The sequence below is a fragment of the Sinocyclocheilus grahami genome, unplaced genomic scaffold (genome assembly GCF_001515645.1).
Source record: "Sinocyclocheilus grahami isolate Dianchi unplaced genomic scaffold, SAMN03320097.WGS_v1.1 scaffold1299.1, whole genome shotgun sequence".
Lineage (NCBI taxonomy): Eukaryota > Metazoa > Chordata > Actinopteri > Cypriniformes > Cyprinidae > Sinocyclocheilus > Sinocyclocheilus grahami.
Genome location: NW_015506478.1, coordinates 279805 through 346083, shown reverse-complemented (window position 1 = coordinate 346083; position 66279 = coordinate 279805). Strand labels below are relative to the sequence as shown.

The 66279-nt window shown below is 36.1% G+C and overlaps 1 protein-coding gene across 2 annotated transcripts; it reads right to left on the bottom strand.

The window, feature by feature from the left end:
* Positions 1 to 6074: 6074 nt before the first annotated feature.
* LOC107568984 (tenascin R (restrictin, janusin)) lies at positions 6075 to 56265 on the bottom strand. 2 transcript variants are annotated; one of them, XM_016254983.1, is made up of 21 exons: positions 55726 to 56265; positions 51677 to 52150; positions 47491 to 47754; positions 45654 to 45769; positions 43957 to 44107; positions 38735 to 39004; positions 38302 to 38487; positions 36979 to 37068; positions 36500 to 36763; positions 34682 to 34948; positions 31520 to 31639; positions 31293 to 31436; positions 28625 to 28744; positions 26843 to 26986; positions 19822 to 19952; positions 17649 to 17781; positions 17170 to 17321; positions 15053 to 15149; positions 10588 to 10749; positions 10262 to 10425; positions 6075 to 7237 (listed from the first exon to the last, which is right to left on the bottom strand). In XM_016254983.1, exons 1-21 carry the CDS (start codon positions 56210 to 56212, stop codon positions 7121 to 7123), a joined length of 4053 nt encoding a protein of 1350 aa, XP_016110469.1. In that variant the 5' UTR covers positions 56213 to 56265; the 3' UTR covers positions 6075 to 7120. The 2 variants fall into 2 exon arrangements, with proteins under 2 accessions (XP_016110469.1, XP_016110470.1); XM_016254984.1 differs by lacking the exon at positions 34682 to 34948.
* Between the last annotated feature and the right edge of the window lie 10014 nt (positions 56266 to 66279).

The following is a 66279-nucleotide window of genomic DNA, read 5'->3' as shown; positions in this document are numbered from 1 at the left end:
CATTGTTTATTACGAATATATATATAAACACACACACACACACACTGTATATACACGAAGTGAAGCAACACAAAGACTGTGTACTGTAATCTATCAAGCATGGAAAAACTGAAAAATGCAGAACTGAGCATTTATTTTGGGCACGTTCAATACATGAACTTCAGTCAACCAAGCGAAACAGGAAGGTTTCCAACCCTGCTGATGCTCGCTTCAAACACTGCTTTCACAATTTTGACAGTCCTGGCTGCTTTGTTAAACTTAAACAGAAGCAAGAGAAGCATTGTCTGGATTTTACATATGTGAATGTAAAATCTGTGAAACCTTCTACCAGACTTGGGTTGTTGTGTCCTTGATGATGTAAACCTTTTGATGTCTCACAGGCTTGAAGTTAGTGTGGTTATTCACACCCAACTGTATAGATCTATGCTGAGGCAAGACTGCTAAACCTCCAAGGAAGGCAGAACTCAAAAATGATCTCTCTCTACCAGCCTCTTCCATCATCTTTCTGTCTGACGTTCTGTCCTCTGATTGGATCCTTCAGAAGCAGCAAACGGCACATCCCAAAGGCACAGAGTGTGCTTTGGAAACATTAGGGTGTTGGGTTTATGTGTAGTCCCCCTACTGAAAAATAAAGCAGGCTGCCTCTGAATCCAAATATAGCCCAGGCCGTTCCTAACCAGTCACAACTGTAGCTCATGAGTCATTCTAAAGAAATGTATCAGAACAACGCTATGAAAACAAGAAGAGGGACCAGTGAATGCTCTGTGCTCTGCCATAAATGGACCTGCTCCCTCCTAACTCGCAATACTGCTGAAGAATAGGGTAATTCACAGAGTAATTTCAACTTTTTCCATTTCTTTTTTGTATACTGTTTCATTTCAAACCAACAATGAGGTACAGTTTGTGTGTAAAATTTGTACATTTCATTACTAGACTTCTGGAGGGACACATTTCTTAAAACAGGGAACTACCCAATTTAGAAAAGACGCAAGGTTACACAAATTTGTGTTGAACCTTGAAATTGAGCTTCCTGTTTTCACACTCAACCCATCCCTCCCACTGTCACACTTAGATAAAGATCAGTATGCTGTGAGAGGTGGACAGTATTGTGAGAATATGTGGTTTTATTAATTGAATTCTAAAACAGATTTAAAAATGTAATTGAATAAGCCATGTTTAAAATTAGAATATAGTCAAAATACAGACTGTACCTCCCCATAATTTCATACGAACAGCCTATCTAGTTAGGCTAATAAACTACACTACTTCATGGACAAATTGTTCTCATAATTTTCTTAAAAAGATTAACTAAATATTTATGTCAGTCACTGGTGTTTTTGCGTCATTTCCTGTTGAACTGATTACCAATTAACTTACAGTAAGTGTGCTTTTTGCTTTCTATACTTTCATTTAACAGAATTTGTGCTTAAAAAGACACATGGAAGAAAACTGAACAACAACATCATAAAATAAACAAACAAACATAAATTAAGCATATCATTTCTTAAACAACCACTTAATTCTGACTAATATTTCAATAGTTTTAATAACAGTAATCTCCTTTTTTGAGACATTGGAAGTGAGCACTACAATTTGCGCAGGTCATATTATTTTGATTTTATGCAATATTAAGATAATGCTTAAGGAATAGTCATCTTCTGTGGAACATAAAAGAAAATATTTTGAAGGAAGTTGGCTAACTAAAGAGTTTTGGTTTCCCCATATAGACCAAAAATACAACAGAAGTTCACACTTTTTTATCAGCATTCTTCAAGATATCTTTTTTGTTGTTGTTGTTCAGCAAGTTTTGCTATGACTTGAGAATAAGTAAATGATGACATAATTTTCATTTTTGAGTGAACTATCCCTCTAACATTATCTAATGCATCTCAGATTTTTATTTAGATTATGACAGCAGTCTTGTTAACACAAGTATATCATGTTGTTAGGTAGTCTAAACACATGACCGTATGTTAGTATTGTTGACATTGTTCAGAATATCAACATAAATTACTCAAAATACATAAGCAAGCAAGTAGCTTGAGAAAGAAAGAGATGATTACAGAGAGATCATGGCTGAATGTGTGAATGTTTACTTCTGCTGCATTTTTCTTTAAAGGAAGAAACATTTGAAGGGTTTTTAATATGGTCATATGAAGGTCAGTCTAATTTTTAAAGTTCTGTTAAAAGTTACAATTCTTTTAAAGTACTGAATCTTTTTCAGCTGACAACATAAAGCTTGAAATAGAATGAATCATTTGAAGTAATACAAGGATTGGGTTCAGCCTGGACCATATTGAGGCAAAAAGACAAAACAGTTGTAAAATAATTCCTCCCATAAAAGGCCTCAGGCCTGTACTTATTATTGGGTTTCCTGCCCTAAAGGGCACTTCTGTGTTTTTTGCACTGTATGTTGAGACATCTTGATAAAGGGACAAAAGCTTGGGCATGCTCACTACAAGAAGGTTGATGTTGCTTGAGAGCATAAATTCCAACATGGCTGAGGAACTCAGAAAAGCCTGATTTTGTACTAAAAGCTTCTTTTATGCAAAGCTATATTTCAAACATCAAGCTGAAGTGTGCCCTAGAAATCCAAGCAATATCTTTTCAACAATTGTCACGCATGTCACAAAATGAGGTGCAATATAAACTTATTGTCTTTCTGTTTGAATGACAACATGCGTCTCCGGTATGACACTTTTCAGTTCTACAAGCAAACAATCAAAACAATGACTAATTCATCACACACAGATGAAGAACGCTCATATTTTTCAGTTAGTTTACCATGCATATTGAGCCGCCGTATGAGCCGTATGAGCCTAAATGAGCCGTGAAGTCAGGATGGATGAAAATTATCTTATTCTGAAATAAATCTTTAAAGACAGGTAGTATTATAATACTAAAAAAACAAACTTCAATGCTTTGCCTGATTGATTAACCAACATAAAAACATTTTATACTTTATCGGCTAATTAAAAAAGTGTACTGTAAATGATGCATGCTTAAAAAGCATCTAATCTCATTTGTTTCATTTCTCAGTTCCACAGACCTGTCAAGATCAGGAAAAGAAACTACAAATAAAGACACATCACTTCTTTTTAGCAAACTATTTATTCTTCTGTATAGAAATCACATGCAGTTGCATGCATTTTGCTTACCTTCAGATGTACATCGATTCTGGCGTTCCTCCACAAGATGTGCATGTGGCACCGAACGTACCTCCACTGGTTCTGTTGAAGCTGTTCCAGAGATTTGAACTTGATTTCTGATTTAACCCCCGTGTGCGTGTTGCAATTAGTAAGTCCTCATACAGGCAGCCGCCCAGCCTCTTATATTCTAGTGTCAGAAGTGATTAGTTCACAGCGTTCAGTGACTTGTGAAGATTTGGGGGGTGGTGTATCTGCCTACTTACATCAGATTCACCCTGGGCACGGTGCATGCAGGGACCAACAGCTCTGATAATAGAGCAAAGAGGTTCTGAGGCCAGGGGGTTCAACCATTTCAAGAGCCCTTTTGGTTGGTCATCAGGCCATAGAGTGCATTATCAGGCTAAGTGTGCTCTGTAAATACCTGCGGCATGGCTCTCATCTCTACCTCATACCACCTAGAAAGCATTGAAAAGGCAAGCATTAATGTTACTTTAATACAAGCCCTAGCAAGTCAGTTCAAGACTGCTGTCCACCCGCCTCAAGTAGATAAAAGGGGTTATTACAGCTGTAATGGTGAATAGAATCACCTACAAAGAGGATTTCCTATGTATTTTTAGATTATAAATGAACACCTAGCAAGAGTGCGTCTATGGTTGTGAAATGTATGACGCACAAACGGGAGAGTAGCACAAATAAACGGCATATAAAATGTTGTCACCAAGCAACCACCACTGACTCCATTTCCTTTTTGTACTCCTACGAACATTTCCTACAGAAGCGCATGCATCCCTTAACATTTTTTATTCAGTGGTCTTGCATATTTAGACCAACAGCTCAATTGTGTGTTATTTGCATAAAACAGTTCAATAGTGATGTTACATTTTTATTTTCTCCAAAAAATAAAATAAATAAATAAATAAAACAACTGGTTCAAAAGAATTGAAGCTACTTTTTTTTTTTTTTACAAAAAATTTCCAAATAAAGGCAAATGTTTACCGCTACAACGTAGACCATGTTGATGAACTTCAGGTAATGAATCTAGGATAGCCTACATTTGGGAGGTAAGCCTCTGGGCTCCTTTGCAAAGCTTTGTTTATTTATTTTTATTTATTTAGTCATTTAGCAGACGCTTTTATCCAAAGCGACTATTTGTTTAATATTTATTATTATACTATTTGCGAATATTTGTTTAATATTCACTACAATTCAATCAACAAGAAGTTAATATTGAGTAACTTACATTTTAAACGTAATATTGTCAGTTACTTTGTGTATTTTTGCTCCGCCAACAAAAAACAATTCCAAACGAAGACAAAGCAGAAACGGTTCCGGGTCTGGGAGCGGCACACTTGTTCATGACCAGTGTTGCCAACTCAGCAATTTTGTTGCTAAATTTAGCAACTTTTCAGACTACCCTAGCAACTTTTTCTTCCAAAAGCACCTAGCAACAAATTTAGTTATTTTAAAATTTTATTTGGCTACTTTTAGCAACTTTTTATAAGTGACTCAAACAATAAAAAGGCACACGTTTTCCATCTAAATTACACAAAAAGAGGAAACCAAAGATGCCTAGCAGTACATACATCACATGAATTAAGTTATTGCTGTTTGCAGTTGTTCAATTTGATAATAACAATAATAATTTAATAATTGTTCACTTATGATACACCTTGTTAGCAGTTTGTACATGTGATTGTTGATCAGTTAGTACACTGTAAGAAAAATGGCAAAGGTACTAGTAATTTTCCAGGACATTATCCGTTATCCATTATCAATTATCCGTTGTAACCCTGTAACCCGAAAACACAAAATACAATGAGTAATTTAAAATGCAGGAAAAAACCTGAGAGAGTAGCATACTGACTAATACACGGCTTAAAACTATAATTGTTCAGAATGTGTAGTTTTACTAGTTTACTAGCTAATAAAAAAACTTGTAATCGTTCAAAAGTGTTCAATTTTGTATATAAAAATTTTTTTATTTATATTTTAACATGATATTATGCATTTATAGTATTTTACGTACAAATTTAAATTAACATAAAAAATATATATTTTTGCTGAGATTTGATGTAGTGACACAATTTTGCGTCGTGGTTATGTAATGACGTCTTCGCGCAATGACATCACAACATCATTTAGCAACTTTTAGCAACAAATCGACCTTCCTTTAGCAACTTCCCCTGAAAATTAGTTGGCAACACTGTTCATGATGAATCAGTGTTTTGAACGAATTGTTTGAGCGAAGTCTTTGACTCACTCATGAACTTACCAACCGGTATATCGATGTGACTTGCAAAAAGAAAAAATTCTGAAATATCCACACCAGAAATGCAGACTAAAACGGTTTGACGCACAAAACACAGGCAATCAGCACAACAGTTAAACGTCCAAGTGCGGATGAAACACCATTCTGTCAATAAAATTTGAAAGTGCGCAGAACTGTGCTATAAATCCCTGTTAATATTTTATCTGTTTGTCAGTATATTCAAGGGTTGAGTATGTTAACAAAACTGTTCATCATTTAGGCTTGTATTTAGGATTTAGGTACACAGCCTGCAATGGTGAAATAAGTAAATAAATAAATTCACAGTCAAACTCAGATTTGTTTATTTTGAATATTTTATTAATGTGTAGAAAATGTATTAAAAAAGGAACTATACAGCACATTTTAAGTTAAACTAGAGCTAATTTGATCAGTTACAATAATATCCAAGGTTATCTGACAATGTGGTTAGCGAGTTAGGGACAAATGTCTCAAAGACCGTTCTTTTGCACACATTACCTGCTTCATTAGTGTTCATGCTAAACACATTTTTCCAAGAGCCATAGAGGTAAAGGACAAGCAGTCAAACATTTTTACTGCTCTACAACATCCTCTTAGGTACAAAATGTAGGGGATTTTTACAATATCCGAACCCTTCAGATGGTCTTCGCTGTGCATGTACTACTGCAGTGCAAAACACATACTGCAATTCTCCTGCACTCATCTATGAATTGCCATTAATCTAGAGGATTTACCAAGACACAGATGGACACCATTATTCTTTCAAGTCTACAGGAACAACACACTCAAAGCATGGAATGTGAAACATAACTATGTAAAAATTTTCCATATGAGTTTTTCATATGTACATATCAGTGCTCTAAGGACAGTTTATATCTTAAAAAACAAACAAACAAAAAAACTATGATGTAAAAGTATTACTTATCAGCCTTGCACAAAATTTTAAAATTTAAAATAAAAATCAAATCAAATATGGGGCAAATTATATGAGTGATAAGCATGTGATCATTCTTTTTTCAATCGGTTTTGACCTCAGATACTGAATAATTCTTTGGTTTCTGAGGTTTCAATAATAATAATAACATTTTGTGTTTTGTATCATCTTTTCCAGAAAACCCAACATTTGCAACTTCAACCTCGACTGCAACGCTTTAACAGTACAATGGCCAACTGTTAATGTTTAAGTTTAAATATGAAATTAAAAATGCAGTTACAATAAAGCAAATAGTGTTTGCTTCAGGGTGCAGTAAATGCAAAATACAACACTGTAATGGGTCACATGAACATAAATCAAAACTGACCAAAAATCATTCAGTTACTTTTTTAAAGGTATTTCTCATCATTTATAAAAATAGAAGCATCTCATTTTAACGGGCATTCATTTTCTTCTAAAATCTTTTATCTCAAAGGGAGAAATGATCTTTTCTTCACTTAATAATGAGGTTCTCTCCACAGGCCTCATACTGTAAACGTGCTAAAAATACCAAACCCTACCTAGTCTTCAATCTCCCGGAGCTGAACAAATAGCATTACACATATAGAAAGTCACCGAACCTCAAGGTTTACAATTTACATCAGACATTCGTCAAAGGGATTTTGTCATTCGAAGATTTAAATAAGTTACATCGCTCCTTCTGTCCTCCTCGCCCTATTTAAAAATAGAAACAGCTAGTAGGACGGTAGATTAATGGGTGGACCTCCTCCGCTTGCCACTGATGCTGCGATAGTTGAAAGGTCTCATCTTCATCTCCACAAAAGGGATGGAAAACTCATGGCCTTTCCAGTGATACCAGTTTATACCCTGCCGAAGTCAAACACATAATGTCAATACGCAAACAGTTATTTATCTATGATCGCATTAGCATTCACACAGTAGGTATTCATACATCTAGCACAGATACATTGCCATATGTGACCCTGGACCACAAAACCAGTCAGTCATAAGGGTCCATTTTTTGAAATTGAGATTTATACATAATCTGAAAGCTGATAAATAAGCTTTCCATTGATGTATGGTTTGTTAGGATAGGACAATATTTGGCCCGAGATACAACTATTTGAAGATCTGAAATCTGAGGGTGCAAAAAAAATATATATATTGAGAAAATCGCCTCTAAAGTTGTCCAAATTAAGACCTTAGCAACGCATATTACTAATCAAAATTTACGTTTTGATATATAGGGAACTTACAAAATATCTTCATGGAACTTAATATCCTAATGATTTTTGGCATAAAAGAAAAATCGATCATTTTGACCCATACAATATTGTTGGCTATTTCTACAAATATACCCGTGCTACTTATGACTGGTTTTGTGCTCCAGGGTCACATATGTATAGAAAGACACAGATACATACAATATCAACATATGAAGTTGTTTTAGCATCTTAAATGTAAACCCTTTTATGTTCATAGAAACTTAAGAAGAAATGTTTACGAATTCTATGTGGTTCAAAGAACACTGAATTTGAGGGATAGACAGATATTAAAATCCTAGCCAATTCTGATAAGCCAATAATTATTTGCGTTTTATATATATTTGCGATAACTCATAAAAATTCAACACTACAAAAATAAATACAAATAAAAACTTGTTTTAAACAGTTTATTAATAATTTTGAGATTTAACAATGTTATTAAATTATTAAAGATTAACTTTAAGTGACGGTTAGATGAAAGCAAATGTAATCTAAATGTAAAAATATTGAAAACGAGCATGAACATTTAAAATATTGACCAGTGCTTGTAAAACATTAAAAAATATCTAAAATCCAGCAACTGATATACAGGATTGTGCAACCTCACTGAATCCATAGGTTAATTTTATGGAATTTTTCAATAAATTTAATTAAGTCATGGTAGGCTACAACGAAACCATTTTGTTAATTTCAGTTTTGCCAGAAAAGTTTTAAAGGGGTCAAGACATGCATTTGCCTTGATTTTTTGGCATATAAGAGGTCTTTGTACCATTAAAACTTTCTGCATGTTTCATAGTTTAAACATCCTCCTGATTATAAACAAAGCATTTATTTAATCAAGCTCCAAAAACGACTCGTTTGAATCTTGAGGTGCAAGATATAGTTACCTGGGCACAGTCGTTTGCATAAACACTGCCTCCAGAGCAAGACATAGACAAATAGTCATCTTCTTACCATAGGCCCTGCCCACTGGCGTTCAGTCACTTAAAGGCGTGACACTTGATTACGCTGAATGAGAGTGTTGTCACATTTGTCTTGTCTACAGTGGATACAGTATACAGATGCTCGTTCACTTTCTGACACAGTCCACACACTTGAGTCAGTCAATAGGACAAATGGAGTGAAAGAACAAGTGGGATAGGGGTAAGGAACAAGTGGATAGTTTATTTTTAATGGCATCCTGGATCATGTCACAGGATTGATCAAAGCATTTTGTTTTGTAATTGAGGCACAGTGTCATGGAGAGTTCACAAAGAAACATTTTTTGAAAGATGAAATGGTACTAGATCTGACTGCAGCTACATCACAAACCGTAGGTAAATTATATCATAATGCTTTATCTGGAAATTACGGTTTTATTTTGATCATGTTGTCAAAACACTGATACTGGGCATTGATACTGTTTCCAATGCAATGACGTTAGCCAATCATAACAGTGGCCGATTACTGGCAAGCCATAAATGACATGCCCTTTAAAAACAAGTCATTTTAGACAGAGGGTAAGAATGAGGGTTTTAAATAATCATTTTCCCTCATATTTTTTTTTTTTTTTTGTGTGTGTGCAAACTTTATTAACATTATAAGTAAACCTCAAGGAACACATTAAAATAATAAAACAATCCATGTCATGACCTCTTTAAAGACCTGTACAATTTGTAGATAAGCTATACATAAGTAAAATATTTTTAGATGCTGTCAGTATGTTGATAATGTACATTTCAGTATCTATCAAAATGCATAAAATCATGTGTGTAATATTTATGTACAAAATTGCTCAGCAATTCAGTGTTATTGCCACTGAAATACTTCACAAAGAACACCTCTCAAAATAATATTTTTCTTGTAAAAACCTTTTAGTTTTCAGAGTGTTAACCTCTGCTTCTATGAAAAAATACCACTGACACCAATGGGAAATATGACCTTATCGGTTATAATAAGCTACACCAACCCCCTAAAGCTTGTGAGAAAGCTGAAATGAAAGCAGACAGTGAGACAACAGGACATGACACAATGCAATTGAGCAAGGACGGATCTAGAATATTTTTACCATTGGCCTGTGACTCTCACATATTGAGCTTTACTTGCTTTCAGTTAACTTCAAAATGCTTCTGCATGTTTCCTGTCTTTTTAACGCCTGCCCTTGCAAACAAAACCACAAACAATGAGTCACAAAGCACAAAGGCCCTGTAGGTGTAAGACCAATTCGCTGAATTAAGATCGTAATAAGTTCCTATGAGATTTTTAATGTGTAGGCAGGTTTTGCCTTCTTGTAATTCCATATACTGTATAGGCGGTGGAAACGACCCTTGTATTAAGTTGTTAAGGCCACATTAGCAAATTTTCAGGGGCAAAAAAAGGTCAACTGTCATCAAGAGTCTAGTGATCTTTGAACCACCGCTCAAACAGAAGCCACTTTCAAACCAAGCAGCTTTGTGCTGGTCAAACGATGGCAAATCTTGAACTTGTTAGTTAAATCTGCAAGGGAAACTTTTGCCCTCACTTGATATTCCCAATCTCTAAGATTCCTATTGAAACAACTGGATTTCGCTCGCCACGATTTGCAGAACATCAATAAGTGTGACTGAACCAGACATTTCAGTCCAGTGTTTAAGACTAACTGGCTTACCTGACTATGTCTGGACTCTCCGTATTTGCCGTTAAGGTTGGCCCGATGACAGTTTTTGTACCACCAGGCTCCTTTGTAGGACAGTGCACAGTTAGTGACAGCGATATCATTGTCCTTGTCCTTGGTAGAGAAAGGTCTGCTCTGGTGGTAGCTTAGAGAGTCACCTGAAGTAAAAAGAGAACATAATTACAACTAATAGGCTTAAATATCCAAAACCACTCTGAAGAGATCATCTCTGGGGTGTTTTAAATGATTGAATGAATCAAAAACAAGATATTTCCTTTCTGTCTATGTAAAATGAATGCCCAAATGTCCTCCAGCCGCACCTGCGGTGCCATTATACTCTCCTATCCGCAGTTTGTAGAGGCTCTTGGAATCTCCAATGGAAAACCTGTCATAGTTGGCATATACAGACTCCTGGCTGTCTTTCATGTCAATGCGGAGCTCATAACGACCTTGAGCTGCAATCTTCTGAATGTTGTCCAAGCCTGCATGGAAAAATGAAAAAAAAAAACACGTTCTACCATCCATACCATCTCATCCCTGTGTTCCAGCCCCTTAACATGCGAAAATGTTGCCTTCAAATACTGTATGGTTCTCACTGATAAGAGCCTATAATTTAATATAAAAGCAGTGCTCCTGTTTGGTGGTCCATCTCACTTTCTCCGACTCTTATATGTTGTGAAGATAAGGAGCAAAAGACTGCAGATAAACAGTCTGTTTATTGAAGATAATCAAATTTTCTGACTGTGCAGTGGAGAAACATACTGTCTGGCTAAAGACACAATCACTTTTTGATAGCGTAGATGTCTCCTGATAATAGAACTCCATCTATTTCGTGAGTATCTACAAGGATGTGCCGTAACTCTGAACTGTAACTAAGCCCTGAATCTCACCTCAGGATTTAATGCCACAGAATGAACCTAGGAAGCAGAAAGGTGATGAACTGTAACAGTGAGGGGAAGAGATCTGAATTACCAGATGTGGCCAAAGAGCATCTTTAAAGCGGCCATTGTTGTAATGAGATTAGTAAAAAAAAAAACGAATTAAATAGCAGCATGCACACCATTTTTTTTACTGACCCAATCAGTACAATCTCAGCAAGAGACTGTGTTTTTACTTGATTAAAATCAGCCAGGCATCACACTGCATGATATCTAAAATATTACAGAATCGTATCACTTTTATCACCATTTTGGGCTAAGTACTGCACTTTAACAGCACACTGCACATTTTATTATCCCACTAGCATTGTTTTAAGCATTAACCTAACAACATTTCGTTAGATTTACGCTTAAAACAGGAATAAACTATTTTCCAAAGGAGTAATAAAAAAATAATAATAATAAAATAAAAAAAAATAATAAAAATAAAAAGTCATGGTATATGATATATAATACAAAACCAAGAAAAATAATGAGCAAAAAATAAAATAAAATAAATAAATAAATTAAATAATTAATTAAAAATTAAACCAACCAAACAAACATATTTGTTCAAGATATTCTCTGAAAATTATTTTCCTTTTCTTACACAATTTTGCTTCTTAGGATCATGTACTGCATCAATGCTTAGATATTTTTTACTGTAAAACAAGATAAAAGTAATGAGTAAGATTATTTTTTTTCCGGTACAATGGGGAATACAATTAACCATTTTAAACCATTCATCACACTGGTTAATAAAGAACAGGCTATATGCTTCTTATTATAGCATAATTTCCAAGCAGAAACTGAAAATATACATACAATTAGGTCTGTGTCCTCTGAGGAAAAACACTATAATTTTCAAATGCGTTGCAAAGGAAATACTATATTTTTTATCAGTCCAGGAAGGCTGCACTGAAATCTCCAGGAACCGACTAGTGGAGTCCATTACTTTTCAGAATGACTTTGCTCCTTCTTCAATAACACTATATCTCTATAGTACTGTCCTATCTGCATGGTTGATCTTCAGCCCCATTACCAAAATATACCATTCAGGAGTAACCGAGTGTCATGACCAGGTGAGGAATTATAAGGAAACCCAGGGACCATGCAGAAGTGAGAAGCACCATGGGAAAGCAGACGTGCTCTCTACTTTGAATGCTTGAATGGAAAAGTTCATGTCTGCCAGGTTGTGGGGTTGATGAACAGACAGTGTTTGTGGGGGATGTAGGTCAGTAAAAGTTTTGCAGATGAATAAGAAATGTATGTAGTAAATGATACTATGCAACAAAAAAAAATTATTCTTAATAATTCAATATACCAGGGACGACTTACTTTTGAAAGTTCAGGGGCCACAATGATTGATTTCTTTAGGGTTGTGAATAACTTTTCTTTTTGTAATTCATGTATAATAACAATTTATGTAGACTATGTGTGATATGTGGTATTTTTATTTAAATCTGGTATTAGTATACACTACCATTCAAATGTTTGGGGTCAAAAAGGTTTTTTAATGTTTTTGAAAGAAGTATCTTATACTCACCAAGGTTGAATTTGATCAGCCTTTAGTATCTTACATGATCCTTCAGAAATCATTCTAAAATGCTGATTTGGTGCTCAAGAAACATTTCTTATCATTGTCAACGTTGAAAATGGTTGTGTTGCTTAATTTTTTAAGTATAAATCTTTTTTAACATTATAAATGGCTTCACTGTCACTTTTGATCAATTAAATTCATCCCTGCTGAATATACAAGTATGAATTTCTTCTAAATAAGTAAAAAAAAAAAAATATATATAATAACCCCAAATTTTAAATAGTAGTGTATATCAAAATATAGGTATATTTTTTCAGGAAATTCAACCCACAAATAGCAGAAAGGTTTTTTTTCGATAAGATTGGCGCTATTACAAAACAGCAATGTATGTAGTAAATGATACTATGCAACAAAAAAAAATTATTCTTAATAATTCAATATACCAGGGACGACTTACTTTTGAAAGTTCAGGGGCCACAATGATTGATTTCTTTAGGGTTGTGAATAACTTTTCTTTTTGTAATTCATGTATAATAACAATTTATGTAGACTATGTGTGATATGTGGTATTTTTATTTAAATCTGGTATTAGTATACACTACCATTCAAATGTTTGGGGTCAAAAAGGTTTTTTAATGTTTTTGAAAGAAGTATCTTATACTCACCAAGGTTGAATTTGATCAGCCTTTAGTATCTTACATGATCCTTCAGAAATCATTCTAAAATGCTGATTTGGTGCTCAAGAAACATTTCTTATCATTGTCAACGTTGAAAATGGTTGTGTTGCTTAATTTTTTAAGTATAAATATTTTTTAACATTATAAATGGCTTCACTGTCACTTTTGATCAATTAAATTCATCCCTGCTGAATATACAAGTATGAATTTCTTCTAAATAAGTAAAAAAAAAAAAAATAAATATAATAACCCCAAATTTTAAATAGTAGTGTATATCAAAATATAGGTATATTTTTTCAGGAAATTCAACCCACAAATAGCAGAAAGGTTTTTTTTCGATAAGATTGGTGCTATTACAAAACAGCTTCACATTACATAACAGATTGAAAAAAGCCAAAGACACAACAACAAGTTGTGATACCATAAAGGTCATAAACAACCTACAGTTAGACCATGTTTCCACCAAACACAAGCGGAGCATCACACTGTGGTAAAACTAAAAATATAACAAGCTCTCATCTGTGACAGTTTATGCAGAATAGATTATTTCCAGCTCTGGTTTTTTGAAATCACACTGTGGTATTACAGAGAATTTCTACTGGCCACACAGCCCTTCTAATTATTACTAGGGTAAGAAGGCATACTAGTGATTTTTGTAGGTGCATTTACCACAACTTCTACTCTAACATAACAACCATTAAGTGATTTCTTTATTGTAGTTATGAATGAGTATATAGTATGTGAAGAAGACGCTCTTCAATGCAGAACTGCCACAGAGATTATTTGCTTTCTGCTCATGAGCTGAAATTTTTCAAATGAGCTCCTTCCACACTAAATATAGTTATACTTATTATCCAGGCATAAATGTCTGCAGAGGCATCATTTGTAGTGTTTACTTTTTATCTGTAATTGAGACAATGCTTTGAAATCCATGGCGAGCACAAATGCTATTTTTTCCCTGATTTTTAATTAATATAATTATAGCTTTCTAATAAGATTTATGCATCAGGGATAAAAAGGAAAAGGGGATCTATTGTTTTCTATCAAATTGGATTTTGATGAAAATAATTACCGGATCATTTAAATAGAATCTGAAAGCTCAGAGTCACCGTGACAGACTGAGGGGTCCCGGGAAGCACAGAGCACATACAAACACAAGATACCGTATGCGGGAGGGCACACAGAGAATTTCAAAGGATGGTAATTTGATGCAGCCTCTCACAGCGCTAGAAGACTTTGTGTTATTTTCATCTTTATTCAGAGCAGCACCACGCTGTCTCTCATTTGAAAGTGTGATCCGTATAATGCAAGTAAATAGGCGAGTTATACAGTGTCCCTGAAGCAAGTTAGGGTTAAGTACTTGGCTAAAGCTAGGTGGCTTCCCAAAATGCCTATGTAATATTTACTGTAAATGAAATAACCGTCTCATTGCTAGTCAAGAGCACTCATCACTGAGTAACATTTCCAGGACTGAAGCTTAAATATAACTCAGACATTTGCGAGAAAGTGCTGACCAAATTTAGATCAGCCTGAAGAGATTAATGGGGCCTTAAATGACTATATTTTTAATGGGTCATCACGTAGCAGCTTTTTTCCCCAGACAGCTCTAACTGCTCTGTCTATAATTCAAGCGTATTTCACGTCTTCTCACCGAGCCAGAATTCATCCTCCAGGTTGCCAAAGCCGATCTTGTAGTCACTCCACTTCCTGGAGAAATCAGTCAAACCGTTCTGACGTCGCTGGAACACCTGAAACACAATCAGCAGAGGTACAGCTGCAGCACAACACGCTACGCCAATTAAATATAATGCATTTAGGGCAATATGGAGCACATGAATGGCAATTGATCCCAACAGTGTCATTTTACTTTGGGATGATGACATCTGCAATATAGAGGCTGCTGTGTCGATTGTCATGACCAGTAAAAAGCCTGTTGAAAAGACCAGAATGCACAATCGCCAGAATACGGTGTTCTTCAAATACTGGTCTCTGGTGTGAGATGCAGGCAGGGTCCAAAACTTACACTTGTTATGTGCCAAAGGCGATTATAGCTTTTTGCCAGTTGGTTGCTAACTTTATTAGGAAAAGCAACATTATATGGTTTAAGTCGAGTAGTAAAATCGATAGTCTGATTTTGCTGATGCAAGTAGCGTATGTCTACTGAAGAAACTTGAAACCTCAGTGGAAACATTTATCATGAGAAAGTTTTTTTTTTTCAGACCTCCATGTGGTTTCAAAGAGTGGCAGAGATTGGCTCATCATCTTATTTGTAATAATAAAATGTCTAAATAAAATAAATAAATAAATGCGTAAATAAATAATTAAAAATGTTTTATTACATAATGATAATAAAAATAATTATTATTTATAAAAATGGCTAAATAATCATTGTCATAGCTAAAATCATATAATGTTTTAATATAATTAATAACTAATTTCAGTTTTTATATTTTACATAGCTTTTTTGGCCAGTAAGATATTTTTATGGCTGGTAAATGTTTTCAGTTCACCACCTGCCAGACAGATCTAGCAAAAAGTTCATTTTGGACAGATGTAGATTCCCTGGTGTTGACACCAATTCCTCAACTAGCTTAACCATTAAAGGGATAGTTTACCCAAAAATGAAAACTACCCCATGATTAACTCACCCTCAAGCCATCCTAGGTGTATATGACTTTCTTCTTTCAAACAAATACAATCAGAGTTATATTAATAAATGTCTTGCCTCTTACAAGCAGTGTTGCCAGTGTCTGTGGTTTTCCCGCGGAATTGGGCTACTTTAACACTGTTGCCGCGGATTGTTTTTCATGTTTGCAGGTTTAAGCGACCCCAATAATGTGATATTTAGCCCCTAAATGTGAATTTTACCAGGAGAACCCTGCCAAAAAAATGTGTATTTTACCAGGGGAGCTCCCTCGAAACACAATTGGGCTAGTTTTGAGTAGCAATTGGGCAGGTTTTGTTGTGAAAACCTGGCAACCCTACTTCCAAAGTTTATAATGGCAGGGAATGGGGTTTAAGATTTGGAAGCCTAAAAAACTGCGTCCATCCATCATAAAAATATCCAACCCCATAATATAGCCCCACACGGCTCTGGGGGTTAATAAAGACCTTCTAAAGTGAATCGATGCATTTGTGTAGGAAAAATATCCATATTTAAAGCTTCATAGCTAACGCTAACTCTTGTACACGAGTTCACAAGAGAGTGGCATTCCAGCGGATCCCATTACAGTTGATAAAGTTTTAAATATGGATATTTTTCTTACACAAACACATCAATTCACGTCAGAATACTTTTATTAATCCCTGGAGCCATGTGGAGCACTTTTTATGATGTATGGACAAATTTTTCTGGGCTTCAAAGTTTTAAACCCCATTCACTGACATAATATAGCTGTGAAGAGCCAGGAATTATTTTTAATACAACCCCGATTGTATTTGTCTGAAAGAAGAAAGTTATATACACCTATGATGGCTTGAGGATGAGTAAATCATGAGGTAATTTTCATTTTTGGGTGAACTATCCCTTTAAGCTATGGTTGGTTGGTGATTTAACCTGAATCACCAAAAAGAGCATGCTGATCATCTAGCTAGGTTTGCTTGTGAACAGCATTGGTTATGCCAGCAATGAAAATGAGCAGCTTGTCTTTTCAACAGTAGCCAGTCCTATAATGTGGCATTGTGGGATTTTGTGCAAATCATACATTGTGCCATACATTCAGTACAATACAGACAGACTCCGATGTGATAGTCAGATCTCTCACTCACTATCCAGCCGCCTCCGTCGGTGGTCATGTCGCAGTAAACCTGCACACCTTGGCTGAGGTCTCTGTTGATGTAGATGGTGTAGATTCCACTCAGCGTCTCTCCGTTCAGGAGGTGTTGCGCACAGTTCTGTGGCGTGGGAAACAATCGGTTTCCTGAGGAGAAAAAGGGTTGAGAAACATCCAAAACAACAGAGCAAAAGAAAGCAAGGGGCCACTGGGAGGTTAATGAGCTGTGATTTGCATCGCTGCCATGACAATGGAGTGCAAATTTGTTGATGATATGAAACACTATCTTTGGAAGTAGGGTCCTTGAAAAGTCACAGAAACACAAGGCAATAAATGAGGGATGCACACAGATGCCTTGAAGGTGTCGCTACTGATTTGTACTTGATGATGTTGATGGGCTGATAGTGTGAATTTGCACCTAATGAGGTGAGTGAACCCGATCTGAAGTCTGCAGGAGATGTGGAAGATTTGCACCTGTTGTGAAAGATGTAGAAACAATGGCGCTGGTCTCTAATCCTCTGGCGGCTTGCAGTCTCACAGTGTATTCGGTGGTCTCCGCCAGCCCCTCGAGACGGATCCATGTGTCTTCGGCATCTAAGATCAGCTCCTAAAACACAATCAAACACAGTCTACTGATCCGCAGGCACGCAGAGGCATTAGTACATTACCTCTGTTCAAACACTGTCGACCAAAACTAAACAAAGAACCGCTCAGCGGCAGAGCGGGTTTGTGGAAAACATACCAAGAGATAGTACAAAGAACAGCAGCTCTATGCATTGTGGGTAGGAAAGATATTCCTCAAAAACAAACAGAAAACAGATCACAATCACTTTAGGAACTGTCTGACAAATTGTTGTGATCCCTGGCTGCTTACTGTTGGGTGCTTTTCATACAATACTGCCTTTCCTCCCTGTGTTTTTCTACAATATGATTAGCAGCTCTAAAGCCCAGGATGGGGGAGGAAGAGTCTTATCAGGTCCCGGTGCTGCTGCGGAGAGATGGCGTTTCTATTTTGGTCTTCGGCTCATGACAGTTCACTTCCCCTCTTTTGTTTTAAAAAAAAAAATCACTTTTATCGAACTAATCTGCCATGTGCCTTTTCAGACTTTGGACTCCGTGGATTCACCAGGGACCTCAATGGATGTTGGCACATGTGACCCAGCCTTGAGGTGTATGAAATATGAAACATTTGATTCAATATTTATTCTTGTTATATTTATTTGTGACCCTGGAGCACAAAACCAGTCTTAAGTCGCTGGGGTATATTTGTAGCAATAGCCAAAAATACATTGTATGGGCCAAAATTATAGATTTTTCTTTTATGCCAAAAATCATTAGGATATTAAGTAAAGATCATGTTCCATGAAGATATCTTGTAAATTTCCTACTGTAAATATATTAAAACTTAATTTTTGATTAGTAATATGCATTGCTAAGAACTTCATTTGGACAATTTTAAAGGCGATTTTCTCAATATTTAGATTTTTTTGCACCTTCAGATTCCAGATTTTCAAATAGTTGCATCTCTGCCAAATATTGTCCTATCCTAACAAACCATACATCAACGGAAAACTTATTTATTCAGCTTTCAGATGGTGTATAAATCTAAATTTTGAAAAATTGACCCTTATGACTGGTTTTGTGGTCCAGGGTCACATTTTCAGTAATGTGTATGTGAATTATGCAGCACAGCAGTGTTTTTAATGAAGTCGCAACAAGGTTGCTCAGTATGCAGAGGACATTGAGCAGGTAATTGTTATAGGGAAGCTGCTGTCTGTAGCAGAGTGGGACTAATTTTTATGTTCTCCTCTTGATTCTTTCACAATCCTGAGTCTGAAATATGGGTTGAGGCAACACATAGTGGATGCAGACACTGTATTATTATTTTCAGCATTCTAAGTCTTCGAAAAAAATCCCAAATTGTCTGGTATTATCAAAACTGTCAACATTAGATGCCAAGCTGGCTCTAATGGAAAGAGAATGCTTTTATGTCTAAGACGCACCAGCAGGGTTTATATAATCTGTGCACCACTGACACCCACTGGACGGATACAAACACTAACAGTGGGCTACTAGGTCAAAGCATTCTGTGTTGCATTGATTGTGTGTGTCTGTTTATAACAACATAAATCTAAAGAATACAATCCATAACCTTTTGTATTTCCAATTGCGTTTTCCCATCAGGCTAGTTAAATAAAGATGTCCAAAACAGATTATAGGACAGTGATCATGCATTACAAGTAATGCAATTATTTGAAACGGATACTGTATCTACTGTATCATTTCAGAGAAATTATTTCAGGGAAGTCTTTAATAGGCATATTGTATCTGGAATGACTTTGTTAAATGATTTCATTAATATTAATGAGCAACATCAAAGCATTTAATTAAATTGAGCTATTCCGATAGGAAGATCTAACAGCTTCCTTAGATGGTTGATCTCTGTGAGATGTAGAGATGGTAAAGTTATTATAAGATCAGGCTGTACATCAAGTACAGTTTAATTCTGAATTGCAATGAGCATACAAATGTGAACAATTGTTACGTTTAAACCACCAATAAAATGTTTACACAACAGGCATGTATTTTTAGTTATAAAACTTCCAGCTGTATTCATTGCTCAAGGTAAAATCTATATTATGCTTGCCTTTCGACTGCCGTCTGCTGCTTTGTAGGTCAGCATGTAGTTATCGATGTCTGCGATGGGCGGCTGCCAGGATATGAGGGCGCTTCGATGGTTAATCTCACTAGCTGTCAGGTTCTGGGGCGCATCCATGGCTGTTTAAACAAAGATCAAAGACACTAAAGTCCCATTACCAGGTTTTCAAGCAACATTACACTACATAGACTTAACTTTCAAATGACTGTAAACACATAGATTCAAAAACCCTATAAACGTATGGTTTACGCTAAATGTTAAAATTACTTTTTTGGTCAGATAATAATATTTACTTGTTTGCATTTGTTTATTAAGTGTATATTTTGTTTATTGTTTTTTTTTTGGTGGCTGACAATGCATGTAATAAAAAGACACGTCAGTTTAAAACATGAATTTTCTATGTTGAAATTATGTGCAATGTTTAAGCTTACTTGCGAATGTTTCTGCCACATGTGTATACATTATGCTCACCAATAATGCATTTATTTGATCAAATCAGTAAAAAGAGTAATACTGTAAATGTACAATTTAAAATAACTTTTCTGTTTTATTATTTTAAAATGTAATTCCTTTGAAGTTGCATTTTCAGCAGTTATTAGTCCAGTCCTCAGTGTCACATGATCTTTCAGAAATCATTCTAATATCCTGTTTTTGTGCTCAAACATTTCTTATAATTATCAATGTTGAAGACAGTTGTGCTGTTTAATTTCGAGGAAACTATGACGTGCTTTTTCAGGAACTTTTGGTGAATAGGAGTTCAGAAGAACAGCATTTATTTGAAATAGATATCCTTTGTAACAATATAAATGTTTTTATTGTCACTTTTGATCAATTTAATGTGTTTTTATTGTCACTTTTGATAAATTTAATGTGTCCTTGCTGAATAAAAGCATTAATTTCTTTAAAATAAATAAAAACAACAACAACAATAATAATACTTTGGAAGCGCTCAAATTCTGTTATGCTTTATTTGTTGATTTGTTTTGTTTTAGTATTTTGTCACATGGAATTTATGGCTGAGGTTCAAAACAATCTTGCTTCAGCAATCATGAGCAAAGACGGCAGGTTTCACAGGGGTCTTATTCCTAACAAATGCTACTAAAATGAATGGGAATGCTAACAGATTATAGCTATTTATAATCTACAAGTATTTTAGACCTGCTTGGTTTAAACTGACAAACTACACTAATAGAGCATGTTTAAACTGACCATCCCCCACCTGACATTCAGCTGTTTTTTTCTTTATCAGATGCTATTGTCTGTGTATGGTGTGCATGTTTGGAGCTGTGTCAGCACACCCGCTGGAGGCATGTTAACTGGTCGCTAGCCTGAGGACAAAATAAATCGCATGGTTGTGTGTAGTGTATGTTTCAGGCACAGTGACAGATCCACTTCAGAGGGAAGACAATTAGTGTGTGTTCACCGGCGTCTTGTCTCCCAACGTGATCTCTTATCAGTCAACATGCCACTCTCCCTCCAGCAGAGTGTCAGCACACAACCTCAACACACACACACACACACATACACACACCAAATGCTGATGCTTCTTTTCCATGTCTTCAAAAGCCATCATCCGCTGTCTATGTGCAGAAAACAAGATGTATTATTATTTTTTTTTTTTCCTTCGGTGGGTTAAAAAAATGCAGCTCTCCTTCTCAGATCCTACCTCTCATTCTCTGGAACTGAAAGTATGAAATGTCTTAGATATGAAATGTTTTGTTGCACAGGCAGGCGAGACAACATTTTAATAAGAAACATGCTAAACTCTCACAGTGTTATGGAGGTGTAGAATGTCATATCAGAACATTATTTATGCATATGAAAAGTCATGCTGGTTTGACACAGAAACATACATATGCAGTCAGACCCAGTATTATATATTGTCTATATTTTATATTATTGACTAATTTTTTTTTTTTGTGTGCAGTTTTCTTAGTGGCAATGTATATAATAAAATATGTCAAACATCAGTTTTACATGTTGTTGAATTTGAATTGTATAGTAAAGACATTTATAATGTTACAAAAGATTTCTATTTCAAATAAATTCTTTCTATAATTGTATAATCACCAAAATTCTGAGAAAAATGTATTAAGCAGCACAACTGTTTTCAACACTGTTGATAAGAAATGTTTCTTGAACATTAAATCAGCATATAAGATTGATATTAAAATAACTTTTTTTGCATTCTAAGAATATTTCACAATATTACCCTTTTACTGTATTTTTTTAACCAAATAAATGCAGCATTGGCAAGCATAAGAGACTTATAAAAAAAAAACCATAAAAAATATCTTACAAACCCAAACTTTTATATATAAAACGCCTTATATATTCTTATATAAACTGTTATATACATTCAAAAAGTTTTAACAGACTAGGCTAAACATTCTGCCTTTGATTTCTCATACTTTAAACTGACTGAGCAGGCAAACTAACAAAGTGCACCTATCGAGAATGAAATCCAACCGAGGAGAAAAGGAGAGAGATTCTCCTGTGCATATCTGAGGAACACATTCATAATCCTGTCCTCACCTTAATCTCTTTAACGATGAAGTTAGAACTGTAATCTAAATCAAAATGACAGACAGCACTAATCCTGAAATAGGCATGAAATTTGTCAGTTGTTGTCATCTTAATGATCTCCTTAAGCTTCCATAAGCCTCCTCATAAATGCCAAAATGATGCATCTATGACACTTCACCTCCCTCAGGGTGGGAGCTGCAGATTCCTAAACACCACAGGATGGTAATTTCAGGGAAGTTTTTTTCAGGCATTGCAGGCAATGAAACATTTTTATCAGAGCATGGCAGGATCTAAATCCACTGTTATCAGAGCAGAACTGTTTCTGAATTAAATTGTCATTAAGCAGCCCAAAAAAAAGTTTGAAGGCAAATGAACACAACAAACCTCATCAAGCGATTATGTGTCAAGATTCTGCACGTCACTGAGCTGGCACTGAGGTTGCAAAGCCAATGGCCTGTGACACTTTTATGTGCAAATTAATTTCCTCTAAACAATCCAAACTAATGAAGTATTCTGGGAGGGCCGTTTGATTAAAGTCGAGGTCTAATGCATCTGAAAGCGGTCCGCAGCTCCACCTCCCCTTTTAGAGATGAGCTGAAAGTTTCAATGCAGAATAAAGCAGCTTGAAATGAAACCGCTGCTTGTTCTAGTTCAGTCTTCTGTGTGGGAAAGACAGTTCGCCTCTCTCTTGCGGAGAGCCTCTCTGTGAGGAAAGATGGGTAGTGATGCTGATTTCCTTTCTGTTCTCACATGGGAATCGGAGCTTTGCTGACTTCAGGATTTTGTTACACAAACTACAAAAATAAAGTCACGGCCTTGTTCTTGCTTCGCATGAATCTCATCTCTGCTAAAGTAGAAGTATAATTACAGAAGTGTTTAATCTTGCAGCTGTCTATTGGATATATAAGCTTGGATGCTGTTTAACCGAATATCTTCACAGCTGCAGGTAATGCGTAACTATGTAGGTTAAATATCAGCACTCTTGGGAAGCTGGTTGTCCAATTAAATTTAAATACTGGAACAGTGTATAACCAGTTGTAGATAATGAAATCGGCAACTTTAACTTCTGCTAAACCAGTGTTTCACAATCCTGCTCATCTCAGCACATTTTGGATGTCTGATTCAACTTATCGTCTTATTAGTACAGAGCTCCATGACCTGGAGACATTGTGAGGGTGCATCAGGTTAGTGAAACACCCTAAATGTAGGCCATCAGCAGCAGCATTGAGAAACACAGCACAAGGTGGAAAATACTATGATTTGATAGTTATAAAAACTTGTCACTCCTTCCCAGTATTCAAAATATATCTAAGCTTCTGGGTTCATTGACTGATGTGCAGTAAATAAATATCCCACTATATTAGTGCTACAGTTGATATGTTCATTGAACGATTTTGGCTTCTAAACTACTAAACCTCTCCCAGTCTGTGCATAGCTCTTTCATCTTACCTTAAGATATTTTAAAATGTTATGTTATGTTCTATTATGCTCACCATAGCTGCATTTTTTTTATTCAAAAAATATTTTCTTTTCTATTTTAATATACACTAGTTAACATTTTTGATACAAAAATGATTGTAATGAAACTGGTCTCAATATATTCTTTGGGTCATGCCGAAAACCTCCATACCAGTTATGCAAAAATTGGCAGAACTTCCTGTCCTCAATTTTGATTCAGGTTGAAAACCTACTTTTTCTAACTCCTCCTAGACCGTTGGTCTGATTTTCAACAAATTTGACTCAGATCATCTTCAGACCATGCTGGATTTTGTGTCGATATATGAAACAGTTTTCGTTTAATGCATCAGCGAAATTGCTGGAAAGATGCCAAACTGCATCTGAGGCTGTATCTCTGCTAAGCTTTGACATATTTACACCAAACTTTGTATGTGCTATTGTCACCTCACACTGACCACACCACATCAATTTGGTAACTGCACCACCTATTGGTCAAGAGTAATAAACCATTCATTAACCATTAACCCATTTAATCCCACCGGTCACAATTGTGACTACAATTTTTGCTCTCATATTTTTCTGTAGTATTAAAAAGCAACTCTTATTAGGAAGCACATGTTCATATATAATGAAAATTTAAGGTGTCTACATGAGTTTAGGGCAGGTCTAACATGATTGGGTAGTTTGGCCATGTGACCATACACATTCATTTTCTGGTACTGCCATCTTAATGGAAGGATAGTGTCAAAGCTCAGAAATGACAGGTAAGTTTTCCAAGTTAATGTTTGAATAGCTTATACATTTTTTGCATACATCATCATGAAAGGGTTATCTATACATACATATTGAAATTATATTAATACATGGTTTATTCTGTTGTCAAACTGCTGATAATTGAAGACGGTCACAATTGTGACCAGTGGTATAACACAGGGAGTCTATGTTCCCCATATGTCATTCTGTGTTATTCTGATGAACTCTCTTTCAGACTGACCTCAAGTCAAGTTTTGGATTTACTTGATGCTGATGATCCAGGGCCTGCAATTTGCAATATAGCAGTGGTTCCAAAGATAGAGAAGGATGCAATAGAAAGCGACTGTGATAGCGATGCATCTGACATGGATTTTGCTGGTGACTCCGCTCACCTACCATCAAGAATCTTGAATTCTACTGGAGTGCATACCCTTCTTCCAAAGACCGGGCTAGGTCAAGGGCCCAGCGTAGTGCTGGGTTTGGCTGAAAAAGCTGGTGTTCCAGGAGGATGCAACTTCATGCATGACAACCTCTTCACCACATTATCCCTGACTGATGAGATGACAAAGCGAGGATATGGGTGAACTGGGACCCTGCGGCAAAACCAGTTGTTTGATGTGCCATTCAAACCAATTAATGGATTCCAGAAGTTACCGAGGGGCTCCACTGAATTTCTGTCTGAAGGAGAAAAGCTACTGGTGAGGTGGAGAGACAACAGTGTGATCACTGTTGCAAGCAATGTGGAAAATGTCTACTCTGAGGTACCAGTTAAGAGATGGAACAAGGAAAGAAAGACATATGACTACCTCCAGCAACCTCAAATAATCCGCTCCTACAACCAGCAAATGGGAGGAGTAGATCTAGATGATCTTCAGGTGTCCCGTTACCACAGCACAATAAGATAAAAAAGTGGTGGTGGCCAATTTACGTAGAATTTACAATTCTAATCCATGAGTTCCACACCAGCACACATTTGTGATAGTTTTTTAATAATTCCACTGTTATGTCTGAGGGAGGGTTCATCTAATCCATGAGTTCCACACCAGCACACAGTTGTGACTGTTGATTAATAATTGTTGTGACGATTGATATTAATGTATTGTTACATGCTTCTTGACATTGTTACATGTTTCCTACCATAGGCTTATATTTCATCATATGTTTATTTATTCATTCCTTAATTTTTAAAAACCTTAAGGTTTTTTTTTTCATTTTGTAATTTTACTTATTTATTATGTTATTTATTTCGGTTTATAATGAAGTTTATAATAATTACCTTCTAAGTTCCTATAATTTGTCATTTTGTCATCATTTTATATATTTATTTGTGCCAACTTGCTGCATAAGATTGATGTTTTGTCCTTTTTGAAACTGAGTCAGACAATGTTTACTACTTTGTTAATGGAATAAAATACTTGTTTCAACAATTTAAACCAGTCTTTAAACTAATTTCTGGAGATTTGTCATTTTGAAAATGCATTTACGCTATAGAACTAGACTCCCTGTGTTCTACTACCGGTCACAATTTTGACCAGACATAAAACCCATTTTTACATGGACTTTTCAATCATTTTTTTATATAATTGACATTGATTGTTTAATATCCTTACAAATATCACACAAATTCATAAATGCCATATCTGGGAAAAATTTGGGATTAAATGGGTTAATCATGAAATTTCCAAAAAATGCTAATAACTTTTGATTGCATTAGCCTATATTGTAATGAAATTGTAATGAAACACACATACCAATTATGCCATAGTCAGCTGAACTTCCTGTCCGCCATTTTGATTTATGTAAAAAAACAACTTTTTCGAACTCCTCCACAACAGTCACCAAAATCGATTCAGAGCATCTTCAGACTATGCTGACAAAAACTTTCACCAAAGTTGTCCTAAAACCTAAAACCAAAAAGCGTTCTTGTCTTAGGATAACTTTGATTAACTTTTTTGATCCACTTCAAATGTTGACTACTGTATTTTAAAGTGTAATTTATTGATGGCAAACTTGCATTTTCAGCAGCCATTACTAAAGGCCATTAGGCCTGTTTTGAGATAACGAGGGAAGTATAACTGGAACTAGGGGGTCTTGACCTCCTCAAGCGTGTGAATTAGGGTTGGGCCTATAGACGATGCCATCGTCCATCGCCGATAGCTGACAGACATCACGATGTTAAGCTGACATCGTGATCCCCCCCCCCCCCCCCCCCTGCCCCCCCCCAACCCCCCCCCCCCCCGTAATTAGAACACAGGGAACAGCAAACACTTACGTGTGACAAAGTTGGCAATGACTGTGCCACTGGTGAGAGGACCTTTAGAGGCATAAAGAGCCACTGAGTAGGTGGTGCTGGGGATGAGCTGACTCAGCTGGTGCTCCTGCTTGTTACCCTCCACTAAGAAGGTGTCTGCCGTAACTAGAAAAGATACCTTCCATTAGTGCAGAAGCAAGTGAAGAACTGCCAGAGTTTGTTTGCAAATGTTTTTGGAGACCTATTTAATTTAAATGAGCATTTCAATAATTAGGGAAAAAAGCATGATAATTGAATATAAATTTAAATAGTAAAAATATGTAAATATCCCTATTACTGTGAACTGCATTGGACCACCAAGTACCATTAATGACAATTTTGGTTTCTAAAGGCCTGTTCACACCAAAGATGATAACTGTAATTATAACTGTAACTATAAAGTTTTAATAATCATTCTAATTATGTGAGATTGTCTATTTGTGGGGACGCTGATAGTTATGGTTATATAGTCATATTTATAGTTATCGTTCTTTGTGTGAACTCCCCTTAAATGTGCTTTTTGGAGGGATGTAACGATGCACTCTGAGCTGGTTGAAAATCGATAGAAATACGTGACGATTCAAGTCAGTTGAGATGTTATATGGATATATCTTTGAGGGGTACTGCATATATTGAATATTAAAATAGTATTTATAAGCACAGCATTGCTTTGTTTACGGGGGTAACAAAGGAAACGCTGTATCGCTGCAGTTTCAAAAGCGCCACCTACTGTCAGAGAGTGAATTTGCATTCTCATTGCAGCCCGTCTGTTGTTTTTGTTTCGTTTAGATATTTTTATTGTAGTACAGTTTTATAAAGTTAAAGTCAGACTGTTCTGTTTTGGCTTCAACAAAAACAAAAACTGTTAATGCTGCACGTATGCAGCATCTTTGTTTGGATTGTGATTAAAATGCAGTGGCTGTCTCTAATTTTAAATGGAAAGAGCACAGGCAAAGGCTTAGTTTGTTTATATGAAGTGTTTTCTTTTATTTGTACCATTTATTATAAATAATTTGATTTGGGATTTGTTTTAAAATTTCAGTGTACTTTTTTATTTGACATTTTAATTTCACAAAGAAATTTGCAGCATAATAATAAATAATAGAAATAATAGTATTTAATATAATAATTTATTTAAAAAAGTGAGAAAAACATAAAGTGAAATCAGTATTGTGAATTGTATTGCATCGTGAGTTGAGTGAATCGTTACATCTTTAATGTTCTCAGAAAAATGCACAAATGCATGTTAATCCTAACTGTAGGTGAGACCATATTTAACTAGTCTGGGTTGTATTTTTATTTGGTTATTTATTTTTCCCTTGCACAGATTTGCTAATGATATGTGAGGATGCCAAGAAACCGGTCCATGTTGGCATCTGCCTAATTTGGCTAGCATCTGCCAAGTTACAGATGCATTAACTGCAAAAGTTTGACTGGATGTGCATCTTTTTAAACAAATTACACGAGAAGCATTCTCTTCACCCTTTTTAAAAGTTGATAAGCCAATTCATTTTGCTATCCCAACTATGCATGATAATATGGTTAATTGCATTTTATTATGGCCATTTAGCAAGACCCATTTGCATATCTGCATTGCTTTTTCCCTGCCGCACACAGACCTGAAATAGCAAAGCAGCATATATCTTTGTCCAGTGAGAAAATAAGTTACATTTCATTTTGTATTTATGGCTGTGGCTTTTGGGATGTGATTTAAAGAGCAAATGATGCTGATAAATGATGGACAGAGAGGTTGTTTCCACATACCTTGGTTCTGGGTGAGGGTGAGCACGTAGTTATCAACACTGGAAACAGGGGGGTTCCAACGCAGCAGAGCCCCCTGAGGTGTAACATTCAATGCAGTGAGCTCCATAGGCATGTCCATAGCTGTGTGGAACAGAGAATTTGTGCAGGTTACAGACAGACAGTTGGAGATAAGCTCAGCCAAGGTAATTGGCAGCGGTCTCATCTTCACCTTTTTTTTCTTCCTGTGCAAACGATATTCACCGGCAATTTAAAAATAGAGCACCTCAGCAGCTTGGAACTAATTTGTTGTGATTATCTGGCTGGAGAAGATCACAATTTCCTTAATTAGTCGACATCGAGGGGGAAATTAGACAGTCAAATGTGTGCAGAGTACATTCTCAACAGCATTTCTATGCAAGTGAGTAATGAGGAATGTTGTTCTCCGTAATCCTCTATCCATGCTGTGACTTTCACAGATGGCTTTTCTTTTTCACACAGGAAAAATCTCACTCTCCTCTTTGCACTATGGCGTATGTCCTCTTGGAGGAGGTCAGTAGACTGTAATCGTACATTACCATCTTCCCATCCTGTCCCACGCGCATTTTTGTTCTGCCAGCCTCTCTGGCAATAGCCATATCTCTTCTACAGCTGTAGAGAGCTGGCCCTCCCATTAGGCATCATTGACTTTGTTCCAAGAAATTCTAGGCCTCTCACAACCTTCCAGAGAAGCTGATCTCCACTGCCTGACAGCAGTTCAGAGGCAAAATCCCCCAATTCCCCATCGCGCATTCCTCTCTCTCTGCTTTACCAAGTCTTGACATGCCCTACGCTGACAGACTAGGAGGAGAATATCAGTTTTCGCTTATGCAGTGAACGTGAACTTGATGATCCTCAGCAGGTCATTAGGCAGAGCTGTGAACCAGAACATAACTCTGAACCAGATCCATCATGTCTCATCAACTCCTCTTGTCACCCTTTACATAACAGCTGAAATAAGCCACAATGTTTTCTATATCCTATTAATAATAAGCTGTTTCCAAAAGATGCATTTTTAAAGGAGCCGCTTGTCACTTTGCATTGTTACAGCATTGGCAAGATTGCTCTCAACACGGGCAGCTTGAGATTGTTTGCCTGTCATATTTTTATTAGCTTTGAACAAAACTGTCAGGCTTTAAGCTGCGATGGGGAGTGTAGCTGTGTTTTGATGTATAGGCAAACACTTCCTACCTAGTTATTAAGCAAGTCAGCAGTGTTTAAGCAAAGGCCAGCATCTGTTTGTTCTATTGTACTGCATCAAATTATATGACTAATTAGTTAACTTCCTAGGCTCGAGACATAGACTAATTAATTCATTTCAGTGATATAATGCACAGCTGGAACAAAGACTGCTAATGAATAAATAAGCTTTCCATTGATGTATGGTTTGTTAGGATAGGACAATATTTGGCTGAGCTACAACTATCTGAAAATCTGGAATCTGAGGGTACAAAAAAATCTAAATACTGTGAAAATCGCCTTTAAAGTTGTCCAAATGAAGTTCTTAGCAATGCATATAATTAATCAAAAATTAAGTTTTGATATATTTACAGTAGGCAATTTACAAAATATCTTAATGGAACATGATCTTTACTTAATATCCTAATGATTTTTGGCATAAGCGAAAAATAATTTTGACCCATACAATGTATTTTTGGCTATTGCTAAAAATATACCCCAGTGACTTAAGACTGCTTTTGTGGTCCAGGGTCACATATATTACTGTATGTACACAAAAATGTTTATTTTTGATGCAATTAATCGCGATTAATTGTTGCCCAGCACTAAATTTTATTAAACTAATTATATGTAGACAATATAACATTATATGTTATATGCCACAGCCATATCACCCTGCAGCCCAAGACTGGTTGCCCACTGAAGCTAAGCAGGGTTGAGCCTGGTCAATACCTGGATGGGAGACCTCCTGGGAAAACTAGGTTGCTGTTGGAAGAGGTGTTAGTGAGGCCAGCAGGGGGTGCTCACCCTGTGGTCTGTGTGGGTCCTAATTCATTCATTCATTATATAGACAATTATATATACTAAAATAGATTTTATAGATAGACAAATGTATTTTAATAACAATAAAAAAACATACATATTATTCACAAAACAATACACTACAATTGATTAAAAACTACTTAAAATAACCCTCATTTGAATAATAAACAGCAGGGTAGAGACTTTATGCACAATATTTTGTGCATCTGATGGAAATTTTCTGTCAGTACCTTGTCTGTGCATTTAAGCACGAACACTTGTCCACCATTAGTGAATGAGACACATCCCATAGTACTAGCTGCCTGTCACCGCTGTGCGGTGCTGTTCAAGTAAGATGGCAGGTGAGCATCTCTTCTGATCACTGATTCCATTAGTAAAATTTCATTTCACTTCTGAGAGATGGCTGGCAGCCTCCCAGAGGACGGGCAGAACGCACAGGGTGAGAGATGGTACTCATCACATGGTAAATGATGTGCATCATTCCTCAGACTGTCATCCATATTTCTATCAAATCAAAGTTCTGTGACGAACGAGGCTATATGAGAGCACATCCTTCACAAAATACCAAAAGACATTTCCTAGGGTAAATTAGAATACCAGTCTGCAGGATGTGCAGTAGTATATGATTAGTAACAGAAGAGAACAGAAATACCTGTAAAGACAGTAGTGGTGATGACCTTGCTCTCTTGGCTTCCTCTCACTGCGTTCAGCTTGATCTCGTACTCCGTTGCTGGATGGAGGCTGGTTAGGGTGTAGTTGGTGATGTCATTGTCAGTCACCACATTGTCCATCCTACCTGTGATGACAAATAGTAATGCTGACTTATTTGTCTAATTTGTTCAAATTAGACATGCTTTAAATATAAGGCAGAGAATGTACCTTTTGGTGACTGGTAAGACATTTTATAGTAATCAAAGGGTGCGAGTGGTTGAATCCATGATATGGTTACAGATTCCTCTGTGACGTACATCACACTCATATCTCTGGGAGGGTCCAATCCTGCATTATGAAAAAAAAGTATCTCAAGTTTCCACCAAATATTAAGCAACACAATTGGTTTCTTGAACACCAAATCAGCATATTACAATGATTTCTGAAGGCTCACGTGACAGTGAAGATTGGAGTAATGGCTGCTGAAAATTCAGCTTTTCCATCACAGGAATACATTTCATTTTATAATACATAAAATAGAAAACTGTCATTTCTAATTGTAATAATAATTCACAATATTCCTGTATTCTTGATCAAGCAAATGCAGCCTTGATAAGCCACAGAGACTACTGTAATAACACGAATAATCTTACCAACCTTTGAACAGTAGTGTAATATCAATAATGTTGCATTGACTGTAGAAATGCATTATTCACAGTTAGACATGATTAACTTATTCCTGAAGTAAAATGTCCAATAACAGGGGGCTATTGAGATCAAAATGAGTAGTATTCAGCTGGTCATGAGATCACAATATGTCTTCCCCAATAAGGTCACCCAAATATATTGTATTATTGATTAAACTTTTTGGTAACACTTTAGTATAGGGACCAATTCTCGCTATTAACTAGTTGCTTATTAGCATGCATATTACTAGCATATTGGTTGTTTATTACTACTTATAAAGCACGTATTCTATTTTATATTCTTAACCCTACCCAATACCTAAACTTAACAACTACCTGACTAACTATTAATACGCAGTAATTAGGAGTTTATTGAGGCAAAAGTAATTGTTAATAGTGAGAACTGGACTGTATTAATATATTACACTATACAATTGATCAATGTATTATTATTATTATATTATAGATTCCCCATTGCAATGTTATTCATTTCAGTGGAACAGTCATTGTCATTCTTTTCTATTCTCATGTAATTTATTTCCTATTTCTGTTTGTCAAAAGCCCCAGAGAGGAGTATAAGTATGCTGGACACATGACACTCTTCACAAGGACATTTGCATTGTTATTGTCCGCTGCTGTCCAGCAGGGACTCTTTCATGATTTGTTTATCTGTCCCAATAGCACTTAGCATTGCTAAAGTAAAGGTTACACTGCCTCTGAAAACAGTTTAACAGACTAACAGTGGTTCTGGAGCATTCTGACAATTGAGAGGGAAATAATCTGATTTACTCTTATACCATTATTGACGTGGCCAGTCATTAAAGCGAGTGAAAAGCCATCCACACCTCCCATATTCATTAGACTAATGCATTCAATTCATAAACTATGGGTGGCAATTCATAAACAGGTTGTCAACCTCATTTAAATGCTTTCAGGGTAAAATATTCCTCAGTAAATGAGTTGTGATTATTCCTGTATGCATATCTTAATTTATTTTCTACTCCGCAGAGCAGTCAATAAATATATAACCAGACTTTGTATAAAGGGCACCAAGAACAACTTTTTTCAACCCGTTCCATCTGCATTTATTCCGTTTCTTATTGTTGAGCATATGGTGACCTTTTTTCACTTATGTTAATGTAAAGGAGCGTTAATGTGTGAAAATATGGTTTCTAACTAAAGCAAGAACATGCTGAAAATGTACTAAACACATTTCTAAGCTAACAGGCTTTATAAAACACTAGACGACAACAGGTGCGAGTGCTTAAATTGCTCATGTACAAATCGCGTCATTACAATAATAATAATAATATGAAGCAAAGTAAAATTTGAAACTTTTTTTATTTAACTAATCAAGCTGCTGTGCAGGTGGCCTGCTGCAGAGTTAATTTCTATGTTTAGAAATAGCTCCGAGACAATATCTCCTTTGGCAACTGCAAATATCAGTTCACTGACAGAACAGCTGAATAATTCTTGACACCTCCACATTGAGAGAGAGGTAATTAGGGGAGGATTACACACTGTTGAATTAATTAAGACACAAAAGGGTGAAAAATCTGCTGTGCAGCTGTGTGCAGGAATCATAATGAGAAAATCCAGCAGGTATAGACGAGATCTTGTTCTGCGCACGCTCACAAATAACTGTTAAATGACTAACACAAATGTGAAAACCTTTAAGGGACAGTTTACCCAAAAATGAAAATTCTGTCATCATTTACTCACCCTCCACTTCTGTAATTGGTAGTCATAATGTTTGGTTACCAACATTCTTCAAAATATGTTCTTTAGTGCTCAACAGAAGAAAAAAAAATTCATACAGGTTTGTAACAACTTGAGGGTGAGTAAATGGTTTTCGGGGTCAACTATTCCTTAAAAGAGCACCCTAGGAAAAATGCATGTTTACTTGTTTTATGATTTCTCAACATAATCAACACAACCACTCAAACAGACTATTAATTTAGTAAAATTGTTCCTTTTCACTAATATATGCACTATTTTCAATACAGCACGAGTGTGAAGTATAATTTTTATTCTTCCTATTGAAATTTGCATATTCATTAAGCCTCTCATTTCTGTTAAGCCAGAGAATTTCATTCACATCAAATAATATGTTTTCTCAAGTGGTGGACTTAAGGAAAGAACAGCATGAATGCTGAATCCATGAATGGCACAAATGTAGTTCAATATCTCTGCAGGTCTCTTTTATTGCTTGGAGAAAAGTTACTTCGTCTCAAGGCTGCGGTTGAACACTTTTCCAACTGGATTCATAAATGCGAATGGAGAATAGATATAGATAGGCCACCATCACAAAATAGGTTTTCACAGATGACTCTATATATAAATAGCAAAGTCATGATAGTTGAGTGAACAATTTCATAAATTGCACTTCCTGTGCTGTGTGCATTACAAACCCAGCAGGTATCAATTTGATGCTATTTGACAGCATGCCATGAATATAGCATTACTTCAGTTTCTCCATTTTCACTGTTTTTGAAATCAAACTGAAATGATTCATGAAAATTATACATGCATTTTGCATGAGGTCCAGAAAAATATACAGTCTGTTTAGAAAAGTGTTAATTGTTTTGAGTGCACTGGTGTAAAATCAACTGAGAAAACCCTGTTTTTAAACATTAAATAAGCACATTTAACAGCCTCAGACATAATATCCTTGAACATCATGAACATTCATTAGCATTATTACCTGTTGCGACTGAGCCTATAACTGGCTTTGAGGTCACATTGCCATGCATGGTAACCAGGGTAACAGTGTACCGCCTGGAGGGCAGGAGACCAGTGAGTGTGATTCTGGTTTTGGACCCATCTAGAGCAATCTCAGAATCATCACTGGAGTCCTGAGCATTGTAGTTCAAGATGAATGCGTCAGCAGGCGGTGCCGGTGCACTCCATGCCACAGTCAATGAATCAGAAGTGACATCGGAGAAGAAGAGCTGTGTGATAGGGCGGAACCCTGAAATTGAATGACAACAACTAGATTACGAAATGCTGGCTCCTGTGATTAAAGATCTCTTAGTTGATTGGCACATCCTCACAGGAAGGAGGAAAGAGGAGTACAAGAATGAAGAACAATGAGGTGATCGGATGAAGTTTGCAGAAGAGATGCAGCCAGTTTGTAGATAAAGCGAATGATGGAAACTGGATGAAGAAAAGTGGAAAATGGTGATGGAATATGATAAAATCTTGATAGTGTAGATATAAATGTGTTGATGTGGCATGCTAAAGCAAGTGAGTGATAACAACAAAGACGAAATTCATAAGGAAGATAAAGTCTGAAGAGTTATTACATTGATAGAGTTAAAAAAACACATGAAGTGAAGCAGAGTTTGAGGCACTCTCAAACCCCCAGGGGCTCATAGCTGCAGGGGATTCTAGAAAGTTTGTGAAAGAAATGTTAAATTTAATTCAATAAAATTAGTGCCGTTAATTTAATGTGTTAATTTAGTGCATTAATTAAAAATAATGGAATTTAAAAAACAGAATTAAATCACACCCTGACCATTATGTAAATCCCATAAAAAGGGATTTTTTTTTTTTACTACTGGAGCAATTCAAGTATAGAAATACCGTTTTCATACCGCCACTAGCACCAACACACCTCGCCATACCACACTATTGAGAGCAGACTGAGCTATTCTCACAGGATGTGCACTTGGATTCAAAAACAGCTGGACAGAGTGCAGAATGAAACCAGAAATAGAATGAGACAGAAAACAGAGGTCACACAACAAATTTTTCAAAGTTGCACTTGACATGCCGTCATAAAAATCCATTTCAAACTGAAACTTATGTTCAGTGATATGAAAATAAAAATGTATGTTTTGGATATCCATCAGTTTTCTCTGCCACAATAATGTTGTTTGAACCATCTTTATTTTCTCAGGAAATATTGTTTCATTACATGCAATTTATTGTGTTCATTTAAAAAAAGAATAACCGATTGACAGTTATAAAGATGTTCCATTTGATAATTTTAATTTCATACGTCTTTAGGTCTACGAATCAATTACATGATCTTACCACTAGTTATCAAACAAATGATGGAAATTGAATGAAGTGGATAATGGTGATAAAATATGATTAAATCTTGATGCTGTAGATATAAATGTGTTGATGCGCCATGCAAAAGCAACTGAGCGATAAAGACAAACTGTTGTAGAAATGCATAAGGAAGAAGAGCAAAATGATTAAATACATCTATTTTGCTGATAAAAAAGGTCGGGAACCCCTGGAGTAAAGGGCAGAATTTGAATGAAAGATGATTAGAAGCAACTACAAATTAACCTGTTTGAAAAAGCTATAGAAGCCATTGCATCTTCTTTGCACATGGTTAACAATGAATTAAAGGTTTTACATCCACACCTTCCTGAATCTTCATGCAATTATCCAAGAGATTAGCGATATTTCTGGCCAAAACTGACATGACATGTCACGAGGCGGAGATGAGGCAATGCTTTGGCTACTCAGTGATTCCTGTACTCCATTTCCCAAAAGATCAAATTACCTGTGAAGGCATCAATAGTAGCGGCAGTGCTCTGCTGCCTGCCTCTCTGTGCTGTAACTGTAATGGTGTACTCGGTGCCCGGCTCTAGACCTGTCAGTGTGGTGGTGTTGACATCCTTGGGCACCATCAGCTCAGTTGTGACTCCAGTGGAGGAGGTGTAGGTCACCTTATAGTGATCAATAGGCCCCTGCACTGTGCCCCACAACAGGGTGATGGTGTTGTCTGTGGAGGCTGTGACAGTCAAATCCAAGGGGACATCCAGACCTAACAATCAGAGTACACTGTGGCTGTTTCAAGGTTTGCAATGGGAATATTAAGCTGTGAGGTTCAGTAAACCTTATCACAAACATTATTTATCAGTCTACTGGCAAAAACTGGTTTGCACAGAGTCGGCAGCAGGAATACAAACACCATGCAATTGAAAATAAATGTATTTCACTGTGATCTGGCAACGGAAGGCCTATAATATTATCCCTTACCTGTTCTAGCATTCATCGTTGCTGGGGTGCTTTGGTTGGCACCTAGAACGGCTGAAATTCCTATGCCATACTCTGTGCCAGGCAGTAAATCTAAAGAGGAGAGAAAGTAAAATAGCAAAAGATAGAGAGTGATTTAAAAAAATGAGCAATACATTATGCACATAAGCAATATATTTTGCTGTCACTAAAGAAGTATAAGTTTAGCTAAATATAGAATTATATCTATAGATATAAATATAAATATAGATTTGTTGGCGCTCACAATTAGTTCATAATGAGAGACAATGAGAGTCAAACATCTTGAAGTGACTTGCACGTAGAGGTGAGAAACGAATACTTTATTTTCAATACTTATTACCAGAAATGTTCCTTACTTGCAAAAAAGCTGTTAAAGAAAGAAAAAACGTCTGTATGCCAGCAAATTTGAAAGAGCATACAGTTGGACATACAGTCAAATCTGTCTGTTTATATAAAACTTTATGTACTGATAACTAAGAATATCAAAAACATTACGTATACAAATCACAAATCTTGTTTATGATGTATTTAACAAAATCCTCAAGTCATTGTAGTGACAAAGCAATAAGAATACAGGAATACCTCAACCCATTATAGTGACAAAGCAACATTGTCATGATTCCACCAAGGAAGGCGATGAAGACGAAGATAATCCACAAAATGTCTTTAATAATAATCCACACGAATACATGAAAGATAATGACTCCGGGTAACGTAAACACATGTGACTCTAAACAATAACCGACAGTATGTCGTATAGGGCAGCCGACGGGGGGCAAACAGGTGATCGAAGTTAACTAATGGAAGTTAACTAATAATGACTATCGAGCAAATAAACTAAAGAGCTTAAACCGAACAGGAACAAAACCAAATAAGGAAAAACAGGAAGAGGCAGACATAACAGAAAAAGACAACACTAAAGTTCATAACCCTAACAAATATACATAAATGATATATTTATATATTTGAAATGTTAGGATTAATGTGAATTTGTGATGGCATGTTGTTTTATTATAAATAGAATAATTGTAAAGCTTTTTAATCTTTAACTGCAATTTTGAAGCAACAGTTGTATTTTAAATACAACAATTTTAAATGTGAATTTAATTGAAAATTTTAAGAATTTTAAATGGAATTAACAATAAACAGTTTTACTATGAATAAAACCATTTTACCAATTATTGGTTCCATATCCTATATAATATCTGAAATTTGGTTATGTCAGATATTATAATATATTATATAGAAATTGTGTAGAATATTTCAGTACTATGAAATAAAGGAAAAAGTTGGGTTTGAGTTTACCAGTGAGAGTAGTTTTGGTGGTGGCACCATCGTTGCTTGGGACAATGACTTTGTCATACTGATCACCAGCCAGTGTGCTGTAAACCACCCTGTAGCCTTCTACATCTGCCTCACTATTGTCCCATTCCAGCTCCAGGCTAGTGGAAGTTTTCGACAGCACTCTCAGGTTCTTTGGTGCATCGATTTCTAAAAAAAAAAAAAAAAAAAAAAAAAAAATAAAAATAAATAAAAGATACATTCGATAATGTACTAGACACTTAGATGGATAACTGAAAGCTGGATTATCAATCAAGTTGCATTTCTGGAATCAAATATAAATGTTTACTTTTGTGAAGCAGATCTGCTCCACTAAAGATGTCAGTATAGCTAAAATAAAGAATGTGAAAACTAAAATCAAAAGTGAATGGTGAAAGATAATGCTGCTTTCCTTCACCTGTGGTAAACTTTGTGAAAATGGCTCCACTCTCAGTGCCATTCCAGACTCCACTGACTGATACTTCATACGTGGATCCAGGCCTCAGGACTTGGAGGGAGTACTGGCTCAGAGTAGGCTGCAGGCGAAAGGTGGTCTTTGGTCCGTCCACCCCTACCAGCCCATATCGCAATATAATCTGGTCAACTTTAGCCTTGGGTGGGCTCCATTCCACAAAGGCAACCGTGTCTGAGATGTCTCGTACAATAAGCTGTGCTGGTCCATCTATCACTGACGGAAAAAAACATAAGACAACATCACTGATAAGAGAAAAATCAGAGCTTCTCAATATGCTAGAAGGGTTTTCAACCATGAGTCTGAGGACCCCGGGTGTCCATACAAGCACTCCAGGTAGTCCATGGAGATGATATAGAAAACATACCAAATTTTCTTTTAAATTCTGACTTTTTAAACAATATTTTTTTTTTTTAAAAACCTGATAAGCATTATATACAGTAATTTTAATATAAATGCATTTACTAAAAGTGATACTGAAAAAAATCTAGCAAAGGGAGAAGGTCCTTGGCTCTGTAAAGGTTTAAAACCCTTAATATAGAAGTTATAGAAAATTCTCTAACATGGTAACAGCGGCATAAGAACTTTTGTTTTGAGTAATTTGTACCTAAGGGTGTTTATTTGATGATTTGAGTTTAATATCTGAAAAAAAAAAAAAAAAAAATGACAGTCTAGATGAATAAATCCTGTGATTAATGATGGACATAAAAACATCCCTTTTTGTACCATTAAATACAAATGAAAATATATGTGAATTTGTTTGAAGCGTATTTTTCCACAGAAAAACATAGCCCTGAGCTATAGACCTAACAGGTCTTAGTGCATTCAGAGTGAAAAATACCCACAAAAAGGACTTATTTTGCTATATTTTATCTATTGTATCATTAGAATTTCACCAAGGTAATGGTGCAGGGTCAAAAAGTGTTTGCAAAATACTTAAAAAAAGAAAGTGCAATGTTGTGGGAATGTGCTGAACCTGATAACGCTGAATTTGCAAGTTATGCTTGAACTTTAAATATAGTGAACTGTGACTGTGTCTGATTTAAAAGGTGAGGTGTGTAATTTATGTGGCACAAAAAGTACCAGAGGAAATTGCAAAAATAACTACTAATGGCTGCTCAGTTCAGTACGTACTATAACCTACTGAAATTTTGATGATGTACATTGTTTCTTGAAAAAAAAGCTACTTTGTCAGAAAATTGGTAACATCAGAATACATAGAATGGCTGTCAGTTGAGCAAGATGTTTTTATGGTATTGTTACAGTATTGCTAAGCAGCCAAACACCGAATCTTGGGACAAATGCCACTGGTTAAGCCAGAAGTTGAACTACTCGAACCAAACAATGTTTGAAAACTTAGACCCACAGTGTTTACCTCAAGTCTTTTTAACCGGCAATATATAATAATATTGCCGGTTAAAATTACACACTTAACCTTTAAGTTATCCCTGGTTTCAAGTACAATACATGAGAAAATGTCAATAATATTCGCCAGCAGGCAGTCCCACTGCAAACCTGCACTCAAGCGTCTGAATCAAGCGGCCATGCTGAGCCTCCAACAGGCTCTTTTAATAAGACACTAACTGACTGTGTGAATAATTAACCTGCTTCTTTATATAGGGCAACATGACCATCTGCCTCAGAAACAGGTATTGGGAAGGAAGATGAACATCTCTGGTACTTATGACCTCAAGAGTTCAGCTCATCTCCAACCTCGACCTCATTCTGCTGTGATATGCAAAATGCTACTAATTGGACCAGGTGAGACTGCGCTGAATCCAATGTTTACCTTTCTAAAGATGAGCCTACAACATATACTGTGCATAATGCCATTGTGACTCCCTAAAGAATATTACAACTACATAATGTGACTCGTTAATCAAACATGAGGGTTTCGAAGGAACCCCAAGTAAATGAGGAAATTATGTCACCTCAGGTTCATGGGAATATTTACTTTAAGTTATCTGCACAGCCTATTCAATCCACAAGGGTGATTTCTTGGTTTTATTCAAGCCACACCAGCACAGACTCATTTTTAAGTCCAGGCACACCAGAGACCAGGCAGTAGATTACTGTTTATTTTTTCCCGAAAATGTTGTATTTTAGCGCTTAAGCATAATTACTGTGAAGCAAACTCATGAGGCGCTTAGCGAAAGCTCATCTTCCCGGGCCTTCTCTGGGGATAGATAAATCTTTGCACACATAAATAATTAAGTGACATCAAATTTGTCTTTCTTTATCCAATAAGGTATCTGCAGTGGACGCGTGAAATATTAATGGACTTGCATGCATAATTAATGCATCTTTAATTATGCTCGACAGTGAAGCCCGTAGAAATTAATGGCGTTTTCACAGCAGACATGTAATTTCAATTGTCCAGGAAAAGTTCAATTGAATCTAATCCTCCTGTCTGTAAGTGACAGAAGAAGAATTCTTGGGTGAAGTTTACATTAAGTGCATAATTGCTGGCAGACTCACCCATTCATCATAGTGACATTTTCCATTAGCTGAAGCAATGTGACACCTCCTTGCAGTTTATACCTTCCCAGTCCAGTTCGGCCCCTCTCACATGCCATTTTAAATCTCAGTTTACATGCCTTCCTTCGTGAGTGCACTATATCACTGGCTGTATGTTTTTCTGCATGTCTTGTCAGACACATTTGCAATAGCATTTTGTTCTGACAACTCACTGTCAGCAGACTAACAGTAAAATGACTGTATTCATAGTATAGTTTGAAGGTGAGCCCTCTGTTCAGCCTCACTGCTGCACTACTGATTTCAGCACCAAGGACAGGGGAAAAACAACAGGACATGGCAGATGGGTGGAGGAAATCACTGCTCAAGCCACTTCCAACTTGTCAGCTCCATCTACAAAAGAGACACTAGTGACTCAGCTGGCTGAGTAACCTGAAGGGAAAAACACTTCACATTGTTCGCTCTTTCATCTTCTCAGCACACAGAAAGCAACGGTAAACTAGATCTCCCTGCACTCTGCATCCGCCCGAGGAGCATTTGTTTGCTTTGCAAACTTTTATGTCTCCATCAATGATGAAAAATTCTGTTCTGTCTTTCCACACTAAGAGCATCTATTCTGTATATCACAAAACTTGCTTGCTTGGTGAGCATAGTTGATTCAGTCATCTAGGGATAATATAGGGGAATATAGGGGAAATCGTGGCCTAATGGTTAGAGAGTCGGCCTCATATCCCAAGGGTTGTGGGTTCGAGTCTCGCGCCGGCAGGGATTGTAGGTGGGGGGAGCTCTCTCCCACCTTCAATACCACGACTGAGGTGCCCTTGAGCAAGGCACTGAACCCCCAACTGCTCCCCAGGCGCCGCAGCATAAATGGCTGCCCACTGCTCCGGGTGTGTGTGTTCACTGCTGTGTGTGTGCACTTTGGATGGGTAAACGCAGAGCACTAATTCTGAGTGTGGGTCACCATACTTGGCCATGCCACGTCACTTTCACTTTCATATAATTATATAATGCTGTCAAAAGATTAATCACGATTAATCACATCCAATATCAAACTTAATAATTTAAAAAAATATATATACATCTATTTATCTACATGTATTTATATATACATAATAAATATACACAGTAGACACATATATTTTGTAAACACAAACTTTTGTTTTGGATAAGATTAATTGTGATAAATCACTTGAAAGCACTAAATATAATATAATATAATAATATGTGACCATGGACCACAAAACCAGCCATAAGCGTCAATAAATATAATAAATACATAATAAATATACACAGTACACACATATATTTTGTAAACACAAACTTTTGTTTTGGATAAGATTAATTGTGATAAATCACTTGAAAGCACTAAATATAATATAATATAATAATATGTGACCATGGACCACAAAACCAGCCATAAGCGTCAATAAATATAATAAATACATAATAAATATACACAGTACACACATATATTTTGTAAACACAAACTTTTGTTTTGGATAAGATTAATTGTGATAAATCACTTGAAAGCACTAAATATAATATAATATAATAATATGTGACCATGGACCACAAAACCAGCCATAAGCGTCAATATTTGGAAATTGAGATTTATACATCATGAATAAATAACCTTTCCATTGATGTATGGTTTGTTAGGATAGGACAATATTTGGCCAATATACAACTATTTAGACATCTGGAATCTGAGGGTGCAATAAAATCTAAATACTAAGAAAATCACCTTGAAAGTTGTCCAAATTAAGTTCTAAGCAATGAATATTACTAATCAAAAACTTAGTTTTGATATATTTATGGTAGGAAATTTACAAAATATCTTAATGCAACATGATCTTTGCTTAATATCCTAATGAGATTTTGACAAAAAAAAATAGATAATTTTGACCCATACAATGTATTTTTGGTTGTTGCTACAAATATACCTGTGCTACTTAAGACTGGTTTTGTGGTCCAGGGTCACATATAATATAATATAATAATAACAGACCGAGTGTCTTTTGCATATTGTTTCAGTTTGCAAAAAATATTGTTTCAGTTTAATATAATATAATATACATTGAAACATTTGCAAATAAGCAAAAAAAAAACATATTAATTGAAAATTTTATCAGTAATGTATTGTATTGTGGACAAGAGGTGTCTAGTATTGCTTTTTCAATGTCATATTGGAACACAGTGGTACATTGTGATGACAGACCTCTTTCCTAGATAATTAATTACCATACGAATGTATTAGTTTTGTCACTGTGGAGCCATGCAAATGGTCTTCAAGTTCTTCAGAAACAAATTACTGAACAAAAGGCTTAAGTTGCACTATGGAATCTTACACAGAACTTATTGACTAAAGGTGCAATATACTGACATTGTAGGGGTAATGAGAAAATGCATGTATTGGGACACACAAACCATTCTAGGTAGGTCATTAAAAATCAAAGACATATACAGCAAGTTCAAGAAAAAAAACGATTGAGTTATCGGAGAATGAAACAGCGAGGCGTGGGTGTTCCTATAGATCGCCTGGTACAGCATGGTGCTAAGAATGTCAAGGTCATGAATTTGATTCCCAGGGGACACACATACCCTAAGCATTTGCAATACTTGAATGCATTGCAAAATGCTTGGAATAAAAGTCTGTCAAATTCATAAATGTAAATGAGTAAGACGCGTACGTGTGATAACGGTTGCAGTAACAGGCTGGCTCCTTCCCTGGTCTTTCAAGGCCACCAGGTTGACAGTGTATTCTTCCCCAGGCCGCAGCCCTGTTTGGTGGAATGACGTGATGGTACTGGGTAGTTGTGCTGTCATCCCTCCATCATTGTCCTTTGATGTGCACAAGACACAAACACATACGAAAATATCACATTTCACAATTCTGGCATCAGAATGCAGGCAGGCATGCAGGAACAAACAGTATACTGCTCAAATCAACAGAAATTGTTTTCAGGAGGCAGTCGGCTGTGTAAAAAAAGAATCTGCTGGAATTTCAGCGTAGATGCATTTTGCCAGATGTTTGATGTATTGAATCAAGCCTTGTTTTTTTCCCAACTCGCTTAGCAGAGCACTTTGTGAGTTTGATGCATCGCACCCCACAAGACATCAACTAACCTCCCCTGGAACGCTTATGAAATCAAGCAATAGATAGACCCTGAAGAGGGTTTCAGAAGATGTGACTGTTCTAAAAAGTCTCTTTCCTTTTGTTCTTTGCCATTGACTTGGTGAACGCACACTTGTCCCTGCCCTCGCATCCATTACGATATTGTGGAAAATCAGTATGGCTCTTACGCTTTGTAGGATTAAATGCGGAGAGGATAGGACTTCCACTTCTAATATGATTTCCCCAGTGGCGTACCAGAGTTGGCTCTCATGCACAGTACTCTTAGCAGACCCTCTCACTGATGGAAGATTGAAGTACACCATGATCCCCCCACCCTCGACCGTCAGTTTCTTTGTATTCACTTCCTATTCTCTCGAAAGAGGCTTTTGACTTGGTTTCCAAGTTATTTTCTTCTTTTAGTCCAAAAATGAAGAATTTATGAAACTCACTTTGCCAGGGCGTAAGCTATGAATTTTGCTGAAAGCTAAACAGCTAAACAGATTTGCCAAATCATCTCCTGGCTGAAGGAAATCCTTTGTGTGAACCATTTAAGCAAACCATAATCCCCACTTTACCAGTTTCCATTACACACAAGCACACCTCTGATATGTCTTTTGTTGGAGGGGAAGAGTGTGTTTACAGATTCAATGGCTGGGTCTACAACCAAATGAAATAAACAACGCCTCAGGGGCTCTGATGCGTATTTGTTATTATACATAGGGAGAGATGTTTCACCTCGATGTGAAATGACAGGTATGTTGCACAGGAGACATGCTGTTTTGCATACGGCAATGTCTCCCACAGCTATTTCATAATGAGGCACCGAGCACAAGCTCCACATTTTGCTGGCATGCAGGAGCTGGACGTTTTTCTTCTTCCTGTGAGGGTGCTGAAAATGTTTTGTCCTTTCTCCAGATGGAACATTTGAAAGGGGATTAGTGAGAACATCTCTGCCTGGATGTATTGTGTTTCTGCCATGATGCAGAATAATTCTCTTTCAAACAAGGACAGATTGACATTTATCATGCTGAGAAGCACCTGTCAGAAACCGAATCATCTTTGGCTTCAAAAAGCATTAATTTATCAGCTGTACACAGATGTCTGTCAAAACCTTACATTGCCGTTTTCTTGTTTACTGTTGTGGAAATACTATGCGGCAGATGTTGAAGTCCACAAATGCTACCAGATTCCAGACACCCATTAGTTTTGTTATGCCAGAAGCTACGCAGGGGCAGAATCAAATGAAGTGTGACCTTCTAAGGAAAGCCTTACCTTGGGAATGAAGCTTATTTCCCAACCATCAAACAAGTAGTCTAAGGGTTGCCACTGAACCTCCACGGATGTCTCCATGATGGATTTGAAGAGTAAACCGTCTGGATTTGAGAGATCTAAAAGGTACAGATTGATGCATTATTGGCCTCCGTCCTGTGTGTGTTCAATAAATCAAAATTTTTCTCAGCCACGTTGGATCTTTACTCTCTGCTTTTAGCTCTGTAAAAAGAGAGCAGTGGATACAGAGAGGTTCAATATTTAAGATTATTTTAGTTTTCCTAGATATTTATATATACATGCAATGCGTCTTAAATCAGTTTACATTTATTGTATAAAGGATGCAGTTGGGAAACCTGAAGAATAGAAGTCAGGAAATAGCATTACAGTCATTTCACAGTGTACACAAGTGAACCTCCAGCCTTTTCAGTGTCAACAAAAGTAAGAGCCTCCAGAGGATTTGGAAATAATATCATGGAAACAGTAATAAAACGCTATCTCTGCTTGAAGTGTTCTGCGTCCAAGTATATGATGACATACAAAGGTTTGCAAGTAAGTGATAATGTGCAGTCATACAATAAATAGTACTAAATAAACTCTGACAGTAGTCTCTGTCTCTCTCCTTCACACTAACCTACTTACACTACTGTTCAAAAGTTTGGGTTAAGCTGAATTTTTTATTTAAAAGAAATTAAAGCTTTTATTTAGCAAGGATTTAATTGATCAAGATTTAAAATGAGATTTAAGACATTTAAAATGTTACAAATTTCTATTCATATAAGTGCTGTTTTTAACATAATAAAAATTCTGAAAAAAATATAATTTAATACAGTTTCCACAAAATATTAATCAGCATAACCTTTTTCAGCATGGATAACAATAAGCAGCATTTTAGAGTAATTTCCGAAGGATAATGTGACACTGAAGACCAGAGTACTGGCATCACAGGAATAAATTACATTATATAATATAGAAAAATAGAAAAGAGTTATTGTAAATTGTTATAAGATTTCACAATATTACTGTGTTTTTACTGTATCTGTCTCTTTTCTCTTTATTTCCTTCCTTGCTTTCTCTCTCTATTCATCCCTTCCTTGCGATGTGTTTTCCTATTGATAACTGCACAGGATTTTGGCTATTGCAAGCATATCCTTCAATTGCAGAAAATGGGCAATTATGTTCAACATTTGTCTCATCTTTGTTACATTACAGAAATTATGGCTCCACTAGTTGAATATCTCAGAAGTCTAATCAAATCCTCGATGCCTGCCAGATGCCACATGCAAATAGCAATTGCTTTCAAATTCATTAAGTTTCAATTATCTGTATTATCTCTGAATTACCTGCAAAAATGTAAGAGACAGAAGGCAAGTCAGTGGTGCTTTATGATTGTCTGTAGAATGCCCAACTGGCTTTTCACAAATAATGGAATGTTTGTTATGATGTGTTCTATTCTAGGCTGAGGCATTTTGCTCAAGGCTGACAAGTAGTGACTGTATACGAAAGGCCCGCTAGCATTTTGCCAATCTGGCACTGCTACTCACCAGGTGGTGGATGTCTAATCATATCCTGTTGGCAAAGACAGCCAGTTGTTCCTCTGAAGAACTAACATGAGGTATGTGTATGTGTGCAAATGGGACTGTGAGGGAGTGTGTAATCTCTCATCCAGGTCTATTAAACCTGGGTCATGCTTGGGTAACAATGATGCACTTACAATGAAAATGTCACGTTCAAGATCTATGCAAAACACCTCAGACATTTCAATAGAAAAATAGCCTTATCTGACCAAAACACCAATGCTATTTGAATAAAAGAGCTCTCAGGAGAGAAGTGCACTCACAGGTGGAGACTAAGGTGTTCATTGGGGCACTTATGATGTTGTCGATCACCGCGTACACATTGATGTTGTACTCCAGACCCGGCCCCAAGCCTTTGATGGTGGTGTTTGTAACATTTCCTGGGACTCTGATCTCTAGTTGGACTCCACCGGGGGTTGTGGGGGCGTAAGTGATGAGATAGTCTGTCAGGATCACAGGTCCCTCCCATTCCAGATCAATGGTGTTCTCTGACACTCCTCGAACTCGCAGATTCATAGGAGGTGACACTGTGTATAAAAAGGCAGACGATATCACATGAATATGTATTATTCTGATAAAAAAGCAATCATTCTGAGGAAACGGGTATGAAAAATTCTCTGATGTGATCTAAAGCAAATCACACTGCAAGCATTTTACAACTTTTGTTCACAGATAACTTTTTAATAGATAGATAGATAGATAGATATAGCCAAGTGTTTCCTTTTGTTTGGTTTTGGTTTCGGCTTCGGACAAGAATTTTCATTTCAGTGCATCCCTGATGGATGGATGTATGGATCTATGGACGGACGGACAGACAAAAAGACAGACAAACAGACAGAGAGACAGAGAGACAGACAGACAGACAGACAGACAGATAGATAGATAGATATTTTTAAGTTGCTGTTCCAAGCCACATCTTGTATTGTATTATCTGACACTGATGTTCTGGTATGTAGTGAACTTGAAAAAGTTAGAAAATGTAGCTACTTATAAAAAGAGTTTGGAGAATCCCATTCGGGCTACCCAAGAGACTAAGAACCAACCCGGGTCTCCGGAACACATGAGACTTCTTCCTGATACTGGGCTCATAGGAGTAGCTATAAGTGGCCTCCAGGGAATTACTAAGGACTTGAGTAAGCAATTCAGCTCCTTCCACACGAACAGGACAGAATGGCGTTCCTTCTGGTCCCCCTCTACAACAGACCCCTCAAAATTGAGAAAAAAAGTCCCAGGGTGCATATTTAGCAAAATGTATCACTCTAGCATCTGTGCTTTTCACCCATATCTAGCTGCCAAGCTCTCCTTTTTATTTTCAAGGAGGAAAAAGAATCCAGGAAGCGGAGTAGATACAGTCTTAGACAAAAAAGGAGCAATGGTCTTTCCAACTGGATGCTTCTCAGTTTCCACGTCTCACAAGAAAGTCTTATCACTTACAAACTTGAAAGCTGACATCAATTGTTTGAAAAGTCTTTCTATCAGCATATATTTCCTAGCATACTAAGCACAATCAGGAATGCAAATGGCTGCAATATAACAAAGAGTGAAAAATTGAAGGGGGTCTGAATACTTTCCGTACCCACTGTATATATAATGTGTTGTGAATTAACCGATTTTAAAATTTCATTTAGCACAGCATCACAAATTCTAACAGCAATTTCTCAAACCTTTCAAACTGGATTCATTCTCAGCTTTGTAGATGCATTAGTTTTGGCAGCCCTGCTTGTCTAGATTATAGATTGCCATGTACTAAAGCAACAACATGTCAGCTAACAGTCTTTCAGAATAACTTAAATGTTTTGGCAAAGTGTTTAGAGTATAATTTGCTATTACTTATTTCATGATTAGTTTTGTTGAATTATAGTAGAAAGACTTGTTAAAAGCAGGTGTAGTTCTTTGTTTTTTGTCAGAGCAATTTAATTCCTTGATGAATAGAAAATATCTGCTGATTAGAAAAATGGTCATTGTCAAAGAAAGACATTTCACATATCTTTTCATTTTAAGCCATTTGAAGATTTCAGAAAGGAACTTCTCATCACATCTTATTTCCTTCATTACTTCTTTCCCCACATTGCTACCTGTTTGCAAAATACTTTTTGCTTACGTTTTCATCGGCCTAATGAAACGAGAAAATTGGATAGAGTAACTGAAAGAAAAGCCATATCCTAATTCATTCCCTTGATAATATGATGAGCTAAGAGAGCAGAGAATCTTCAGAAGCTATGTGGAGAGTAATAATTGAGCAGCCACTTGCCGTATTCCACCACCTCTCGCACACAACACCCCACTATTTTCTCCTAATTGCTATGAAATAAGCAATTTTGCCTCCACTCAGTCTTGCAGAAAATGAGAAGGAGAGAACTGGGCTGGTAATATGATTTTGCCCTTCCCTCTCCCACTCGTGAGATGACAGCTGTCTTCAGCGATGTGGGGTTTCGCCAGCCTTTTCCACAAACTAGCTGTGAACCTGGATAAGCGTGAGGAGAAATTGCTTCGGCCTGGTTAATATGACACATCTTCCCCAGTGAATGTGACTTTTGACAAATGAATGGTGTTATGCTGTGAGTTGTCACCAATTTTACAGCCATGACTGCAGGAGCGGGGGGCCTACCGTGGGGTTTAGCATCTGTCGTGTGTGCTGGTAACTGGGGAATCGGTTACTGCTCTTCCCAGAGAGGATTTATATTGGAAAGAAAATATACCAGTTGCACATCACTTAATAAAGAGGCTTGTTTATCTGCAATTGGCTTAAACACTTTGAGAGAGAATATGCTATGAAAATGATGTTCGTATTTTCTCAAACAAGCTTTTGTTATAGCTTCATTTCTTCTTTGATGGATTTTAAATGCTTAAAGAAAACCAAGCAAGTCAGACATTAAATATTCACTTGCAATATATAAAGCAAAATGTGTGAATTATCCAGCACAAACAAATTTTCTTGGGTAACGGTTAACTGCATCTACTGTGCCAATATAGCAAGCTGTAATAATGTTAAAACAATGAAAAAAGCTACTGTAAATGCTAACTGTCTTTAACTACATGTAATGTAAGTAATGTAAATTAATTTTAAAATATATTACAAATATTTTAGATTTAACAGAACAATATGTAATTTAGCTTAAATTACTGTGAAAAATCTATTTAATATTTAACAAGATAATAGATGTACTGTTTTCGTACAGGACAAAATAAGGTTATATTTATGGATAATAGAAAAAACAGTTGCCTTAATGTCAACGAAATTACTCAGAAATGTCTCTGTCACACATCACATTTGATTATATTTCATCTATATTAATTGTTTCTTTTTTTATCAGTTATGTACGTTAATGGGCTTTATGTTGCAGCACTTTGAACAAATTGGTTGAATGAATGAACGAACGAACGAACGAATGAATGAATGACTCACTTGCTGTCACCTACTGGTGGTTTTAGTTTCATATTTATAGTATACTTAAAAAAATTATTTTTTTCAGTATTCAATAAAAAAGAAATCAATAACATCAATACCCATTTATTATCATTATTTATGCAATGTTGAAACAACATATTTCTTTCTAAAGCTAAAAAAAGCTTTTTTGTAATGTCTATCCTAGTGAAAAATAAATATACTAAAATGTATATATACTAAAATATAAAAATAACTAAAAATATATGTTTCAAACATGTATATAAATATAAAAAATATACTAAAAGTCCTTTATTTAATGCTAAGTATGTTACAAACACATATTTATGAACTTAATAAAATACGCTGCAATTGTACTTTTAGTATATTAAACTGGTATACTTAAAGTCTGCTAAATTGGAACAACTTATTTTGTGCACTTTAATTGTGGGGAAGTAGTGCTGAAGTCCAACTAAAGATATACTGAAGTATATTTGATTGTGCTAAAGTGGAACTATTGCAAGTATACTTCAGGTACACTTTAAATATCTTGCATTTAAAGACAGATATTATTCAAAGATCATACACTCCTCATCAATAGTGACATTAAAACACATTTTAGGCTTAATATTAAGAAATATGCATTGTGCACAAGTAGAACTCCAAATAAAGTTTAATTATAATTTTTATATCAGTAAGTCTCAAATGATTTGTCAGTAAATATGTTAATAGATTTGAACTATACTTAGTATGAAATAAATGTATATCAAATATATTACTTTTGTACTAGGATATTTAATGCATTTCTCATTTAACATAATAATGATTTTATCTTTTGGGGGGGTAATTTCTCAGCCAGAATTGATGTGCGATTAATTTGCCATTACTTAGACTAATTAATTTGCACATTATGTAATTAATTATATTTAAAAAATGAATAACTTGACAGCCCTAGAAATAATTCTAAAATATACAGGGAATAAATGTCTAAAACCTATAAGTTATGTCTACAAATTTCCTGGCATCAAGAACTACAAGTGTGTTTTTACACATTGAACACTGACCTGAAGCGCAGTCATCCCCTGTATATCCCTCTTGACAGGCACAGAAACCATCCTTACACACCCCTTTCTGGCTGCAGTTATTAGCACAGAAGATGAGAGAGCAGTCTTCCCCCAGGAAGCCAGGTCGGCACTGGCAGGTTCCGTTCACACAGGTTCCTTGATCTGAGCAGTCGTTCAGACATCTGCCCAGCGAGCAGTCCTCTCCAGCAAAGGCTTCCTCACAAACACACTCGCCATCAATGCACAACCCCCTGTCAGAGCAATCACCTGGACATCGAGGCTCCGAGCAGTTCTCACCGCCAAAGTTACGGTCGCATACACACTCGCCTTCGATGCAAATGCCCTGGCCGGAGCAGTCATCTGGGCAGCGGGGTTCAGAGCAGTTCTTGCCAATCCATCCTTCTTCACAAACACACCCACAAACCTCCATACTGAACGTGCCATGGCCACACTGAGGGACGAAGTCCAAGCGACCTAAGATTGAACAAATATGTTGAAGTTAATTAAAGAAATTAATATTTCTGTCATCAATTACTCGCCATAACGTCAGGGAGAAATTGGCAATTGTTAACACTGTGACTGAATTAGTCTGGTCAAACTGGCTTTGTGACCTAAATCAACTGATTCATCAGACTCTACCATTTTAAATTGATAGTTCACTCAAAAAAATGTTATTCTGTCATCATTTACTCACCCTCATGTTGTTCCAAACCTGTTTGAATTTCTCTCTTCTGCTGAACAGAAGCTATTTCGATAAATGTGTGTAACCAAACAGTTGTTGGCCTCCATTGATAAGTCAATATGGAGCCAGAAAATATTTGATAACCCACATTCTTCAAAATATCTTCTTTCGTGGTCAGCAGAAGAAATAAATTCATACAGCTTTGGAACAACTTGAGGGTGAGTAAATGACAGAATTTATATATAACTAAAATAACTAAGTATATAACACTTAAATTACAGACTGTTTCTCACACAAGGCTATCATTATGTGTTTTGAAAGAAGTCACACCACTTTATCATAATTTTATAGTGCTTTTTTTCTGTCATTTTGGTCCTCACTTTCAGTATCCTGGACACTCGTTTAAACATATCTTTTTGCATTTCCCTCAGAGGAAACCAAGTCAAACAAATTTGGAACAAAATGTCGGTGAGTAAACAATGACAGAATTCACACTGGGTGAGCTTTTCCTTTAATTTCCATCAGGTTGGACTAAAATTAACCTTATGTAAAAAATAAAAAATAAAAATATAATAATTCTGAGGCAATATCTTGCAATCTTATTAGCTCCAGCAAATGTAGCCTGGTTCGATTCAGCAAACAGAGGACTTATCAAAGACTTGAGGGGAAGACCTCTCCTGCAGCAGTGCTGTAATTAATCTAGTTCACAATCTAACCTCATTTGTATAGCTTAATATGACTTTCCCTTTACTACTGCAGTGTTTCAGCTGTTTTTAGCTGCCCTGGAGGGGCTCCGCAGCCAAGGTTTGCAGGTGTGAATCCACTCGAGGGCCCTTTTGAGACGTTAAACAAGCACAACACTACCACCGTCCACAGTTCTGTTGTCCCTATGGGTCAATGCACAATATAGCCTCTACTTCACTTAGCACCACAGTCACATCATAACCGACAGAAGGACCAGGATGCAGTTTTGTTTCATCCACCGGGTACAATGAGCCAAAAGCCACTTGAAACGGATTCAAGATTAAAGAAGATGAGTTTGATTAATCCATTATAAAACATCAAGGGGCTGTAGATACACAGTCTGCATATAATATATCCTTGCTATTTGATTATGAATATGATCTAAAGCAGGACATATTAACTATTTCATACAATATGAAAGTTCCAGTGAATGATTCTTAGACGATACTTCACCAATTCAGTGCTTATTTGAGTCTGACTGAGAAGTAAGTTTTTAATTAAAATGAGTCAGTTTAAATTTTGTAAGCTTAACTTAGTGTTAACAGTTTTAGATTAAAGAGAAAAGTCAGAGAAAGAGATTTTCTCTTTTATTGTCAATATTGCTGATTGATATCCTATATATATATATATATATATATATATATATATAAAATCCAAAGGCATATGATAAAGATAAATGAAATTAATTCACTACTATTCAAAGATATGGGGTTGGTAAGAGTTTTTTTTTTTCTTCTTTTGAACAATCTGCTATGCTCATCAAGGCTGCATTTATTTGATCAAAAATATATATATATATAGTATAATATGTAATTTATTCCTGTGATGGAAAAGCTGAAATTTCTGTAGTCATTATTCCAGTCTTCAGTGCCAATTTTCAATTATTTTTAGTAAAGCAGAAAAATAGGCATTATGAACTTCAGTAAAGCATGTGCTGTGCATACCCATTGGTACAATAAGGAGCAAAAAAAATTAAAATTATAAAAAAAAAAAAAAATGCAATAACAAAATTATTCATGGTTTGTCTGATCTCACCTTAGTAAGAAAAATAATATATTTAAAATATAATTATAAAATTTTATATATATATAAATAATTATAAAAATATTTATTTCATATACACTGAACAAAATTATGAACGCAACACTTTTGTTTTTGCCCCCATTTTTCATGAGCTGAACTCTACATTTTTCAATGAGCTCTACATTTTCTATGTACAAAAAAGCCCTATTTCTCTCAAATATTGCTCACAAATCTGTGTTAGTGAGCACTTCTACTTTGCCGACATAATTCATCCACCTCACAGGTGTGGCATATCAATAGATTATAAAAAAACTGAAACAGAAGTGGAAAGAGGAGAGATAAAAAGCGATACTTATGTCCTTTGCCGGTGTCCCTGCCCGGTGGAGTCGCACGGTAGAGTCGATGGTCTTTACACTCTTCGGTCTTCACACGACCGCTTCCGCGGTAAACTAAGCTTCTTTTTAATTCGTTCAACAAAACTCAAATTGAATTCAGCTGGACACACTTTCATGTTTATCCCAACAAATGGCCAAGCAAAGCGCACGACACTGACAAGGTACGCGATACAGTACGAGACCAAACGCCATTTCAGCACGTCTCCACAGTAAACAAAACAAGCATTTCCAGCGTTTTATTGTGGCCAGCCTAAGGCACACCTGTGCAATAATCATGCTGTCTAATCAGCATCTTGATATGCCACACCTGTGAGGTGGATGGATTATCTCGGCAAAGGAGAAGTGCTCACTAACACAGATTTAGACAGATTTGTGAACAATATTTGAGAGAAATAATTGTGTACATAGAAAAAGTCTTAGTTCTTAGTATCTTTGAGTTCAGCTCATGAAAAATGGAGGCAAAAACAAAAGTGTTGCATTTATAATTTTGTTCAGTGTAGTTCTACCGTAATCTACCGTATACTGACAAATCGCTCAAGACTTATACTGATATAAAAGTTATAATAAAACTTTATTTGGATACTACTTGTGCACAATGCACATTTCTTATTATATTAAGCCTAAATGGGTTTTAATGTCCCTATTGTTGAGGATAGTATAATCTTTGAATAATATGGGTCTTTAAATGCAATATATTTAAAGTGTACCTGAAGTGTACTTACAATAGTTCCTCTTTAGCACAATCAAATATACTTCAGTATATCTTCAGTTGGACTTTAGCACTACTTCCCCACAATTAAAGTGCATTAAGTACAAAATTGGTTGTTCCAGTTTAGCAGGCTTTAAGTGTACCAGTTTAGTATACTAAAAGTAAAATTGCAGGGTATTTTCATTAAGTACATACATATATAAATGTATTTGTAGTATACTTAGCATGAAATAAATATATTTCATACAGTTTAGTATATTTATTTTTCACCAGGGCATCCTTGGCTCAAATGAGTTTGAAATACTTGGTTTAAACTGTTTGAACATTTTTAACTAATCTTTTTTTTTAGATCATTATCTGTTATATAATGAAAATACCATAACAGTAAGCATGCTTGCATGAACAAATCCAGTCAGATCTCAGAGACATCATTTTTTTTATATAACACTGCAGGGTATGCAAGCAATGTGTATCCACCTCAAAATCTAAAACTTACCCATAACAGAGCTCTCTCCGCAGCAGCTGGAGCTACACTGTGCTCGAAGCAAGGACACCTCCCTCTCCAGCATCTCTACGCGGTTAGCCAGCTGTTCCATGGCGGCAGCCGCAGGACAAGCACAGGCCTGTTTTGGGATATTGATGCGATGGGTGAAGGTCACCTGGCTGTCCGAGTCCACTGTCTCTTCTGTGTACTCTGTCGGCATCTTGTCACTCCCAGCTGCACCTTTGTTTGTCCCTGGCCCTGGTACCGTGTCTAGGTCCACTGAACAGAGTGACTCTAAAGGTACATTGATGTTGTATACATGATTGAAGATCATGGCCTGGGTCTGGTTGCTAGAGGGACCCCCGCCTTCGGAAACCTGTCGCCTCACTCTTGTGGTCCTCACTAGTTTGCTGGTGGGGTTAGGAACAGCTTGAATCCCAAAGAACAGTAGAGCCAGGCTCACTATTGAACCTTGTATTGCCATGGTGCATCCCCACATCACAACTCGGGCACTAGGGCGAGATCATCAACTCCACAAATAGACCTCTGATTGGCACTGTGAACAAAAACAGACCGTTTTTAGCACTAGAAAGCAGGAAAGAAAATAGCAGATCTTAACAACAGCAATATTTTTACTGGCCTCAACTTCAATATACTGTATACATATTATAAATAGGCAAGCAATTTTGTGTTAGAGTATATAACATTACAAGTAGTCTATTTCATAAAATTTAGTGACTTTTTATTAAATATCTGACCACTGATTGACCAATGGGGTATTCCAGAACAGTTTAATTCATCCTAGGTATTATTGCCGGCATGAGAGGTGGGCGTCAATTGCACTGAAAGGCTAATCAGCCAATCACAGAAATGAAGAGAACATGATAGGCGGCATTATACGATTGACAGGTCATTGAGCCAATCATGACACAGCCTTTTCTCATGTGACTTTTCACCTGTTTCTGGCCTGCCAGAAGTAAAGGGAGGCCAAAAGGGGTGCTGTCAAAACACTGGTATTGTTGTAAGACAGTGATTCTTTTACAAAAACAAGTTTTAAGTGTTAAGTAATCCTAAAATTATAAAATGTGTTTTCGTTAACTGAAACTAAGCTAAAAATATGATATAAATATTAGATTAAAAACTTAACCTTAAACAACTTTAACAAAAAAATAAATAAAATTCCTTTCCAACTAACTGAAATAAAAGAAGTTCAGGTTTAAGTTGAAGCACTAAAATGACTAAAACTGACATTAAAAAAATGACAAAAGCACAACATTTTATATAACTAAAAAATAAAAATAAAAGCTAGTAATAAATATAATAATAGTATATACATCATTCTAAAATAAAACTGTTAGACACTGTTTTTTCTGATTTTTATTCCTCAGAGAAAATACCCTGCTGCAAAATATTATAATTTTTAGCTAATGCTTTCAGGACTATTAAGTAATTCTTGCAATTTCATCAAATATAGACAATGTTTGTTTGGTGACATATAAATCAGCATAATTCACAAGAACAGTCTTGAGAAATCCAAATGTTTTTGGGAAGTACAGCACTTATCAGCTCATCCAAACTGTCTCACACTGGCCCCGTTTCATCAGGCCCTTTTTACAGTTGAGCACTGAACCTAGTAATGCAGAACTGTTATTGATTCCATATTTTGTGCTGAAATTATTTTCTGATCATTGTAGACATTAAACCTACAAGCTTTCCCTACAGCATGAGAAACATTTGAGTAGTTCTACTAGGAAATTTGATACAGTTCATTGATTTAGTAGAGACCTTTATATGGAATTTTCTTTAAATCTTCCTTAATCCCTTATCAGCAACAGAACTCAGGACAAGAGCAAACTGTAAAATGAATCACTGAGTCAGACTGACACCTGGGCTTTTGGGCTATGGTCAGAATGATAATCTCCTCTGACATTTTCTATTTTTAATGGATCGGCAGACATAGTCTTCCCTACCGAAGAAACTCTTTTTTGTTGCTGCTCAATCACCTGGATAAAAGTAGGAGACTTTAAAGTAAATGTATAGTGCTCTATAATTTCTTATAGAATTCGTATGTAGAGAACAAAGCATCCATCCATCCAAATCACTTCAATCCCAATCACTTCACTTTAAACTAGCAATCTAAATGTACTTTCAGATGAATTACTAAAATCTACCGAATATATGTCACAAAAGAATGAATAGTTAAGGGCTTGTGCAGTCATATATTCCTGTCACACTGTGACATATTATTTCTATCTGTCGGAGCCTGGGGGTGTGTCTAAGTGGGTTGCTCTCGTTTTATTTGTGGCACTGGACCCTGGAGCAGGTGGCTCGTTAATTCCGCCTCCATCCTGCCTCTTTGGTTTTGCGCTCCAGGGTCACATTTAAAGAAACTTAACATTAGATTTTTTAGAAAATTTTCATTTCAACTCCTTTAGCAGCAAAAAAATGTCCTTTTCCCTGAAGTGTTGCGTTTTGAGAAATGTCTTTCCTATGGTCTAGTGTTCTCTCTAATGGAGAAGATTAAAGAGACTTCAGAACTATAGAGAGACTACAGACCACTGAAGAGACTGTCACTTTCTCTTTCTCTGTCTCTCTCTTTCTCTCATAAAGTATTGTTACTTTTTTATACATGCCGCCTTCAAAGGAGAAGTCAGACCAGGTCACGCAGACAACTCTGCGTTTCTCCTGTTATAATGGGCGGATGAGAAACTTTTCTTTGACTGGAGATCTTGACAAAGCCTGTAGCCTTTGAAGAGAATGAGTGCCATAACGCTGAATGACAAAGAGGCTCAATTAGGAGAGCTCTCAATTAAATACAAAAGGGAAGACCACGGGGCCCTTTGAGTGTGCACTGTCCCCAATTTCCTAATGTACTTTTGAATAGCACATGTTTCTTGCTGGGACTTTTCTTTCAGTCACTTAATGGTTGTCCACATGGTAGAACCGCAATCAGAACTGACAGCGCACTGAATGTGAGTGAAAGGTGCACAACTGTAAATTCTGCTTTGCCATCACAGAAAAATATATGAAAATAGAATACAGAATATAATAATAAACATTTTTAATATAGAAATGGGGAGCAGAAGAGACGTCTTTTAAAAACATTTAAAAAATCTTACCAACCGGAGTCATTGGTAATGAAAATAAGAAAATAATATTTCTAGAGCTGAAAATGTAGTTTATCAGTGCCAACCCTTTTAGATCCCAATAGCTATAACAATATATACAGCAATTCATTGTAATATAACACTGAAATCGACTGACATCACTATAGTTAAAATGTATAGTACACTCTCCCTGGAAACTAACTAAAAATATAATATTACAGAGCCAAGCAAATAAATTAAAGTTGGTTTTTTTCAAAGATTGGTCTGCAAATGTTCTGTTTCTAATGAATGCAAGTGATGCTGTAATTATGTGAAAGAAGAATACATGGTGGAAAGAGATGTTATAACTAAGAAAAGAACAATTGCATCATTATTGTCGGAATTTCACAATAAAAGAGCATCCTGATGTAACATCCTGTATTGTATCACCCCTGTTCCTTGGTATTTAAACAGCATTATCTGCTTTGTGGTGAAGGCTCTGGAGCTGTTGTTGCTGATGATCAGCATTGACCTCTTTTAGAATTATGGTAAACTATGCAGAGAGTTGTGGCTGCCAAACATAATGGTATTATTATAATTTTTGAAGAGATGCAACATTGTCAGATTTAAAGAAAGATATTAAGAATGCAAAATAATTCTCATTGCTGAAAAGAGCTTCACCTTCTTTTGGTAAAATGGCTTATTGTTGTTTTTTAAAATAAAACCATATTCTTGTTTTTTAAAATAAAACCACCTGCACCATTGAGATGACGACAAAATAATTTTAGTATTTCAAATCTCTTTCTTCCTCTTCATTGAGAGTTACATTTGACTCATAAAACTTAGACATAAGAAGTAAAAAGATTAATTTTACCAAATTTTAGATTTTCTTTTCAGTGCACTCAAAAACAAAACTAAATAGTTAGGTACAATTATTTTACTGAAAAGAATGTTTACTAGCTAATGACCGACCAAAAAACCAACTAACTAACTAACTAAAACTACCAGCTGGTCTAACCTGCTTCAGGTGTTTAGACTGTTTTTTTATTTTATTTTATTATTATTCTTTTTTTTTTTTTTACATGCTAGCCAGTCTACCAGCCAATGACCAAATTGGACCAAAAAAAAAATCCCACAAATGCCAGCTTAAGCTATTTTCCAGCAGTGCACGGAATTTCACAATAAAAGAGCATCCTGATGTAACATCCTGTATTGTATCACCCCTGTTCCTTGGTATTTAAACAGCATTATCTGCTTTGTGGTGAAGGCTCTGGAGCTGTTGTTGCTGATGATCAGCATTGACCTCTTTTAGAATTATGGTAAACTATGCAGAGAGTTGTGGCTGCCAAACATAATGGTATTATTATAATTTTTGAAGAGATGCAACATTGTCAGATTTAAAGAAAGATATTAAGAATGCAAAATAATTCTCATTGCTGAAAAGAGCTTCACCTTCTTTTGGTAAAATGGCTTATTGTTGTTTTTTAAAATAAAACTATATTCTTGTTTTTTAAAATAAAACCACCTGCACCATTGAGATGACGACAAAATAATTTTTGTATTTCAAATCTCTTTCTTCCTCTTCATTGAGAGTTACATTTGACTCATAAAACTTAGACATAAGAAGTAAAAAGATAAATTTTACCAAATTTTAGATTTTCTTTTCAGTGCACTCAAAAACAAAACTAAATAGTTAGGTACAATTATTTTACTGAAAAGAATGTTTACTAGCTAATGACCGACCAAAAAACTAACTAACTAACTAACTAACTAACTAACTAAAACTACCAGCTGGTCTAACCTGCTTCAGGTGTTTAGACTGTTTTTTATTTTATTTTATTATTATTCTTTTTTTTTTTTAACATGCTAGCCAGTCTACCAGCCAATGACCAAATTGGACCATTCTAGAAGCTCCCTGTGCACAAAAATGTCAATCCAGTCCCTCAATCCACTCAGGCCTCAGAATAATTGCTCATAACGTGCTCAACTATTCTCGGCATGCTGCTAGTTCAAGAAAACCGCCATTCAGAGTCAGACAAAATTCCTAATGGAAGAACTGGCTTGCTTTCTATTCAGGAGTTGAAACTGGAATGGAATTGGCCACATCTCACAGGACATCTACATTTTAGAAAAGTGTTGTTCTACCATAGTCTACAAAATGAAAGTTTAATATAATAAAATACATTGATTATTAAAATCATCTTTTGGAATGATAACATATTTATGAGTAAGTCATACTGAAAAGTTAGTAATATGCATACACAAAATAAATGTACACTTACAACAGTCCTTAAATTCAAATTTGATGCTTTCATTTCAAAATATTTTAATTTCACCATATTTGCTTCTACAATTCAAATTCAAGAACTGGACTGGAACATTTAAGACATTCTCAATTTAATTATGGATGGCACACAACCCTGCTGTTGCCATTTCAGGCTGGTTTGTCTCTTGGTTGTCTTGAAAATGATGCACAGGTGTTTTGGTTTCATTTTTATGCCAAATGCTGGGTTAGAGTCAAACTCATCATTATGATTTTTGGCAGTCCTGGTACAATTGCACAACCCATTATGACCACAAAACGATAGCTGTTCACAAATAAAAAGTAAAATTAAATTTCTTCAGGAGTTTTCTGCTTTTTAAAAAAAATTTTTATTATTGCTTCACTGAGTGCAATGAAATTCTTGCTATGTATGTAGTCATTGTGCAGAGCGAGTTTAGCAAGATATGAATTAATAAATCTTTCACAACTTTTCTGATATATCTGAAGCTTCTACTACCTCTCAGGCAGAGTGTTTATGGTACTATCATTGCCTTCATTCTCCCTATAACGTTTCTCTCTCCTATATATCAGTGAATCAAATAATTTATCAGGGGCTACGTTTGACAGGAAGCATAATACCCTCTTCCCTTTAAGTGCAACCCCCTCTGAAAGAGCTATTCTCTGCCATCCCTCTCTGAAGATTATTTACCTTTCATCTTTTTCTCTCACAACCCTCTATTTCTTTTACTCCCCAAACTGACAGTTATTGCTGGGCTTTCATAAAAGACAGACATGTCTCTGTTCTAAGATAGACAACAAAACACAAGATAATTTCAGGGAGTATCAGAAAGAGAATGAATTACCTAGAGGTCAAAGTAAACTTGAGTATTTTGATTATGTTTCCTTCTGAACACTGACAGTACACCCTGTCATACATAATACCAAATATATATTCTGTGTATGTAGCAGCACTGCTTTGTCATGTTTAGGTTATTTGAAGTGCAGTTTTATTGTGTGTCCTTGTTCAGGGGTGATTTTTCCCCCCTCTTTTATGCCTTTATATCAGATGTCAACCAATATGGCATATTTACTGCCCTGCTACATAAGATCAGATAGGATAAACTTTATATAATTTCACTGGAGAAACCATATCTGGTAGAATTGATCTGATTTCTGATATACTGTATATCATATAGTTGAGGTTTTTAAGTAAACAATGTGGTGGATTGAGATATCCACATTTAAATGGAAAGAACTTCACATTTTAGAGAAAGAAATAACTCAAAAGTGAGATTAAAGAAGTTATTTTATGAAATTATATATTTTTCTTAATATGATATGTATGTTAGACAAATAAATGCACATTACCGTAACTATGTCATCCTAAGAAAAATACATTTATTTATATAAAATACATACTTTTTTTACATTGCAGTAATATTTCTGTTTTTATTACATTTTTGGGCAAATAAGCATAACCTTGGCATATGAGATACATATTAGACATTGGTGTAAGGTAGATCCTTGATAAAGTGAGATTGTGGATGCCACAGAAGCACATTTGGGATATACACATCCTTCTAAAAATGTAATGTCTCAGTGATGGTCCAAATATTCACAAACCTTTTGTTTTCAGCACTGCCAAGCAAAGTCAAGTCTTTGATCTCTCTAACATACAAACAGTCTTTGTATGTAGCTGTGATTGCGTAAGCTGTCAGAAGCGATAAGGCTGTAGATATAACATAAAGCATAAGGAAAAAGACAGGACTGTCCCAGATGGTATACCTGATACTGACAGATATCGAGACGCTGATGGATTAGAGGGTAAAATCGGACATGCATTTCAGATTATATGACTCCCACACATTCATTATTGAGTAGCTTGGGTTCAGATTGATCAGGGATCTCGCTGCTGTCTTTCTCAGGTCGCTGGATTTCGATCTTCCCCTGAACTCGAAACATACCTGTCTGAATAACATTACAAAGCCCTCGAGCCTCCACTGTCAGTTCTTACTTTCTAAGACATCAATATGAAAATGGATAGATTATATCACATGTTTATATAATCAAAGAAAGACATGGTAAACACTTGAAAATATCTCCTTCAGGACCTGATTAATACCATAGATGTAAAGTTAAGATGGCGGTGAGATGCCCTGTTGCAAGTGGCACACTTGATGTGGATGGCATTGGTCTTGCTAGATTCTATTTAGGGGGCTTTAGCTTTCTTGTCTTTCATGTGAGCTCCTATAAAAGCTGCCAGGAATAAAGCTATAAAAATCTGCTTTTTGATCTCTCTTCATGTTTGCCAAACACACACACACACACATACACACACACACACACGCACGCACACTTCTGCCACAAAAAAAGGTATGGTAAATAGTAAGAGTAGTAGGCTTATGCTTTAGAATTCAGCGAGACACTTATTTTATTATGGAATAAATCAGCATTTTTGAGCAAATTTAAATGATTTAAAACATGGGATCTCTTGCATAAGAAATATAGCATATTCAAGCCTGAAATCCTAGAATATTTTTTATTGTATTATGAGTAGCACAGCTAACAAAAATATGTTTTAAGAACATACATTTTGCTAATGTTCCCATTAAGTTCATTAAGTTATGAACATTCAAAACGGCCAGTTTATATTTTTAAAACATTTAAAACCTTTCCCCCCCAAACATTATGGGGATGTTACTTTTGACAGAACATTCTAAAAGAAGTAGTGCATTAGTAGTGAGGGCATCATCTGAGAGGTGCGATGGAAGTTGATTATATATCTTTGTGTTCCGATCAGCGTAATTAAATCAACATATGCCTGTCATCCTTCATTTCGCTCTTCTTATAGATTAAAGAAGCCATTCTTAGACGACTCGAACTGAATAACGGATCAACAACCATAGGCAGCATGAGCGAGTTATCAGTGTCACCCTAAAGTGTGCTCTTATCCACAGAGATCTGTGAACTGGTATCTCTCTTAATTCAAGCCATGCTAATGGCTCATTAATATGAGAGTCATGGGGCTGTCAAAGACATGGCGCAGCGCAGAGCTAAAGGACACTAATCCCCATTGATTAGAGTTCTCAGATCAAAGGCTTCCAGCGCTGTCACTTCACCTCTATTCTCCCCTACCCACTCGCGCCGCAATTAGGAGAAAATGCATTTCTTTTACTGTTTGTCTTTTTCTTTCTTTATTCCCTGCTTATTACAAACTATATTCCTTAATCTACACAAAGTAACTGTTAATATTATGTCTAAAATGTAACATAATACTAACCTTTAGTTTTTTTTTAACTGTCGTATAGGCTATGAGCATGTCTGTTTTGATCAGAAGTTATTTTCTCATCAGTGTGGCCATAATCTTTGTATTCTTCCTTAGGGAGAGATGTTGTTCACCAAAATAAAGACAATTTATTTCTGGCTTCGCTTGTCAGCAGTGAGGTTGAACAAATGTGAAAGATTATGGTATTTAATTTTCTTTCTGACCGTAGCACGATGGCATTACAGGGATGGCTTTAGGGTAGACTGGGGCTTAATGCTCTTCTCGAGAGATGTAAATTACGTGCATACTTCCTATAACGCAATTCTGCCAATATGCATATGGATATTGATCGAGACTTCTGAATGAGTAGACCCCAGTGCACGTTTCCCCTGAGGACACATGCCATGTCTGAACTGATTTGAATATTTAGTCCTCTACGCAAACAATTCAAAATTTGTAGAGGCTAACGTAAATAAAAAGAAATAAATAATGAAAAAATATATTAATAAATAATAATACACAAATATGTTGTGTCTCCTCCCTCAGAGGCAAATCCACTGAGGCATTTGGGAAGCGCAAGTAAGCAAACTTTATAAATGTAAATAATTTCACAGAGAGCAGAGGATGCAGGAGGCAGGCCGAACAAAAATAGTGTCTCATCAGTGTGGCCATAATCTTTGTATTCTTCCTTAGGGAGAGATGTTGTTCACCAAAATAAAGACAATTTATTTCTGGCTTCGCTTGTCAGCAGTGAGGTTGAACAAATGTGAAAGATTATGGTATTTAATTTTCTTTCTGACCGTAGCACGATGGCATTACAGGGATGGCTTTAGGGTAGACTGGGGCTTAATGCTGTTCTCGAGAGATGTAAATTACGTGCATACTTCCTATAACGCAATTCTGCCAATATGCATATGGATATTGATCGAGACTTCTGAATGAGTAGACCCCAGTGCACATTTCCCCTGAGGACACATGCCATGTCTGAACTGATTTGAATATTTAGTCCTCTACGCAAACAATTCAAAATTTGTAGAGGCTAACGTAAATAAAAAGAAATAAATAATGAAAAAATATATTAATAAATAATAATACACAAATATGTTGTGTCTCCTCCCTCAGAGGCAAATCCACTGAGGCATTTGGGAAGCGCAAGTAAGCAAACTTTATAAATGTAAATAATTTCACAGAGAGCAGAGGATGCAGGAGGCAGGCCGAACAAAAATAGTGCTGCGTAGGCACAAAAAATGGATCCACAAAATGAATACATGAATAAAATCGAGCATGCTCGAATCAAATATGCTCTATCCATTCAACGGTATGCCAAAAAATCTATGTGAACCAACAGTGTTCCAGCTCCAACAGATGTCAGTGCTCATTTTCTGGCTCACCCTTCATCATTACTCACAACCTGTGAAGCGCTACAATCAACAGTGTGGCCAGTTCGCTTGCAGTAGCTTTTCAATTCTTGTTCTCCTAAAAAGAAATTTAAAAAATTCACGAAGGACCAATACGAAACTTCTGAAGCTTCTGTTTTTCCCACCCACACTTTTCCTTCACTGTTTGAACAGGACAAACATTGTAAAATTTCTGTACTTTTCCCATATGATTCATGGGCCTTACTGTTTGCTGCAGCCTAAACATGACAGAAGTCCAGTGCCTCACATCCAGTCCCTGTGCTGGAAGTTATGTCAGTGAAGCATCAGAGAGAAGGATCACCATGGCACCAGTTCTCTGTGAATCACAGCAGACTCGCTGTCATTTGTTATCTTTTGGAGATCCCATTTCCGATGTGTTGATGCAGCAGATAGATTCCCATACTGTAACCATTTATCACCTGTCACTGGAAACTGTTGTCACACTTTTTTTTATCTTTCTGCAGGAAAAAAAATCAGCTTGGAGAAATGCTCTTTGCAGAAGCCAAGAATCATAAACTCTGACAACACAGAGTA

What these genes read in the sequence shown, in the direction of transcription:
- LOC107568984 (XM_016254983.1), bottom strand. Translation starts at nt 56,212, where the DNA reads ATGTGGGGATGCACCATGGCAATACAAGGTTCAATAGTGAGCCTGGCT. An exon ending in TACTGCAACCGTTATCACAC is followed by an intron (nt 39,005 to 43,956) that starts GTACGCGTCTTA and finishes TTTTTCCGTCAG; the next exon opens with TGATAGATGGACCAGCACAG. An exon ending in CATTGCCAACTTTGTCACAC is followed by an intron (nt 19,953 to 26,842) that starts GTAAGTGTTTGC and finishes TTGTTTAAACAG; the next exon opens with CCATGGATGCGCCCCAGAAC.